The sequence below is a fragment of the Miniopterus schreibersii genome, assembly GCF_964146895.1.
Source record: "Miniopterus schreibersii genome assembly, contig: HAP1_SCAFFOLD_101, whole genome shotgun sequence".
Taxonomy (NCBI): domain Eukaryota; kingdom Metazoa; phylum Chordata; class Mammalia; order Chiroptera; family Miniopteridae; genus Miniopterus; species Miniopterus schreibersii.
Genome location: NW_027669799.1, coordinates 122,359 through 183,306, shown reverse-complemented (window position 1 = coordinate 183,306; position 60,948 = coordinate 122,359). Strand labels below are relative to the sequence as shown.

At 40.2% G+C, this 60,948-nt stretch overlaps 1 long non-coding RNA gene across 1 annotated transcript; it reads left to right on the top strand.

Annotated features, from left to right (window-relative positions):
* Positions 1–489: 489 nt before the first annotated feature.
* On the top strand, positions 490–6,764 carry LOC308552046. The gene is made up of 4 exons (XR_013998097.1): positions 490–558; positions 1,285–1,382; positions 4,646–4,716; positions 6,716–6,764. It is a non-coding gene; the product is annotated as an uncharacterized lncRNA (long non-coding RNA).
* The last annotated feature ends 54,184 nt before the right edge of the window (positions 6,765–60,948 follow it).

Here is a 60,948-nt window from a genome sequence, read left to right as displayed (position 1 = left end):
ATATTGTACTGTCCCCAGAAGAAAACGAAGGTGTAGGGACAAATGTTTATAATTACCTGAATAATTGAAATAGTGCCCTCTAAGTTCCTAAAGAGTCCTCTCACTTTCATAGGACTGCCCTGCATGTAGCCTGTGCCTGTGGCCATCCCAAAGTGGTGACTCTCCTACTAGACAGAAATTGCCTGTTGGACCTCCCTGACGCTAAAAACAGGACGGCTCTGATTCAAGTAGGTACTAGCCAACTATGTTAACATGCGATGGATTTGATGTAATCACTTAGAATAAAAATGAATTTCTCTCATTTAACTATAAGTCATTGGCGAAACTTGTGTTTACGTTGAATTCCTAGAATTTATAATCTATTTCTTGGCATAATACTGACAGGCTTTAGAATATCAGAACGAAGAGTGTGCAGCTATTCTGCTAGAACGTGGTGCTAATCCAAATATAATGGACATCAATGGCAACACCGCTCTCCACTATGCTGTCCTTGGTTACAGTCAAGCTATAGTGGAAAAGCTGCTTTTCCACAAAGCAGACATTGAAGCAAAAAATGAGGTATAGATCAAATAACTTTATTTACAAAATATTTGAAATACACATTTTTACTTTAGTTGCAAGCATTTTCTTTCTCACACACATACACTGAACACAGTATTATCAGGCCCTGTCACCATGGCAACAACTCCAAAGCCCAGTCAGGGAGGGCTGGAGAAATGTAGTGCCCACAGAAGGGGCAAAGCTCTGTCTCCCAGCTACCCTTCTACCCCAGGAGGACAACTTCCTCTTAGGGCCTGGCAGTGGGTGGGAGGCCCAGAGCCCAGAGGACTGAAGGCCTGGGGGAGTGAAGTGATGGTGGGGACTCGCTGCTATGCTGGCAGAGGCTTAGGAAATGGGTGCTGCTGGGCACGAGTGGGAGGGGGAGACCTAGTGCCCAGCAGGGGGAGCTGGGTGAGTGGAAGTGGGAGGAGGAAGCCGCAGTCCCCAGGCAGTAAAGGAAGGACAGCATATCATGATAGGTACTGTGATAGGAACAAAGAGTCTTGGAATCAGGACTATAAATATCTGAAGTGGGATCTGGAGAATGATGTTGAAGTTAACCTGTTGAAAAGGGAGTGGAGGGCATTTTAACAGTCAGTGACTGCACAGGGGTGAGAGGAAAGCAGCTCCTTTTTCTTTACTTTCTATATTACATGTTGAAGTTCAGAGGATCTTTTATACGTTTTAATATTGTTTGGATAGATGTCATTTTATAAATCATAAATTGTTTTCACTGCTCTACAGGATGGCCACACACCACTTTCCCTTGCTAAACGTGAAAATAGACATCAGATGGCAGAGTTGTTAGTAAGCAGAGGTGCAAAAGTCGACAACATAAAAAGGTACAATAGCTTGTTCTTCCTTTTTAGTTTGTACTTGGAGAGCACACTTATTAAAGCTGGGGACAGTGAAACAAGAAAGGGCTTAGGATAGAAGAAGCAATAGGAGAGAGCCTTGGTGGGGTTGCTTTGGCTCACTGTAAACTCAGAGAAAAGGGGCCTTGGAGACAGGTTCAGAGGGTTAGCCCAGGGTGAGCTTCCACTGCCCACTGCTCCCCTGGTTGCAAGTCTGATGAGGTCTCATAGAGTTTAGGATATGGAAGCCTGAGAGGGTGAAGAGGGGCAAGGGAAAGCCTCAGGAGTGCTCCCAAGAGGGAGAGTGTGCTGCTGTTTTTGTTTTTAAACCTTAGTATTGATCTAGAGTGGTAACAATCACTCAAATGAGAAAGATTAAATTAACAAGAAGATTAACTTATAATTATATAGTAAAAAATATGAACATATAATCAGTTAGGTAGAAAAACAATTACTCTGACTGGGCAACTGGAATAGCAGTATACTGGAGGATTATATTTATTTCTAATGTTGATTGATGTCATTTGCAATGTGACCTTTTTCATCATTTATTTTATATTAGCTAAAGGGGTTTCATATTAGTTTTATTAATTATGTATTTTATGGACTCTAGCTGATAGTTTACTTGATACAATAGTGGACTTAGTCTCTCTTACAGTTTTTTTAACCTTTACTATGTATATAGTTTTCCTTAAAAGGTGCATGTTAAATATAAATAGTTGATTTTGCGTTTTGGATAATCCTTTGCTTTAAATTGCTTTGTTTGATGAACACTGATATAATTAGGTTATCCCTAAGTGACTGTGAAAACTGCTACCAGATATAGTCTGGGCTCATCAGTTATTATTCTCTTTCATTTCTAGTATATTTTGATGTTTTTAGTTTTTATTGGTATGGGTAGAAGGAGAAAGATAACTTTAATTGAATAAACGCTTCCTTTAATGGAGGCAAGTTATATGTGAGTGATAAAGAAAAGAGACAAGGGCCTTCAATTCACACAAAATGGGGTTTAATGCCCAGCTTTCCTGCTTGCCAGGTGTATGACCTTGGGAATGTTTCCTAGCATTTCCAAACATGTTTCTGGATATTGCAAGGAGGATAGTAATATATCCTTCAAGGGGGATTGTGTGTAAGACTATCTAGTGGTTTTATCTTGTAAATATTTACTTTAAAATGCTAGTTAACAGGAAACTGAGGTTTAAAATAATTTCACTGTTAACTTTTTGTGGAGCAGGTAAGATTTAAGGCAGTTTGGGAATGGGAGTGAATTAGTCTATGTCATCAGTCAGACTCCAAGCAAAAGGCTAGACTAGTTTGAAGTAGCAATGGGCCAGATTCTTTATTTCAGGATTTTTAAGATCTTTATTGATAAGGATCCTAACATTATCCATTTCATTCCAAGTGGAACCTCTATGCATGGGGTTACAAATAAAGTCACATCTTTGGTTTTTCTAAGTAGTTACTTGGGGTCTTGAAGTGTTCATGTTAGCAGAAAAATGTGTATTTGCTGGGGGCTATCTCCTATACTCTCCCCCTTGAATTTTGTAGGAACCTAAAGGATTCCCTAAGTCCAAGGGAGACAGTCTCCTTTCACAAGTCAGATGGAGATGTAAAAAGGACATTCTGATCTCTCTGTTGTTTCCATTGGTTCTATTGCTGCAGAGTTGCCATTGAAACAGGTCCTAAGTCATAATTGACCTTTGCTCCCAGGCTGTCCTTGCTGATCCAGATTCCTGAGAGTTCATGTTGATTCACCCTTGGACTTGAAAGTCACAGCATTTTATAGTTTACATACATATGCTTATATGCTCAGCCATTATTCTAATTACCAGCACTGTGTTCTGGCAGCTTGGCTTCCTAGCTTTAGCTACCCACAGCCTTCCCCTGACACTGAAACAGCTATGTGTAGCTCACATATTAGCCCAGACCTTCACAGATGAGTTACCTTTTGAGCTTCTTGTTTGTTTTTTCCTGCCAGCAGGTATTAGATGGAACGACCATTCTAAGCTGTCAGAGAGGTTCAAATAATGCTGCAGGAAAAGACCAGACTTTCCTTTCTCCTTTGTTACCAGATCTGTACCCCATGGTCGCTTTATATCCTGTAGAGCATCTTTGTTTAGGTAGTGGAAGGTCCCATATCGCCTTTCCCAGAATAGTAGGTACCAACTTGCCTGAGATTCCATAATTTCAGTTGTCCCCTCAAGTGATATCTTTGCCATAATAATGACACTTTCCCAAGTGACTTGAATTTACCTCCAGTTTCAAAATATTTTAAATTATGCCTCACCTGGAAGTCAGTCAATAGAAAGCTCTGAATCAAAAGTAGGTTATTGGGCATGAGACTTGCTAAGGGCCCATGCGTGCCTCATCAGTATCCATGAGTGACAAGTAGGATTCTAACTCGCAAGCTAAATGGGGGTGGACAAGGAGATTACGCATCAGTCTCATAAAGATCTGCTTCATCACAGTTTGAGTAGGTAGAGAAGGGAGAGTGGGAGTCCAGGCCAGGTTGTGACTTCTCCTAGTTTTCTGCCGTTGGGATGATTAACTACAAAAATAGGGGAGTATTTTGATATCTGACTTCATGAAGAAATGTAATTGTAAATAAATTTTGTTGCAAGTTATATACTAGTTGAGATACCCTGAATTACAAGCCATGAAGAAAGAACAGTTAATAACCAAAATTAATATTTTCTAAAAACTGCAATATTTGAATGTTAGAAACTATGAAAAACCCACATTGGTGTTTATTTGGGATTCCAAAATAGTTTCAACAAATAAAGATCATGAACTGGTTTATTCTTTGCCTTACTCTTTCTCTGAACATGTCTTTTTGCTGTACTATCTCATATAATCATCCTAATAGCCTTCTACAATAAGGCAGTAAGATTCATATTTTGTAGAGGAGGACTCTGACCCAAAGAAAAGTGACTTGTTTGAGAACAAACAGCTGATGGTTATAGAACTATGATGTCTGACATGAAGACACTTGCCATTATGTCAAGCTGACACTAATTAATTCACTGAAAGATATGGCCCTCAAATCATGACTATTTCATGTAACTTTCTTTTAAGTTATGTGCCTAATAAAAAGTTTGTAGAACTTACAAATTTGAAGTGTATGGTATAATTAAAGTTTGAATATTAGCTCTGATATTACCTGAAATATTCTAAGATTTACTACATTTGGAAAATATTTTGCTTTAATATTAATACAGTAATATTATTTATCACCATTTCTTTACACATAGTTATCAACAACAAAGTACTGAATATGAAGGAGAAAGGCCATCTGTAAAATGTTCTGAAAAAAACGATCATGGTAAGACTTCTGATAGTGAATTACCCTAAGTGTCCCCACCATAGATAAAGAGTAAGGAAGTTCTGATAAAGAAAGAACAGTTAAAAACCCACAATGTGTAAGATAGGTGTATAGTATTCCTTAATTTCTTCCTTAATAAAGTAGTATCTAGTATTATTTAAACACTTAATTGTAGGTGATTTAAAATCTGGAACAATATTGTTTAAAAGAAGTCATTTATTCATGAATTCTAATATCCTATATGATATCGTTACATAAAAAAGTAAAAAGATTTAAGTTAGGATGTAGTATATTTCCTCAATAATCACAGCATAACAAATTGGACTTGTTAAATATAGATGTTTTGTTTAGTGTTTACAGCAAATAGATTACACTTAGTAAATGAATACTTGTTATTACATAGTGATTTGCCTCACTAAAAAGTCACTAAAACTACAAACTCAAAAACACTTTCCTGGCACCAAAAACAAAGAGCAAACGGTAAGAACTACAACATTTAGCCAGAGTGAAACAATCCCAATGATACTGGTTTTTAAACCAGTATCTTCCAATAGTACAGAAGTCAGAGAGGCAATGCCAGTTGAGAAGCATAGGTTATTTTACATATGATACCAATAAGGTTTCACTATGATCAACTTCATTCCTCAGAAGTCAAAACAGAATGAGGCATGTTGACTTCATTAGAACAAGATGATCCTTCTGTTTGTTGGATAATTGTCATGACAGTGTAATTTCCTTAGAACCAGACGCTCTGTTGCCATTGGTTAAAGATAATCATAATAAATATTCAAATAGCTCAACTTGGGACTCAACAAATTATAATAAAACTAGAAAAAAGTTTCACATTAACAAAAATGCCAGTGAGCTACCCAGCTCTGGCACTGAGTTCATTGTGCGATGTGAACTGTATGAGGAAGCCTTGGACATAGTAGACCTTCATCAAGAACTTGTGTAGGTTGGTTTTACAACCAATAGGAAACACAAAGATGCAATAGAGTTTTAACCTTGAAGGTGCTGATAGTATCAGACAGCTGCCCCTGGTTTTTATCTCTGTATTTTTGAACCAGAATTTTCAAATACAATTTCAAAATTCAGTTACTCATTGGTCCACTTCATGGTTTGCTATTTAATTCTCACATATCTTAAAATAGTGTTATTCTGATTTTACAGAATTCATTCCATTTACAATGTAGGTCTTTTTCTAGGCGTATGTCTTTCTCGTTTGTTTTACTTAAAAAAATCTTAATTTATGATGGAACAACGATAGTTGCTGTTATTTCCCCCCTGTGAAAGCCATTAAGAGCCCATGTTTGACTAGGGCAGTTGACAATAGCAAAATAAAGCAGAGAAAGAACAGAAGTCCAGTTCACACGCTTTCATGAGGATTAAGCGCAAACAGTTAGTAGAGGGAGAGAAATCTAAGACAGTTGATTAAAAGGTCTCCAGCGTGTGCACTGGCCTGTGAATTGGACATGGAGAATAGGACTTTATCAGATGAGCAGGGAAGGGCAACAGTTCAACAGGAAAGACCAGATTTTTCCCACACATTTTGAGTTTGTTGGAATATCCATGGGTAACTCAGCCTACATTTTGGATACAGTTACTTTGATTCTTTACCTTGTCCTGTCAACAACTACCTTGCATGGGAGAGCCATGTTTGTAGTGTCATAAGACATTAAGAAAAAGTTTAGAAACAAAGAAATAGAACTCTGTCATCATTAGAACACTATTGTACTATCTTTGAGAATTATCCTGTTACTCTCGCTACCCCAGTTACTTGATAGATTCATAACTATTGTACAAAGAAATGAAACCCACCTTAGTTGGAGAAAATTGCCAGTGTGATGTTTCATTATCCTATAGGAACTTTCATACTATAGAACGTGTTATCAGTGATTAGGATTCTGTTATATTTTCAATAAATAGAATTGTTGCTTATTTCACATTATTTTCTGACATCATCGTTTCATTTATCTCTTTCGTGCTTTTATTCAAATAGATCAAGAGGAATGTTTGGTAGAAGAAATAAGAATAACCAATTCCACGACTGGTATGTGTGAAATTACCTTCTGCTTCTAATCATGTAGAATGTAACATCACCCATCATAAATGCCACATAATGCCATTCTGTTAGGGGTCCCTAAATTAAGACTTTGAACAAGAACATGTGTAGGTTGGTTTTGCAAATTATAAGAAACGAAAAGATGAAATAGTGGTGACTTTGAAGGTGCTGATAATATCAGAAAGCTGTGCCTGGTTTATTCCTGTGTTTTTTTGAAACAGAATTTTCAAAGAAAATCTCAAAATTCAGTTATTGATTGATCTTAATGGTTTGCTATTTCACTCTCAGATGTCTTTTAGGTACTAGGTGTTATGCTGATGTTCCAGAATTCAAACATTTAAAAAACTGGGTCCCTCCCTTCGAAGACCTTCTTATTACCATTGTCATTTCTATTATTTCCTATACTTTATTCAGTGCCTACCAGGAGCCTGAGCAGACTAGGATCTTACTCTTGTCATTATTCTTTTGCATTGATGTGTAGTATGTGCCAGACACTTCAAATCTATGGTGAGAATTAGAGTTTTAAAACTGTAGGCGAGGGGTCGGAGGCGGCCTGGAGCCCGCGAGGGCGTCCACGGGGAGGCTCCGGGCACCGGCTCCCCGAGCCCGCAGCCCGCCCTCTGGAGCCCCGCAGGCGGGTAACGGGCTCGGTCGCGGGCAAGGTCGGCGGGTTCGCGCGAGCCCCCCAGGAGGGGTCCTCCAGGACTCAGGCCCTCACCCCCCACCCCCGCAGGCGGGCACAGCGGGCAGGTGCCGGGGAGGCCGACCCCGCCCGGGGCCCGGGCGCTCACCTGGCCCAGGCGACAGGGCAGCGCCCAGCGCAGCCCGGACGAGCGCCGAGGTGGCCGCGCCTCCCGCGCCGTCCGCGTTATGCCCCGCGCGCCCGGGAACGAGCCCGCGCCGCGCGAGTCGGGCCCTGCCGTGCGCCCCAGTCCCGCCGCCTCTGCCTCCGCCTCCGCCTGCAGCCGGCCCGCCCGGTCCCGCTCCGCCCGCCCCTGGCTTCCCCGGGGACATGGCAGGGGCCGCAGGCACACGGCGGGGCCAGAGAGGCGGTCGCGGGAGGGTCGTGTCCCTGGGCGCGCAGGAGCTTAGCGGGGCGGAGCGAGCGGCGCCCACCCCCCTTGCGCAGCGGAGGGATCCCGGGTCCCGCTGCTCCCGCGGCCCCCGCTGCCTTCCGCTGCCTCCCCTGCGCGTCCTGCGGCTCGGGCCCTGGGGAGCTGCCGCGAGCGTGCCCGCCCTCCGCTCCCCTCCCCCTCGGAATATTGATCACTTCCTCCCGCCAGGTCGGACAGGGCCCCCAGCCCGCGGCCCCTCGCTGCCTCCGCCGCAGCCCCTGCCCCCGCGCAGCCCGTCCGGAGGCGGGGAGGGGGCAGCAGCGCGCCCTGAGGGCGGAGGAAGCGCCCCCGCCGCGCCAGCCCACATTCCTGGGACCCAGAGCCCAGGACACCACGATGCTGGCCCCGCGCCGCAAGCCCGCACTGGCAGGGGCGCCCGGCCTCGGTTCGGCCCCACCCCCGGGTCCGGGTTGCCACAAGCTGACCGAAAGCCCTGCCGAGGGCACAGCCAGGCCTGCATTAGCCAGCAAACCGGGGGAGGCCTGGTCTACCTGGCCGGTGGGCGGACTTGGGGTGCTCGAATCCCTAAACTGCAGGAGACGGTGCTGTGTGCTGCGTTCTCCACGCCCCCACCCCAGCCAAGGGGCAGAGAGCCTGTGACCAGGCCCCAGCTCTGCCATATGGTGCACCTGGCTCTGCTGGCACCACCGCTGTGTGGCCTGGGAACAGGCATTTCGCCCCTCTGGGCCTCCTTTCCCCTCTGTGAGATAAAGATAAGACTAATACCTGGCCAGAGAGACTCTACTGATGATTACATGAGACAATGAGGGGAAAGTCCCAAACACTGGGCCTGACACAGAGTGGGCCTCAATAAACATAAGCTCTCCTGGCAGCTTTCATCACTTCCTCACAGAAGTTCAGGGCCCTAAGAGGTTCAAGATTACTACAGATGCTACCACTGTGCCCATGCACAGAGGAGGAAACTGAGGATCCCGAAGGCTAAGCCAGTGGCCGAGAAAACAAGGTGCAAAGCACCAGGTGACAAACACTGCCTCCAAGTACCCCTTGTACCTCAAGTTCCCCATCTGGAAGACGGGAAGACACCAGTGCTGAAAGGATCTACACAGCTCCTACCGACAGGCAGAGAAGACAGGTGGTTTGAAAGGCGCTTGTGTTCATCATGCCCAGAGGGAAGGAAAGCTGCCAGGTCTGCGGGCTGCCCCGGTACTCACAGACCCTACAGACCCTACAAACCATCCAGGCCTCCGCGGCTTCGTGGCAAACAGCTCCAGGAACTCCAGCGTGCACTTGGGTTTTCTCCTGGATGCCCGCACTGAAGTGTTGGTTGGAACCGGATTTCCCCACCACATGGTGATGAAAGAGAACACACAGCCTTTTCAGTAAAAGGAGTTAAGGCCTGAATAGTAAACTACCTGTTCAGTCATAAACAGATGCCACTGGATTAATGACCCAGATGAGAACAGCACTTAATCCTGAGGGGGGTGTGATATAAACTCCCTGAGGGCAGGGATTGGGCTTTTCTCACCCAGGTCTCCCTGCCACACCTCACTCTGCGCCTTGCCCCTAGCAGGAACTCAAAACTTGTGCCGCTGCATGCTTGTATGCATGCTTGTATAAATGATGTGAAACTTCATTTTTCTGCAAGGATAAATTAGAGAAGGGTCATTCACTTTGCAAAAAAAAAAAAAAAAAAAGAGACTTGATTCCAATTTACAGGCCTGTTACTTCCCCTGAAAATTCCTAGATGCGCGACAACCCAGAGTTGGATGCACACCCCCCTTCGTGGTCTCCTAGGTCCCTGTGTGAACCTTATCTAACCACAATGTTGTAATTGCCTGTTTATTTCACCATCTTCCTCACTGGACTCTAAGCAAATCCCTTGTATGCCCAGCACATAAGTCACCCAACAATATTAATTTAGTTGAATTGAATGCATTCCCTTAAATTGCAAACTATGCTATTAAATATATGCTTGTTCTCTCTCTCTCTCTCTCCCTCTCTCTCCTCTCTCTCTCTTTCTCTCTCTCTCACACACACACTCACACTCACATATCCCCCCAAATTCCATTTGCAAACAGCTTTTAGAAATAAATCTGCTGTGCAAAGTTCAGGGCTCATTCTCTTTGAGAATACAGTTTAATGATATTTGACCTTTTAATCATGTCCACCTTCAAGCAACAACTACAGCTTTGCTGAATACAGGGCCAGATGCATAGGGAACAAAAGAGCCGAACCAAGAAGTTGGAATAAAGGGTGCCTGGATGTGCTCCCAAAGTGCCTGATAGGAATTAGCCGGTGGCTTGTTAGAACATAGATTCCCATTGTTTTCTATAGACTGTGGAGGATGAGGCCTGGGAATATGTATTTTTAACCAGCTCCTTGGGTCATTCCTGCTGTCAAGCAGGATTGGAAAACAGTGTCCATCCTATCATCGGCCTGCATTGTATCCCCAACAGAAATAAAGACCAGTGATCAGGTACCTACGAGGTGCCAGGTACTAAAAATAAATAAATAAATAAATAAATAAATAAATAATAAATAAATAAATAAATAAATAAATAAATAAATAAATAAAAATGTAGGCGAGGCCTTGGCCAGGTAGGTCAGTTAGTTAAAGCATTGTCTCCAAATGCAAAAGTTGTGGATTTGATCCCTGGTGAGGGCACATACCAGAATCAACCAAGGAATGCACAAGGAAGTGGAACAAGAAATCACTGTTTCTCTCTCTCTCTGTTTCTCCCTTCCTGTCTCTCTCACAAACCGATTGAAAAGAAGATTTATAATTAAAACAAAAGTGTGGGTGGAGTATAAAGTAAGCATGCAGAATGTGAAGAAGTTTGCCAGGTAGAGGGGCAGAAGAGGGATGTTTAGCAGGAGGAACTTCTATCGATATGACCGGTTAGACAGCGGAAACAGCAGTGCAAGGGCTTAGATACTAAACTGCGCATTAATGTAAGAGAACTTTGTGGCATTAATGCGCAGTTTAGTTTTGAAGGTGCACAATGTGTCCTGTGGGAATGGTTGGGAATGAGGTGACTACCTAGCTAAGACAAGCTTTTGAAAGTCTCCTACACCAGAAAGGAAGAGATCTTACCCTGTAGGCCTTGGTCTGTCAGTCACTGCTCTTAATTCAGAGGATAGGTGGCCTAATTAACTGTGGCCAAAACAATAGGAACCAGGATTGTTTTGGTGTTTCTGTGATGTCATCAGGATTCCAGTTGTTCCTTTTCAGGTGCATGGTTGTCAGTGTTAATGTGTCCTTTCCTGGCCAGCTGCTTAGCGAGGGCTCGGAGGCATCATAGTCTCACATGACAGTGTATAAAGGCTGGAAGGACTGCTTTTTCTTATGCGTTTCTCCTTTCCTTTGAAATTTCTTTTTAAATTATAGTTGGCACACAATATATGACTTTTAGCCCGGCCAGGCGTGGCTCAGCGGTTGAGCATTGACCTAGGATCCAGGCGATCAGGGTTAGACTCCTGGTCAGGGCACATGCCCCAGTTCTGGGCTTGATCAATGACTCTCTCATCATTGATGTTTCTATCTCTCTCTCCCCCCCTCCTTTCGTCTCTCTAAAATCAATAAAGATATATTTAAAAAACAAATTTGACTTTCAGTTGTACAACATGGTGGTTTGACATTTACATACTTTAGGATGTTATCACCACGCTAAGTCTAGTCACCCTCTGTGTCCATGCAGGTTATTACGACACTGACATGTTCCCTGTGCTGTACACTACAACTGAGTGGCTCACATATGTTATAACTACAAGGTTCACTCCTTATTCACGTTTTTCTATATTATCCGTCTCCTCAACTCACTAGCGTCTGGCATCCATGAGTTTGTTCCCTGTAGCTATTGAGTGTGTTTCTGTTTTGTTTGTTTTGTTGTTTTAGATTCCACATGTGAGACATACTATATTTGTCTTTTTTTGTCTTATTTCCCTTGGCATAACAGCCTCTTAGTCCATCCATGTTGTTTTAAATGGCAAGATTTCTTTCTTTCCATGTCTTAGTGATATTTCATTATATACTATATACTTGCTACATCTTCTTTCTTTCTTTTTTTATCAAAAGACACCTACATTGCTTCCATATCTTGGTTATTGTAAGTAATGCTGCAGTGAACATAGGGGTGCAGATATCCTTTCAAATCTGTGTTTGTTGTAAATGCCCAGAAGTAGATAGCAGTTGTATTTCTAATTTTGTGAGGAATCTCCATGCTGTTTTCCATAGTGACTGTACCAATTTACAATCCCATGAGCAGGGCATGAGACTTTCTCTTTTTTCCCCCATCATGGCCAACCCTTGTTATTTATTTATTCATATCTTGAGGACAGCCATTCTGAGAGGAGTGAGGTTGTCCTCATTATGGCTTTCACTTGCATTTCCCTGATTACTGATGTTGAGCTATGTGTTTTTTTAAATAGCAAGAAAACTGAGAAGCTTGCAGTTTACTTTCTCTAACATTTAATAAGCTTGGGGTACATCACATGCTTACTCTTAAATCACTTAGTGGTAACCTACTACTGTGATTAGCTTAGTATAAACATTTCTATTTTTGAGCTAGGCAGATACCACCTTATTTGTGTATCAGGACAGTAAAAGTCCAAATACAGAAGGGGGGTCTCCAGCAGGAAGGAAGACTTAGGTAGGAAGACAGCAATATTTACTGCAGGAATTCATGGGAGAGTACTGAGCAGAAGTGTCACAAGATTAGATTTGATGGGGGCACTTTGGTTGTGGTATGAAGGAAGGATCAGCAAGGTTTTCTGTAAAGGTCTTGACTTTAGGCCATGTGATCTGCCATATCGCCTCAAGTTGACATTGTAGTGTGAGAGCAGTCACAGACAATATGTCAGTAAAAAGACATGACTGTATTCTAATGAGACTTTACGTACAAAACTGGATGGCACGTTGTTTTAGACCCATGGGCCATAGTTTGTAGAGGACAGACAGAAGGAAACCACATAAAGGGAGTGGGAGACAAAGGAAGCTTTGCCTTCTTGGACTAGCATCGGGCCATGATGAAGCTGAATTCAAGTCAGGAGGGTCAATGCATTCCATTTAAAATATTGGTGTTTTCTTAGGAGTATGTCTTTCCTGTTTGTTCTGCTTAAAAAATATTTTTAATTTATGAAGGAACAATAATAGTTGCTGATAGTTTTGACCCTGTGAAAGCCAAGCATTTGACAAGGGCAGTTGACATCATCAAAATAGTGCAGAGAAAGAAAAGAGGTCTAGTTCATATGATGTCATGACGATTAAGTGTAAAAAGGTAGTAGAGGGATAGAAACCTAAGATGGTTCATTAATAGGTCTCCAGCTTGTGCACTGGCGTGTGAATTGGACATGGAGAATAGGACTTTATCAGATGAGCAGGGAAGAGCAACAGTTCAACAGGAAAGACCAGTTTTTTCGCACACATGTTGAGTTTGTTGGAATATCCCTGGGTAACTCACCCTACATTTTGGATACAGTTTCTTTGATTCTTTACCTTGTCCTGTCAACAACTGCCTTTCATAGGAGAGCCATGTTTGTAGTGTCATAAGACATTAAGAAAAAGTTTAGAAACCAAGAAATACAACTGTGTAATCACTAGAACACTACTGTACTATCTTTGAGAAATATCGTTTTTCTCTCGCTACCCCAGTTACTTGATTCATAATTATTGTACAAAGGAAGTAAACTCTACTTAGTTGGAGAAAATGGTCACAGTGATGTTTCATTTTCTTTACGTAACCTTTCATACTATACAACGTGTTATAAGTTATTGAGATTCTGTTATAAGTTATTGAGATTTTATATTTTCAATAAATATAATTGTTGCCTTTTTCATATTATTTTCTGACAACATCGTTTCATTTACCTTCCCATGCCTTTATTCAAATAGATCTAGAGGAATCTTCAGACAAAGCATCAAGAAGAAGGAATTCCAGGAGAGGTATGATTGAAATCACCTTCTGCCTCTAATTATGTAGAACATACCATCCTGCATATAAAAAATGACACATAATTCCATTCTGTTAGGAGTTCCTGAACCCACACCTTGGTGGGCTTATTCGCCAGAGAAAATCATAGGACTCAACATATAGTTTTACTCCTACCTGTGATTTACTAGGGTGGAAGGATCATAGGACAATCAGGAAGGAGAAAATATGTGTGTGACAAAGTGTGGAGGACACCAGGCACAAGCTTGGAAGAGCTCTTTCCCTGTGGAGTTCCCAGGGTGTACTCAAGTATTCCACTGTGAAATTCCGACAAAACATGAGAAATGCCATTTACCAGTCCCAGAGCCCCTTTAGACTCAGTGCCAAGGGCTTTATGGAACCCTAATCACATAGGCATTTTCCCCATAGTGTGTTCCAAAATTTTCGATCCCCAGAAGGAAAGCAAGTGTTCAGCATGAATCCCATTGCTTGTACAAATTCCTGGCTCAGGCTGGCCGGGCTCCTAGAGTTTTTCTTAATTTCTTCCTTAATAGACTATTACTCAGTATTATTTAAACAGTTCATAGTAGGTGATTTAAAATCTGAAGCAATATTGTTGGAGAAGCTCATTTATTTAGACACGACTTCTAATATCCCATATGATATCTTAATGTAAAAAAGTAAAAGGATTTTAAATTAAGAGATAGTATGTTTCCTAATAACCACATTATGACACACTGAAATTGTTAAGAAAAGATCTTTTGTTTAGTTTTTACAGCAAATGGATTGGACTAAGTAAATAAATACTTGTTATTACATACTGATTTGTCTCACTAAAAAGTCAGTAAACTACGAACTGAACTGTAATTACCTGGAACCAGAAACCAATGGTTAATGATAAAAATGACAACACTTAGCCAGAGGGTAAGGATCCCAATGAGATTGGTTTTTAAAAATATCTACCAGAAGTACAGAAGTCAGAGAGTCAATGCCAGTTCAGAAGCAGAGGTTTACATATTATACCAACAAGGTCTCACTAGGTTCAACTTCATTGCTCAGAAGTAAAAACAGAATGAGGCATGTTGACTTCATTAGAACAAGATGATCCTTCTGGTTGTTGGATAATTGTCATGACACTGTAATTTCCCTAGAACCAGATGCTCTGTTGCCATTGGTGAAAAGATAATCATAATAAATATTCAAATAGCTCAACTCAGAGTTAACAAGTTACAATGAAAGTAGAGAAATGTTTCACTATAACAAAAATGCCAGTGTGCTACCCAGCTGTGGCACGGAGTTCATTGTGCCTGCTGCGTGAACTGTATGAGGACACCTCGGACTTAGTAGACCTTCAACAAGAACTTGTGTAGGCTGGTTTTGCAAATTATAAGAAACACAAAGATGAAATAATGGTTTGACCTTGAAGGTGCTGGTAATATCAGAGAGCTGTGTCTGGTTTATTTCTGTACATTTTTTGAAACAGAATTTTCAAAGAAAATCACAAAATTCAGTTATTCATTGGTTCCGTCTTAATGGTTTCCTATTTAACTCTCAGGTGTCCTTTAGGCACTTGATATTCTTCTATGTTGCAGGATCCAAACATTTAAAAAGCTGGTCTCGCCCGGGGTGGCGTGGCTCAGCGGCTGAGCGTCGACCTGGGATCCAGGTGATCGGGGTTCAATTCCCGGTCAGGGCACATGCCCGGGTTGTGGGCTCGATCAATGACTCTCTCATCATTGATGTTTCTATCTCTCTCTCTCCCTCTCCTTTCCTCTCTCTGAAATCAATAAAAATATATTTTTTAAAAAATAATAAATATAAATAAATAAATAAATAAATAAATAAATAAATAAATAAATAAAAAATAGCTGGTCTCTGCCCTCCAAGACCTTCTTATTATCTTTGTGATTTTTATTATTTTTAATACTTTACTCAGTGCTTACTAGGTGCCATTGCGCACTAGGCGCTTACCTTTTTCATTATTTATTATTTTGCATTGGTGTGTAGTACGTGCCAGACACTTTGAATCCATGATAAAAATTAGTGTTTTAAAAATGTGTGTGAGGCCTTAGCCAGGTAGGTGAGTTGGTGAAAGTTTTGTCCCCAAATTCCAAAGTTGTGGGTTTGATTCCTGGTAGGGTACATAACAGAATCAACCAAGGAATGCATAAATAAGACATCAAAACATGATTCTTTCTCTCTCTGTTTCTCTCTTCCTGTCTCTAACAAATCAATTTATAAATGAAAAGAAGATTTATAATTAAAACATAAAAAGTGTAGGTGGGATGTAAAGTAAGCATGCAGAACGTGTAGAAGTTTGCCAGGTAAAGGGGCAGAAGGGTGATGTTTAGCAGGAGGAACATCTATGGAGAGGACCCATTTGGCAGCGCGCACAGCAGGACAAGGGCCCAGATGTACAAGAGAACTTTGCGGCATGAATGCCCAGGTCACTTTTGGTGGTGCACAGTGTGTCCTGTGGGAATGGTTGGGAATGAAGTGACTGCCTAGCTAAGACAGGCTTTTGAAAGTCTCCTACACCAGAAAGGAAGAGATCTTACCCTGTAGGCCTTGGGCTGTCAGCCACATAGAATGCACTTAGCTTCAGAGGCTAGGTGGCCTAATTAACTGTGGCCAGAACAATAGTAAGCAGGATTGTCTTGGTTTTCCGTAATGTCATCGGGATCCTAGTTGTCCTCTTTCAGGTGCATGGTTGTCAGTGTTAATGTGTCCTTCCCTAGGCAGCTGCTTAGCGATGGCTCCATGCCATCATATTCTCAAAAGACAGTGTATCTTTATACACTGGAAAGATTGCTTTCCCTTATGCCTTTCTCCTTTCCTTTGAAATATCTTGTTAAAAGCATAGTTGGCACACAATATATGACTTTCAGGCATACAACATGGTGGTTAGACATTTACATACTTTAGGATGTGATGACCACGCTAAGTCTAGTCACCCTCTATGTCTGTGCAAAGTTATCATGATACTGACATATTTCCTATGCTGTACAGTACATCCGGGAGGCTGACATATGTTATAAGTGGAAGGTTCACGTTTTAATCACGTTCTATATCATGCATGTCCTCACCTCACTAATGTCTGGCAACCATGAGTTTGTTCCCTGTCGTTTTGGGGTGTGTTTCTGATTTGTTTTGTTGCTTTAGATTCCATATGTAAGTGAGACATACTATATTTGTCTTTGTCTTATTTCACTTAGCATAACAGCCTCTTGGTCCTTTCATATTGTTGTAAAAGGCAACATTTCATTTTTTTCGTGTCTGAGTGATGTTTCATTATATAGCATATACTTGCTACATCTTCTTTGTATACCTATCGAAGGACACCCATTGCTTCCATATCTTAGTTGTTGTAAATAATGTTGCAGTGAGCATAGGGGTGGAGATATCTGTTCAAATCTCTGTTCCTGCTTTTGTTGAAGAAATGCCCAGAAGTGGAATGGCAGTTTTATTTGTAATTTCCTGAGACATCTCCATGCTGTTTTTCATAGTGACAGTACCAATTTACAATCCCACGAATAGAGCTTGAGGCTTTCTCTTTTCTCCACATCTTGGCCAACACTTGTGATTTATTTATTTATATCTTGAGGATAGCCATTCTGAAAGCAGTGAGGTCGTCCTGCATTATGACTTTCATTTGCATTTCCCTGATTGGTGATGGTGAGCTATATGTTTCTTTTAAATACAAAGAAAACTGAGAGGCTTGCAGTTGACTTCCGCTAACATTTTATGGGCGTGGGCTACATCACATGCTCACTCCTAAACCACTTAGTGGTAACCTAGGTACTGTGATTAGCTTAGTATAATCATTTCTCTTTTTGGAGCTGGGCAGATACCACCTCATTTGTATATCACGACAGTAAATGTCCACATACAGCTGGGGGTCTCCAGGAAGAAGGAAGACTAAAGTAGGGAGTCAGCAATATTTACTGCAGGGATTCATAGGAAAGTATTGAGCAGAAATGCCATAAGATTACATTTGTTGGGGGCACTCTGGTTTTGATATAAAAGGGGGGTCAGGAAGTTTTTTCTGTAAAGGGCCTGATTTCAGGTCATGTCTCATATCTCCTCAAGACTGCCATTGCAATGTGAGAGCACTCATAGACAATATGTTAGTGAAAAGGCAGGACTGTGTTCCAGTGAGACTTTATGTACAAAACTAGATGACAGGTTGTATTAGACCCCATGGGCCCTAGTTTGCAGATCACTCATGTAGAGGACAGATTGAAGGAAACCATATAGTGGAGTGGCAGACAAAGGAAGCTTTTTCTCCTTGGACTAGCTTCAGGCCATGATGAAGCTCTCAACCCATCCATGCTGAAATCAAGTCAGGAGGGTCAATTTATTCCATTTAGGATGATTGTGTTTTTCCAAGCCTATGTCTTTCTCATTTGTTCTGCTTAAAAATTTTTAATCTATGAAGGAATAATAATGGTGTAATTTTTGCCCGTCTAAGAGCCAATCGTTTGACTTGGGCAGTTGACAGTAGCAAAATAAAGTAGAGAACGAAAAGAGGTCTAGTTCACATGATTTCATGATGATTAAGCTTTAAAAGTTAGCAGAGTGAGAGAAATCTAAGCTGGTTCATTCATAGGTCTCCAGCGTGTGCACTGGTGTGTGAACTGGATATTGAGAATAGGTCTTCATCAGATGAGCAGGGAAGAGCAACATGAACAGGAAGGACCAATTTTTCCCCACTCATGTTGACTTTGTTGGAATATCCATGGGTAACTCCGCTTACATTTTGGATACAGTTTCTTTGACTTTTAACCTTGTCCTGCCAACAACTTCCTTTCATAGGGGAGCCATGTTTTTAGTGTCCAGAGATATTAAAAAATATGTTGGAAACAAACCAATAGAAGTCTGTAATCAATAGAAGACTGTTGTACTATCTTTGATAATTATTGTTTTCCTCTCGCTACCCCAGTTACTTGATGGATTCATATCTATTGTACAGAGGAATGAAACCCTGCTTAGTTGGAGAAATTTGCCAGTGTGATGTTTCATTTCCTTTATAGGCACTTTCATACAGTAGAGCATATTGTCTATCATTAGGATTCTGCATTTTCTTTTTTGAGTAAGTTGCCTTGTTTTTTGTTTCACATTATTTTCTGACATCATCATTTCATTTATGTGTTCGTACCTTTATTCAAACAGATCTCCAGGAATCTTCAGAAGAAGCATCAAGAAAAAGCAATTCCAAAAGAGGTAAGCTTGAAATCACACTCTGCCTCTAGTCATGTAGAACATACAATTCCGCATCATAAAACTGCCACATAATGGCATTCTGTTAGTGGTTCCCGAACCCACAACTACGTGGGCTTATTCACTAGAAAAATTCAGAGGATTCAACGTATAATTTACTCCTACCTATGATTTAAGAGAGTGGAAGTATCATAGGACAATCAGCAAGGAGAAAAGGTGCGTGTGACAAAGTGTGGACGACACCAGGCACAAGCATGCAACAGTTGTCTCCCTGTGGAGTTACCAGAACGTGCTCAAGTATTCCACTGTCAAATTCTGACAACACATGTGAAATGCCATCTACCAGTCCCAGAGTCCCATTAGACTCAGTGCCAAGGGTGATATGGCACCCTAGTCACATAGGCATCTTCCCCATAGGGTGTGACAAAATTCTAGATTCCCAGAAGGAAAGCAAGTGTCCAGAATGAATCCCATCAGTTATTTAAAGTCCTGGATCAAGCTGGTTGGGTTCTTATAGTTTTTCTTCATTTCTTCCTCAATAGACACGTATTCAGTATTATTTAAACTGTTAATTGTAGGTGATTTAAAATCCGGAGCAATATTGTTGGAGAAGAAGTTGATTTGTTTAGTCATAACTTCTAATATCCCATATGATAGGTTTATATAAGATAGTAAAAGGATTTTTGAGTTAAGACGTAGGTCCTTTCTTTTATAATCAAAGTGTAACAAACTGAATGTGTTAACAACGGACGTGGTGTTTAGTTTTTCTAGCAAATAGATTACACTAAGTAAATGAATACTTGTTATTACATACTGCTTTGTCTCACTAAAAAGTCACTAAACTAGGAGCTGAACAATACTTCCCTGGAACTAAAAGCCAATGGTTAACAATAAAAAGTACAACACTTAGCCAGAGGGCAAGGATCCCAATGATTGGGTTTTAAACATATCTACCAGAGTACAGAAGTCAGAGAGGCAATGCCAGTGGAGAAGCAGAGACAATTTTACATATTATACCAACAAGGTCTCACTATGATCAACTTCATTCCTCAGAAGTCAAAACAGAATGAGGCACGTTGACTTCATTAGAACAAGGCGATCCTTCTCCTTGTTGAATAATTGTCATGACACTGTAATTTTCTGAGAACCGGAGGCTCTAATGGCATTGTTCAAAAGAAAATCGTAATATTCAAATAGCTCAACTGGGACTTAACAAATTCTAATGAAAGCAGAGAAATGTTTCACAAATAGAAGAATGCCAGTGTGCTACCCAGCTGTGGCACTGAGTTCATTGTGCCTGCCACGTGAAATGCATGAGGACACCTTGGACTTAGTAGAGCTTCAACCAGAGCTTGTGTAGGTTGCTTTTACAGATTATAGAAAACATAAAGAGGAAATAGAGGTGTGACCTTGAAGGTGCTAATATTATCAGAGAGCTGTGCTTGGTTTATTTCTGTGTGTTTTTTTGAAACAGAATTTTCAAAGAAAATCTCAAAAGTGAGTTATTCATTGGTCCTCTTGATGGTTTGCTATTTAACTGTGAGGTGTCTTTTAGGTACTAGGTGTTATGGTGATATTGGAGAATTCAAACATTTTAAAAACTTGGTCCCTGCCCTCCAAGAGCTTGTTATTATCATTGTCATTTTTATTATTTCCTATACTTTATTCGGTGCTTACCAGGTGCCAGAGCACACTAGGAGCTTACCCTTGTCATTATTTATTCTTTTCATTGGTGTGTAGTATGTGCTGGACACTTTAAATCCAAGACGAGAAGTAGAGTTTGAAAAATGTGGGTGAGGCCTTGGCCGGTACGTCAGCTGTCTAAAGCGCTTTCCGCAAATGCCAAAGTGGTGGGTTTTTTCCCTGGTCAAGGCACATACCAGAATCAACCAAGGAATGCATAAGGAAGTGGAACAAGAAATCACTGTTTCTCTCTCTCTCTGTTTCTCCCTTCCTGTCTCTGTCAAATCAATTCAAAAGAAGATTTGTTATTAAAACATAAAAAGTGTAGGTGGGATGTAAAGTAAACATGCAGAACATGAAGAAGTTTGCCAGGTAAAGGGGCAGAAGGGTGATGTTTAGCAGGAGGAACATCTATGGAGATGACCCATTTGGCAGCACGCACAGCAGGGCAAGGGCTCAGATGTACAAGAGAACTTTGCGGCATGAATGCGCAGTTCCGTTTTGGTGGTGCACAGTGTGTCCTGTGGGAATGGTTGGGAATGAGGTGACTACGTAGCGAAGGCAAGCTTTTGAAAGTCTCCTGCACCAGAAAGGAAGAGATCTTACCCTGTAGGCCTTGGGCTGTCAGTCACATAGAATGCTCTTACCTCAGACAACAGGTGGCCTAATTAACTGTGGCCAAAAGAACGGTATACCAGGATTGTTTTGGTTTTCCATGATGTCATCAGGATTCCATTTGTCCCTTTTCACCTGTGTGATTGTCAGTGCTAATATGTCCTTTCTTTTCCGGCTGCTTATCGAGAGCTCCGAGGCATCATAGTCTCACATGACAGTGTATAAAGGCTGGAAGGCCTGCTTTTCCCTATGCTTTTCTCCTTTCCTTTGAAATTTCTTGTTAAAAGTATAGTTGGCACACACTATATGACTTTCGGGTGTACAGCATGGTTCTCTGATATTTACATACCTCAGGATGTGATCGCCATGCTAAGTCTAGTCACCCTCTATGTCCCTGCAAAGTTTCTACGGTAGTGTCACATCCCCAGTGCTACACAGGACATCCAGGGGCTCCCATATGCTATAGCTGCAAGGTTCACTTCCTATTCAAGTTCTTCTATGCCAAGCGTCTCCTCAACTCAGTAGCGTCTGGCAAAGATGAGTTTTTCCCCTGTAGCTATGGGGTGTGTTTCTGTTTTGTTTGCTTTAGGTTCCACATGTAAGAGAGACATACTATATTTGTTTTTGTCTGTCTTATTTCACTTAGCTTAACAGCCTCTTGGTCCATCCACGTTCTCCTAAATGGCAAGACTTCCTTCTTTTCATGTCTGAGTAATATTTCATTATATACCATAGAATTTTCTTTCTTAATCTATCAAAGGACACCTACATGGCTTCCATATCTTGGCTATTGTAAGTAATGCTGCAGTGAACATAGGGGTGCAGATATCTTTTCAAATCTGTGTTGTTGCTTTTGTTGAAGAAATGCCCAAAAGTGGAATGGCAGTTTTATTTCTAATTTTCTGAGACATCTCCATGCTGTTTTCCATAGTGACTATACCAATTTATAATCCCAAGAGCAGGGCACGAGGCTTTCTCTTTTCTCCATATCATGGCCAACACTGTTTTTACTTTTTCATTTATTTATTTATTTATTCATTTATTTATTTATTCATTTATTTATTTATTCACACCGTGAGGAAAGTCATTCTGAGAGGAGTGAGGTCATCCTGCAGTATGGCTTTCATTTGCACTTCCCTGATTACTGATGCTGAGCTATATGTTTCTTTTAAGTAAAGGAAGACAACTGAGAGGCTTGCAGTTGACTTCCACTAACAATTTTTAGGCTTGGGCTACATCACATGCTAACTCCTAAAGCACTTAATGGTAAGCAAGGTACTGTGATTAGCTTAGTATAATCATTTCTCTTTTTGGAGCTGGGCAGATAGCACCTTATTTGTGTATCAGGACAGTAAATGTCCAAATACAGCTGGGGGTCTGCAGCAAAAAGGAAAACTAGGGCAGGGAGTCAGTGATATTTACTGCAGAGATTCATTGGAGAGTACTGAGCAGAAGTGTCACAAGATTATATTTGATGGTGGCACTCTGGTTGTGATATGAAGGAGGGATCAGCAAGCTTTTTTTATAAAGGGCCTGTTTTTAGGCAGTGTCACCTGTCGTACCTCCTCAAGTCTGCCATTGTAGTGTGAGAGCAGTCATAGACAATATGTCAGTGAAAAGACACGACGGTGTTTCAATGAGAGTTTATGTACAAAACCAGATGACAGGTTGTATTAGACCCCATGGGTCCTAGTTTGCAAAGCCCGCGTGAAGAGGACAGATTGAAGGAAACCACATAAAGGGAGTGGAAGACAAAGGAAGCTTTGCCTCCTTGGACTAGCATGAGGCCATGATGAAGCTTTGGCCCATCCATACTGAAATCAAGTAAGGATTGTGTTTTTCCAGGCGTATGTCTTTCTCGTTTGTTCTGCTTAAAAAATCTTAATTTATGATGGAATAATAATAGTTGCTGTTATTTTTGCCCCTGTGAATACCAGTCATTTGACTTGGGCAGTTGACAGCAGCAAAATAAAGCAGAGAAGGAAAAGACGTCTAGTTCACAGGGTTTCATGATGATTAAGTGTAAAAAGTTAGTAGGGGGAGAGAAATCTAAGCTGGCTCATTCATAGGTCTCCAGCTTGTGCACTGGCGTGTGAATTGGACATGGAGAATAGGACTTTATCAGATGAGCAGGGAAGAGCAACAGTTCAACAGCAAAGAGCAGTTTTCCCCATGCATGTTCACGTTGTTGGAATATCCATGGGTAACAGCCTACATTTTAGATACAGATTCTTTCACTTTTTACCTTGCCCTGTGAACAACTACCTTTCATAGGAGAGCCATGTTTGTAGTGTCATAAGGTATTAAGAAAGATGTTAGAGACAAACAAATAGAACTCCGTGATCACTCAAACCCTATCGTACTGTCTTTGAGAATTATTGTTTTTCTCTCGTTACCCCAGTTACTTGATTAATTCATATCTATTGTACAAAGGAATGAAACAGTGCTTAGTCCAAGAAAACAGCTAGTGTGATGTTTCATTTCCGTTTTCATCACTTTCATACAGTAGAGCATGTTGTCTATCATTAGGATTCTGCATTTTCTATTTTGAGTAATTTGCATTGTTGTTTGTTTCACATTGTTTTCTGTGGTCATCGTTTCATTTATCTTTTCGTTCCTTTATTCAAATAGGTCTACTGCAATCTAAAAAAGGAGCAATAAGAAGACCCAGTTCCAGGAGAGGTATGCTTGAAATCACCCTTTGCCTCTAATCATGTGGAACATACCATCTGGCATCATAAAAATGCCACATAATACCATTCTCCTAGGGGTCCTGACCCACACCTAGGTGGGCTTACTAGAAAAATTCATAGGACTCAACATGTAGTTTTACTTTTACCTGTAACTTACTAGAGTAGAAGGATCATAGGACAATCAGGAAGGAGAAAAGGTGCGTGTGACAGTGTGGAAGACACAAGGCACAAGCTTGCATGAGCCCTGTCACTGTGGAGTTAACAGGATGTGCTCAAGTATTCCATGGTCAAATTCTGACAACACATGTGAAATGCCATCTACCAGTCCCAGAGTCCCGTTAGACTCAGTACCAAGGGTTTTATGGCATCCTAGTCACATCGGCATCTTCCCCATAGTGTGTGCCAAAATTCTAGATGGCCTGATGGAAAGCAAGTGTTCAGAATGAACCCCATTGGTTATACAAACTCCTGGATCAACCTGGATGGGCTCCTATGGTTTTTCTTAATTTCTTCCTTAATAGGCTAGTATTCAGTGTTATTTGAACAGTTAATTGTAGGTTATTTAAAATCCAGAGGAATATTGTTGGACAAGAAGTTAATTTATTTAGTCACGACTTCTAACATCCCATACGATAACTTTATGTAAAAAATAAAAGCATTTTACGTTAAGAGGTAGTAGGTTTCCACTATAATCACAGTATAACACACTGAACTTATTAAGAATGGATCTTTTGTTTAGTTTTTACAGCATATGGATTAAACTAAGTAAATGAATACTTGTTATTACATACTGCTTTGTCTCACTGAAAAGTCACTAATCTAGGAACTGAACTGTACTTCCCTGGAACCAGAAACCAATTGTTAAGGATAAGACTGCCAACACTTAGCCAGTGGGCAAGGATCTCAATGAGATTGGTTTTTAAACATCTACCAGTAGTACAGAAGTCAGAGGCAATGCCAGTTGAGAAGCAGAGGTTATTTTACATATTATACCAAAAAGGTCTCACTATGATCAACTTCATTCCTCAGAAGTCAAAACAGAATGAGGCATGTTGACTTCATTAGAACAAGGCGATCCTTCTGCTTGTTGAATAATCGTCATGACACTGTAATTTTCTGAGAAGCAGAGAGACTAATGCCATTGGTGAAAAGATAATCATAATAAATATTCAAATCGCTCAACTCAGAGTTAACAAGTTATAATAAAAGTAGAGAAATGTTTCGCAATAACAAAAATGCCAGTGTGCTACCCAGCTGTGGCACTGAGTTCATTGTGCCTGCCACGTGAAATGCATGAGGACACCTTGGACTTAGTAGAGCTTCAACCAGAGCTTGTGTAAGTTGGTTTTTCAAATTATAGAAAACATAAAGATGAAACAGAAGTTTGACCTTGAAGGTGCTCATAATATCAGAGAGCTGTGCCTGATTTATATCTGTGTGTTTTTTTAGAAACTGAATTTTCAAGGAAAATTTAAAAATTCAGTTAATCATTGATCCTCTTAATGGCTTGCTATTTAACTCTCAGGTGTCATTTAGGTGCTAGGTGTTATGCTGATGTTGCAGAATTCAAACATTTTAAAAACTCTGTCCCTGCCCTCCAAGAGCTTGTTATTATCATTGTCATTTTTATTATTTCCAATACTTTACTCAATGCATACTGGGTGCCAGAGCACACTAGGAGCTTACCCTTGTCAATATTTATTCTTTTCATTGGTGTGTAGTATGTGCCAGACACTTTAAAGCCATGATAAGAACTAGAGTTTGAAAAATGTGGTTGAGGCCTTGGCCAGGTAGGTCAGTTGGTTAAAGCGTTTTCCCCAAATGCCAAAGTTGTGGGTTTGGTCTCTGGTCAGGGCACATACCAGAATCAACCAAGGAATGCATAAGGAAGTGGAACAAGAAGTCACTGTTTCTCTCTCTCTCTGTTTCTCCCTTCCTGTCTCTCTCACAAATCAATTCAGAGGAAGATTTATAATTAAAACATAAAAAGTGTAGGTGGGATGTAATGTAAGCATGCAAAAGGTGAAGAAATTTGCCAGGTAAAGGGGCAGAAGAGAGATGTTTAGCTGGAGGAACGTTCCCTTTGGCAGTGGGAACAGCAGCACAAGGGCTTAGATGTACAAGAGACCTTTGGGGCATGAATGCCCAGTTCAGTTTTGATGGTGCACAATGTGTCCTGTGGGAATGGTTGGGAATGAGGTTAATATCTAGCAAAGGCAAGCTTATGAAAGTCTCCTGCACCAGAAAGGAAGAGATCTTACCCTGTAGGCCTTGGGCTGTCAGTCACATAGAATGGTCTTAGCTTCAGAGGACAGGTGGCCTAATTAACTGTGGCCAAAACAATAGGAACCCAGATTGTTTTGGTTTTCGGTGATGTCATCAGGATCCCAGTTGTCCCTTTTCAGGTGCATGGTTGTCAGTGTTAATGTGTCCTTTCCTGGCCAGCTAGGTAGCGAGGGCTCCGAGGCATCATATTCTCACATGACAGTGTGTAGAGGCTTGAAGGCCTGCTTTTCCTTATGCTTTTCTCCTTTCCTTTGAAATTTCTTGTGAAAAGTATAGTTGGCACACAGTATATGACTTTCAGGTGTACAGCATGGTGGTTTGACCTTTACATACTTTAGGATGTGATGACCACGCTAAGTCTAGTCACCCTCTATGTCTGTGCAAAGTTACTACGATACTGACACATTCCCTGTGCTGGACACTGCATCCGGAGTGCTCGCATATGATATCACTGCAAGGTTCACTTCTTATTCATCTTCTTCTTTTTCATGTGTCTCCTCAACTCACTAGCCTTTGGCAACCATGAGTTTATTCCCTGTAGCTATGGGTTGTTTTTCTGTTTTGTTTGTTTTGTTTGTTTTAGCTTCCACATGTAAGTGAGACATACTATATTTGTCTTTGTCTTCTTTCACTTAGCATAACAGCTTCTTGGTCCTTTCATGTTGTCGTAAATGGCAAGATTTCCCTTTTTTCATGTCTGGCTGATATTTCATTATATACCATATATTGTTAAATCTTCTTTTTACCTATCGAAGGACACCTACATTGCTTTCATATCTTAGCTATTGGAAATAATGTTGCACTACATATAGGGGTGCAGATATCTTTTCAAATCTGTGTTCCTGCTTTTGTTGAAGAAATGCCCAGAAGTGGAATGGCCATTTTATTTCTAATTTTCTGAGGCATCTCCATGTTGTTTTTCATAGTGACTGTACCAATTTACAATCCCACAAGTGGAGTGAGAGGCTTTCCCTTTTCTCCACATCGTGGCCAACACTAGTTATTTATTTATATTTATATATTTATATATTTATATATTTATTTATTTATTTATTTATTTATTTATTTATTTATTTATTTATCTTGAGGACAGCTATTCTGAGAGGCATGAGGTGGTACTGCATTATGGCTTTCATTTGCATTTCCCTGGTTGGTGATGCTGAGCTATGTGTTTCTTTTAAATACGAGGACAACTGAGGGGCTTGCAATTGACTTCCGCTAACATTTTATAGGCTTGGGCTGCATCACATGCTCACTCCTAAACCACTTACTGGTAACCTAGGTACTGTGATTAGCTTAGTATAATCATTTCTCTTTTTGGAGCTGGGCAGATACCACCTCATTTGTGTATCAGGACAGTAAATGTCCACCTACAGCAAGAAAGAAGGCTAAGGTAGGGAGTCAGCCATACTTACTACAGGGATTCATTGGAGCAGACTGAGCAGATGTGTCATAAGATTACATTTGTTGGGGGCACTCTGGTTTTGATATGAAGGGGTGATCAGGATGCCTTTTCTGTGAAGGGGCTGATTTTAGGTCATGTCGCCTGTCATATCTCCTCAAGTCTGCCATTGTAGTGTGAGAGCAGTCAAGGAAAAGGGAGGATTGTGTTCCAGTGAGAGTTTATGTACAAAACCAGATGTCAAGTTGTATTATTCCCCGTAGTCCCTAGTTTGCAAAGCACTCATGTACAGGACAAATTGAAGGAAACCACATAAAGGGAGTCAAAGACAAAGGAAGCTTTGCCTCCTTGGACTAGCATCAGGCCATGATGAAGCTTTCACCCATCCATGCTGAAATCAAGTGAGGAGGGTCAATTTATTCAATTTAAGATGATTGTGTTTTTCTAAGCGTATGTCTTTCTCGTTTGTTCTGCTTAAAAAGTTTTAATTTATGAAGGAATAATAATGGTATAATTTTTGCCCCTGTGAAAACCAATCATTTGACTTGGGCAGTTGACAGTAGCAAAATAAAGCAGAGAAGGAAAAGATGTCTAGTTCCCAGGTTTTCATGACGATTAAGCTTAAAAAGTTAGTAGAGGGAGAGAAATGTAACCTGGTTCATTCAAATTTCTTCAGGTTGTGCACTGGGGTGTGAATTTGACATGGAGAATAGGACTTGATCACATGAACAGGGAAGAGCAACAGTTCAACAGGAAAGACCAGTTATTCCCCACACATGTTGAGTTTGTTGGAATATCCATGGGTAACTCATCCTACATTTTGGATACAGTTTCTTTGACTTTTTACCTTGTCCTATCAACAACCACCTTTCATAGGAGAGACATGTTTTTAGTGTCCTGAGATATTAAGAAAGATGTTAGAAACAAACCAATAGAAGTCTGTAATCAATAGAACCCTATTGTACCATCTTTGATAATTATTGGTTTTTTTCCTCACTAACTCAGTTACTTGATGGATTCATATCTATTGTACAGAGCAATGAAACCCTGCTTAGTTGGAGAAATTTGCCAGTGTGATGTTTCATTTCCTTTATAGGCACTTTCATATAGTAGAGCATATTATCTATCATTAGGATTCTGCCTTTTCTATTTTGAGTAATTTGCCTTGTTTTTTCTTTCACATTGTTTTCTGTCGTCATTTCATTCATACCTTTGTTCAAACAGATCTCCAGGAATCTTCAGAAGAAGCATCAAGAAGAAGCAATTCCAAGAGAGGTATGCTTGAAATCACCCTCTGCCTCTAATCATGTGGAACATAGCATTCCGCATCAAAAAAATGCCACAAAATGCCATTGTGTTAGGGGTTCCTGAACTCACACCTAGGTGGGCCTATTCACTAGAAAAATTCATAGGACTCAACATATAATTTTACTCCTTCCTGTGATTTACTAGGGTGAAAGTATCATAGGACAATCAGCAAGGAGAAAAGGTGCGTGTGACAAAGTGTGGACGACACCAGGCACAAGGTTACAACAGCCTTCTCCCTCTAGAGTTACAAGAACGTGCTCAAGTATTCCACTGTCAAATTCTGACAACACATGTGAAATGCCATCTACCAGTTCCAGAGTCCCATTAGACTCAGTGCCAAGGGTGATATGGCACCCTAGTCACATCGGCATCTTCCCCATAGTGTGTGCCAAAATTCTAGATGTCCAGAAGGAAAGCAAGTGTCCAGATTGAATCCCATTAGTTGTTTAAAGTCCTGGATCACGCTGTTCGGGTTCCTATGGTTTTTCTCAATTTCTTCCTCAATAGAGTAGTATTCAGTATTACTTAAACAGTTAATTGTAGGTGATTTAAAATCCGTAGCAATATTGTTGAAGAAGTTCATTTATTTAGTCACTACTTCTAATATTCCATATGATAGGTTTATTTAAAAAAGTAAAAGGATTTCGAGTTAAGACATAGGTCCTTTTCCGTATAATCAAATGTAACAAACTGAACGTGCCAAAAATGGACATTTTGTTTAGTTTTTATAGCAAATGGATTACACTAAGTAAATGAATACTTGTTATTACATACTGCTTTGTCTCACTGAAAAGTCACTAAACTAGGAAGTGAACAATACTTCCCTGGAACTCAAAGCCAATGGTTAAGGATAAAAAGGACAAGACTTAGCCAGTGTGCAAGGATCCCAATGAGGTTGGTTTTTAAACATATCTACCAGAGTACAGAAGTCAGAGGCAATGCCAGTTGAGAAGCAGAGGTTATTTTACATATTATACCAAAAAGATCTCACTATGATCAACTTCATTCCTCAGAAGTCAAAACAGAATGAGGCATGTTGACTTCATTAGAACAAGGCGATCCTTCTGCATGTTGAATAATTGTCATGACACTAATTTTCTGAGAACCAGAGGCTCTAATGCCATTTGTGAAAAGATAATCATAATAAATATTCAAATCGCTCAACTCAGAGTTAACAAGTTATAATAAAAGTAGAGAAATATTTCAGCATAACAAAAATGCCAGTGTGCTACCCAGCTGTGGCACTGAGTTCATTGTGCCTGCCGCGTGAACTGTATGAGGACACCTTGGACTTAGTAGACCTTCAGCAAGAACTTGTGTAGGTTGCTTTTGCAAACTGTAGGAAACATAAAGATGAAATAGAGGCTTGACCTTGAAGGTGCTCATAATATCAGAGAGCTAGCTGTGCCTGGTTTATTTCTGTGGTTTTTTCCGAAGCAGAATTTTCAAAGAAAACCTCAAAAGTCAGTTATTTATTCTCCTCTTAATGATTTGGTATTTAACTCTCAGGTATCTTTTAGGTACTAGGTGTTATGCTAATGTTGCAGAATTCAAACATTTGATAAGCCAGTCCCTGCCCTCCAAGAGCTTGTTATTATCATTGTCATTTTTATTTTATCCTATACTTTTTTTCAGTGCGTACTAGGTGCCAGAGCGCGCTAGGAGCTTACCCTTGTCATTATTTACTCTTTTCATTGGTGTGTAGTATGTGCCAGACACTTTAAATCCAAGATTAGAATTAGAGTTTAAAAAATATGGGGGAGGCCTTGGCCAGGTAGGTCAGTTGGTTAAAGGGTTGTCCCCAAATGCCAAAGTTGTGAGTTTTTGTCCCTGGTCAGGGCACATACCAGAATCAACCAAGGAATGCATAAGGAAGTGGAACAAGAAATCACTGTTTCTCTCTCTCTGTTTCTCCCTTCCTGTCGCTCTCACAAATCAATTCAAAGGAAGATTTATAATTAAAACATAAAACATGTAGGTAGGATGTAAAGTAAACATGTAGAGCCTGAAGAAGTCTGCCAAGTAAAGGGGCAAAAGGGTGATGTTTAGCAGGAGGAACATGGAGAGGACCCGTTTGGGCAGCACGCACAGCAGTGCAAGGGCTCAGATGTACAGGAGAACTTTGCCGCATGAATGCGCAGTTCAGTTTTGCTGGTGCACAGTGTGTCCTGTGGGAATGGCTGGGAAAGAGGTGACTACGTAGCGAAGGCAAGCTTTTGAAAGTCTCCTGCACCAGAAAGGAAGAGATCTTACCCTGTAGGCCTTGGGCTGTCAGTCACATAGAATGCACTTAGCTTCAGAGGATAGGTGGCCTAATTAACTGGCGCCAAAGCAATAGTAAGCAGGATTGTCTTGGTTTTCCGTAATGTCATCGGGATCCTAGTTGTCCTCTTTCAGGTGCATGGTTGTCAGTGTTAATGTGTCCTTCCCTAGGCAGCTGCTTAGCGATGGCTCCATGCCATCATATTCTCAAAAGACAGTGTATCTTTACACTCTGGAAAGATTGCTTTTCCTTATGCCTTTCTCCTTTCCTTTGAAATATCTTGTTAAAAGCATAGTTGGCACACAATATATGACTTTCAGGCGTACAACATGGTGGTTAGACATTTACATACTTTAGGATGTGATGACCACGCTAAGTCTAGTCACCCTCTATGTCTGTGCAAAGTTATCATGATACTGACATATTTCCTGTGCTGTACAGTACATCCGGGTGGCTCACATATGTTATAAGTGGAAGGTTCACGTGTTAATCACCTTCTATATCATGCGTGTCCTCACCTCACTAATGTCTGGCAACCATGAGTTTGTTCCCTGTCGTTTTGGGGTGTGTTTCTGATTTGTTTTGTTGCTTTAGATTCCATATGTAAGTGAGACATACTATATTTGTCTTTGTCTTATTTCACTTAGCATAACAGCCTCTTGGTCCTTTCATATTGTTGTAAAAGGCAACATTTCATTTTTTTCGTGTCTGAGTGATGTTTCATTATATAGCATATACTTGCTACATCTTCTTTGTATACCTATCGAAGGACACCCATTGCTTCCATATCTTAGTTGTTGTAAATAATGTTGCAGTGAGCATAGGGGTGGAGATATCTGTTCAAATCTCTGTTCCTGCTTTTGTTGAAGAAATGCCCAGAAGTGGAATGGCAGGTTTATTTGTAATTTCCTGAGACATCTCCATGCTGTTTTTCATAGTGACAGTACCAATTTACAATCCCACGAATAGAGCTTGAGGCTTTCTCTTTTCTCCACATCTTGGCCAACACTTGTGATTTATTTATTTATATCTTGAGGATAGCCATTCTGAAAGCAGTGAGGTCGTCCTGCATTATGACTTTCATTTGCATTTCCCTGATTGGTGATGGTGAGCTATATGTTTCTTTTAAATACAAAGAAAACTGAGAGGCTTGCAGTTGACTTCCGCTAACATTTTATGGGCGTGGGCTACATCACATGCTCACTCCTAAAACACTTAGTGGTAACCTAGGTACTGTGATTAGCTTAGTATAATCATTTCTCTTTTTGGAGCTGGGCAGATACCACCTCATTTGTATATCACGACAGTAAATGTCCACATACAGCTGGGGTGTCCAGCAAGAAGGAAGACTAAGGTAGGGAGTCAGCAATATTTACTGCAGGGATTCATAGGAGAGTATTGAGCAGAAATGCCATAAGATTACATTTGTTGGGGGCACTCTGGTTTTGATATGAAGGGGGGGTCAGGAAGCTTTTTCTGTAAAGGGCCTGATTTCAGGTCATGTGATCTGTCATATCTCCTCAAGTTTGCCATTGTAATGTGAGAGCACTCATAGACAATATGTTAGTGAAAAGGCAGGACTGTGTTCCAGTGAGACTTTATGTACAAAACCAGATGACAGGTTGCATTAGACCCCATGGGCCCTAGTTTGCAGAGCACTCATGTAGAGGACAGATTGATGGAAACCACATAGTGGAGTGGCAGACAAAGGAAGCTTTTTCTCCTTGGACTAGCTTCAGGCCATGATGAAGCTCTCACCCATCCATGCTGAAATCAAGTCAGGAGGGTCAATTTATTCCATTTAGGATGATTGTGTTTTTCCAAGCCTATGTCTTTCTCATTTGTTCTGCTTAAAAATTTTTAATCTATGAAGGAATAATAATGGTGTAATTTTTGCCCGTCTAAGAGCCAATCGTTTGACTTGGGCAGTCGACAGTAGCAAAATAAAGTAGAGAACGAAAAGAGGTCTAGTTCACATGATTTCATGATGATTAAGCTTTAAAAGTTAGCAGAGTGAGAGAAATCTAAGCTGGTTCATTCATAGGTCTCCAGCGTGTGCACTGGTGTGTGAACTGGATATTGAGAATAGGTCTTCATCAGATGAGCAGGGAAGAGCAACATGAACAGGAAAGACCAATTTTTCCCCACTCATGTTGACTTTGTTGGAATATCCATGGGTAACTCCGCTTACATTTTGGATACAGTTTCTTTGACTTTTAACCTTGTCCTGCCAACAACTTCCTTTCATAGGGGAGCCATGTTTTTAGTGTCCATAGATATTAAAAAATATGTTGGAAACAAACCAATAGAAGTCTGTAATCAATAGAAGACTGTTGTACTATCTTTGATAATTATTGTTTTCCTCTCGCTACCCCAGTTACTTGATGGATTCATATCTATTGTACAGAGGAATGAAACCCTGCTTAGTTGGAGAAATTTGCCAGTGTGATGTTTCATTTCCTTTATAGGCACTTTCATACAGTAGAGCATATTGTCTATCATTAGGATTCTGCATTTTCTTTTTTGAGTAAGTTGCCTTGTTTTTTTGTTTCACATTATTTTCTGACATCATCATTTCACTTATGTGTTCGTACCTTTATTCAAACAGATCTCCAGGAATCTTCAGAAGAAGCATCAAGAAAAAGCAATTCCAAGAGAGGTAAGCTTGAAATCACACTCTGCCTCTAGTCATGTAGAACATACAATTCCGCATCATAAAACTGCCACATAATGGCATTCTGTTAGTGGTTCCCGAACCCACAACTACGTGGGCTTATTCACTAGAAAAATTCAGAGGATTCAACGTATAATTTACTCCTACCTATGATTTAAGAGAGTGGAAGTATCGTAGGACAATCAGCAAGGAGAAAAGGTGCGTGTGACAAAGTGTGGACGACACCAGGCACAAGCATGCAACAGTTGTCTCCCTGTGGAGTTACCAGAACGTGCTCAAGTATTCCACTGTCAAATTCTGACAACACATGTGAAATGCCATCTACCAGTCCCAGAGTCCCATTAGACTCAGTGCCAAGGGTGATATGGCACCCTAGTCACATAGGCATCTTCCCCATAGTGTGTGACAAAATTCTAGATTCCCAGAAGGAAAGCAAGTGTCCAGAATGAATCCCATCAGTTATTTAAAGTCCTGGATCAAGCTGGTTGGGTTCTTATAGTTTTTCTTCATTTCTTCCTCAATAGACACGTATTCAGTATTATTTAAACTGTTAATTGTAGGTGATTTAAAATCCGGAGCAATATTGTTGGAGAAGAAGTTGATTTGTTTAGTCATAACTTCTAATATCCCATATGATAGGTTTATATAAGATAGTAAAAGGATTTTTGAGTTAAGACATAGGTCCTTTCTTTTATAATCAAAGTGTAACAAACTGAATGTGTTAACAACGGACGTGGTGTTTAGTTTTTCTAGCAAATAGATTACACTAAGTAAATGAATACTTGTTATTACATACTGCTTTGTCTCACTAAAAAGTCACTAAACTAGGAGCTGAACAATACTTCCCTGGAACTAAAAGCCAATGGTTAACAATAAAAAGTACAACACTTAGCCAGAGGGCAAGGATCCCAATGATTGGGTTTTAAACATATCTACCAGAGTACAGAAGTCAGAGAGGCAATGCCAGTGGAGAAGCAGAGACAATTTTACATATTATACCAACAAGGTCTCACTATGATCAACTTCATTCCTCAGAAGTCAAAACAGAATGAGGCACGTTGACTTCATTAGAACAAGGCGATCCTTCTCCTTGTTGAATAATTGTCATGACACTGTAATTTTCTGAGAACCGGAGGCTCTAATGGCATTGTTCAAAAGAAAATCGTAATATTCAAATAGCTCAACTGGGACTTAACAAATTCTAATGAAAGCAGAGAAATGTTTCACAAATAGAAGAATGCCAGTGTGCTACCCAGCTGTGGCACTGAGTTCATTGTGCCTGCCACGTGAAATGCATGAGGACACCTTGGACTTAGTAGAGCTTCAACCAGAGCTTGTGTAGGTTGCTTTTACAGATTATAGAAAACATAAAGAGGAAATAGAGGTGTGACCTTGAAGGTGCTAATATTATCAGAGAGCTGTGCTTGGTTTATTTCTGTGTGTTTTTTTGAAACAGAATTTTCAAAGAAAATCTCAAAAGTGAGTTATTCATTGGTCCTCTTGATGGTTTGCTATTTAACTGTGAGGTGTCTTTTAGGTACTAGGTGTTATGGTGATATTGGAGAATTCAAACATTTTAAAAACTTGGTCCCTGCCCTCCAAGAGCTTGTTATTATCATTGTCATTTTTATTATTTCCTATACTTTATTCGGTGCTTACCAGGTGCCAGAGCACACTAGGAGCTTACCCTTGTCATTATTTATTCTTTTCATTGGTGTGTAGTATGTGCTGGACACTTTAAATCCAAGACGAGAAGTAGAGTTTGAAAAATGTGGGTGAGGCCTTGGCCGGTACGTCAGCTGTCTAAAGCGCTTTCCGCAAATGCCAAAGTGGTGGGTTTTTTCCCTGGTCAAGGCACATACCAGAATCAACCAAGGAATGCATAAGGAAGTGGAACAAGAAATCACTGTTTCTCTCTCTCTCTGTTTCTCCCTTCCTGTCTCTGTCAAATCAATTCAAAAGAAGATTTGTTATTAAAACATAAAAAGTGTAGGTGGGATGTAAAGTAAACATGCAGAACATGAAGAAGTTTGCCAGGTAAAGGGGCAGAAGGGTGATGTTTAGCAGGAGGAACATCTATGGAGATGACCCATTTGGCAGCACGCACAGCAGGGCAAGGGCTCAGATGTACAAGAGAACTTTGCGGCATGAATGCGCAGTTCCGTTTTGGTGGTGCACAGTGTGTCCTGTGGGAATGGTTGGGAATGAGGTGACTACGTAGCGAAGGCAAGCTTTTGAAAGTCTCCTACAGCAGAAAGGAAGAGCTCTTACCCTGTAGGCCTTGGGCTGTCGGTCACATAGAATGCTCTTACCTCAGACAACAGGTGGCCTAATTTACTGTGGCCAAAAGAACGGTATACCAGGATTGTTTTGGTTTTCCATGATGTCATCAGGATTCCATTTGTCCCTTTTCACATGTGTGATTGTCAGTGCTAATGTGTCCTTTCCTGTCCGGCTGCTTATCGAGAGCTCCGAGGCATCATAGTCTCACATGACAGTGTATAAAGGCTGGAAGGCCTGCTTTTCCCTATGCTTTTCTCCTTTCCTTTGAAATTTCTTGTTAAAAGTATAGTTGGCACACACTATATGACTTTCGGGTGTACAGCATGGTTCTCTGATATTTACATACCTCAGGATGTGATCGCCATGCTAAGTCTAGTCACCCTCTATGTCCCTGCAAAGTTTCTACGGTAGTGTCACATCCCCGGTGCTGCACAGGACATCCAGGGGCTCCCATATGCTATAGCTGCAAGGTTCACTTCCTATTCAAGTTCTTCTATGCCAAGCGTCTCCTCAACTCAGTAGCGTCTGGCAAAGATGAGTTTTTCCCCTGTAGCTATGGGGTGTGTTTCTGTTTTGTTTGCTTTAGGTTCCACATGTAAGAGAGACATACTATATTTGTTTTTGTCTGTCTTATTTCACTTAGCTTAACAGCCTCTTGGTCCATCCACGTTCTCCTAAATGGCAAGACTTCCTTCTTTTCATGTCTGAGTAATATTTCATTATATACCATAGAATTTTCTTTCTTTATCGATCAAAGGACACCTACATGGCTTCCATATCTTGGCTATTGTAAGTAATGCTGCAGTGAACATAGGGGTGCAGATATCTTTTCAAATCTGTGTTCCTGCTTTTGTTGAAGAAGTGCCCAAAAGTGGAATGGCAGTTTTATTTCTAATTTTCTGAGACATCTCCATGCTGTTTTCCATAGTGACTATACCAATTTATAATCCCAAGAGCAGGGCACGAGGCTTTCTCTTTTCTCCATATCATGGCCAACACTGTTTTTACTTTTTCATTTATTTATTTATTTATTTATTTATTCATTTATTTATTTATTCACACCGTGAGGAAAGTCATTCTGAGAGGAGTGAGGTCATCCTGGAGTATGGCTTTCATTTGCACTTCCCTGATTACTGATGCTGAGCTATATGTTTCTTTTAAGTAAAGGAAGACAACTGAGAGGCTTGCAGTTGACTTCCACTAACAATTTTTAGGCTTGGGCTACATCACATGCTAACTCCTAAAGCACTTAGTGGTAAGCAAGGTACTGTGATTAGCTTAGTATAATCATTTCTCTTTTTGGAGCTGGGCAGATAGCACCTTATTTGTGTATCAGGACAGTAAATGTCCAAATACAGCTGGGGGTCTGCAGCAAAAAGGAAAACTAGGGCAGGGAGTCAGTGATATTTACTGCAGAGATTCATTGGAGAGTACTGAGCAGAAGTGTCACAAGATTATATTTGATGGTGGCACTCTGGTTGTGATATGAAGGAGGGATCAGCAAGCTTTTTCTATAAAGGGCCTGATTTTAGGCAGTGTCACCTGTCGTACCTCCTCAAGTCTGCCATTGTAGTGTGAGAGCAGTCATAGACAATATGTCAGTGAAAAGACACGACGGTGTTTCAATGAGAGTTTATGTACAAAACCAGATGACAGGTTGTATTAGACCCCATGGGTCCTAGTTTGCAAAGCCCGCGTGAAGAGGACAGATTGAAGGAAACCACATAAAGGGAGTGGAAGACAAAGGAAGCTTTGCCTCCTTGGACTAGCATGAGGCCATGATGAAGCTTTGGCCCATCCATACTGAAATCAAGTAAGGATTGTGTTTTTCCAGGCGTATGTCTTTCTCGTTTGTTCTGCTTAAAAAATCTTAATTTATGATGGAATAATAATAGTTGCTGTTATTTTTGCCCCTGTGAATACCAGTCATTTGACTTGGGCAGTTGACAGCAGCAAAATAAAGCAGAGAAGGAAAAGACGTCTAGTTCACAGGGTTTCATGATGATTAAGTGTAAAAAGTTAGTAGGGGGAGAGAAATCTAAGCTGGCTCATTCATAGGTCTCCAGCTTGTGCACTGGCGTGTGAATTGGACATGGAGAATAGGACTTTATCAGATGAGCAGGGAAGAGCAACAGTTCAACAGCAAAGAGCAGTTTTCCCCATGCATGTTCACGTTGTTGGAATATCCATGGGTAACAGCCTACATTTTAGATACAGATTCTTTCACTTTTTACCTTGCCCTGTGAACAACTACCTTTCATAGGAGAGCCATGTTTGTAGTGTCATAAGGTATTAAGAAAGATGTTAGAGACAAACAAATAGAACTCCGTGATCACTCAAACCCTATCGTACTGTCTTTGAGAATTATTGTTTTTCTCTCGTTACCCCAGTTACTTGATTAATTCATATCTATTGTACAAAGGAATGAAACAGTGCTTAGTCCAAGAAAACAGCTAGTGTGATGTTTCATTTCCGTTTTCATCACTTTCATACAGTAGAGCATGTTGTCTATCATTAGGATTCTGCATTTTCTATTTTGAGTAATTTGCATTGTTGTTTGTTTCACATTGTTTTCTGTGGTCATCGTTTCATTTATCTTTTCGTTCCTTTATTCAAATAGGTCTACTGCAATCTAAAAAAGGAGCAATAAGAAGACCCAGTTCCAGGAGAGGTATGCTTGAAATCACCCTTTGCCTCTAATCATGTGGAACATACCATCTGGCATCATAAAAATGCCACATAATACCATTCTCCTAGGGGTCCTGACCCACACCTAGGTGGGCTTACTAGAAAAATTCATAGGACTCAACATGTAGTTTTACTTTTACCTGTAACTTACTAGAGTAGAAGGATCATAGGACAATCAGGAAGGAGAAAAGGTGCGTGTGACAGTGTGGAAGACACAAGGCACAAGCTTGCATGAGCCCTGTCACTGTGGAGTTAACAGGATGTGCTCAAGTATTCCATGGTCAAATTCTGACAACACATGTGAAATGCCATCTACCAGTCCCAGAGTCCCGTTAGACTCAGTACCAAGGGTTTTATGGCATCCTAGTCACATCGGCATCTTCCCCATAGTGTGTGCCAAAATTCTAGATGGCCTGATGGAAAGCAAGTGTTCAGAATGAACCCCATTGGTTATACAAACTCCTGGATCAACCTGGATGGGCTCCTATGGTTTTTCTTAATTTCTTCCTTAATAGGCTAGTATTCAGTGTTATTTGAACAGTTAATTGTAGGTTATTTAAAATCCAGAGGAATATTGTTGGACAAGAAGTTAATTTATTTAGTCACGACTTCTAACATCCCATACGATAACTTTATGTAAAAAATAAAAGCATTTTACGTTAAGAGGTAGTAGGTTTCCACTATAATCACAGTATAACACACTGAACTTATTAAGAATGGATCTTTTGTTTAGTTTTTATAGCATATGGATTAAACTAAGTAAATGAATACTTGTTATTACATACTGCTTTGTCTCACTGAAAAGTCACTAATCTAGGAACTGAACTGTACTTCCCTGGAACCAGAAACCAATTGTTAAGGATAAGACTGCCAACACTTAGCCAGTGGGCAAGGATCTCAATGAGATTGGTTTTTAAACATCTACCAGTAGTACAGAAGTCAGAGGCAATGCCAGTTGAGAAGCAGAGGTTATTTTACATATTATACCAAAAAGGTCTCACTATGATCAACTTCATTCCTCAGAAGTCAAAACAGAATGAGGCATGTTGACTTCATTAGAACAAGGCGATCCTTCTGCTTGTTGAATAATCGTCATGACACTGTAATTTTCTGAGAAGCAGAGAGACTAATGCCATTGGTGAAAAGATAATCATAATAAATATTCAAATCGCTCAACTCAGAGTTAACAAGTTATAATAAAAGTAGAGAAATGTTTCGCAATAACAAAAATGCCAGTGTGCTACCCAGCTGTGGCACTGAGTTCATTGTGCCTGCCACGTGAAATGCATGAGGACACCTTGGACTTAGTAGAGCTTCAACCAGAGCTTGTGTAAGTTGGTTTTTCAAATTATAGAAAACATAAAGATGAAACAGAAGTTTGACCTTGAAGGTGCTCATAATATCAGAGAGCTGTGCCTGATTTATATCTGTGTGTTTTTTAGAAACTGAATTTTCAAGGAAAATTTAAAAATTCAGTTAATCATTGATCCTCTTAATGGCTTGCTATTTAACTCTCAGGTGTCATTTAGGTGCTAGGTGTTATGCTGATGTTGCAGAATTCAAACATTTTAAAAACTCTGTCCCTGCCCTCCAAGAGCTTGTTATTATCATTGTCATTTTTATTATTTCCAATACTTTACTCAATGCATACTGGGTGCCAGAGCACACTAGGAGCTTACCCTTGTCAATATTTATTCTTTTCATTGGTGTGTAGTATGTGCCAGACACTTTAAAGCCATGATAAGAACTAGAGTTTGAAAAATGTGGTTGAGGCCTTGGCCAGGTAGGTCAGTTGGTTAAAGCGTTTTCCCCAAATGCCAAAGTTGTGGGTTTGGTCTCTGGTCAGGGCACATACCAGAATCAACCAAGGAATGCATAAGGAAGTGGAACAAGAAGTCACTGTTTCTTTCTCTCTCTGTTTCTCCCTTCCTGTCTCTCTCACAAATCAATTCAGAGGAAGATTTATAATTAAAACATAAAAAGTGTAATGTAATGTAATGTAATGTAAGCATGCAAAAGGTGAAGAAATTTGCCAGGTAAAGGGGCAGAAGAGAGATGTTTAGCTGGAGGAACGTTCCCTTTGGCAGTGGGAACAGCAGCACAAGGGCTTAGATGTACAAGAGACCTTTGGGGCATGAATGCCCAGTTCAGTTTTGATGGTGCACAATGTGTCCTGTGGGAATGGTTGGGAATGAGGTTAATATCTAGCAAAGGCAAGCTTATGAAAGTCTCCTGCACCAGAAAGGAAGAGATCTTACCCTGTAGGCCTTGGGCTGTCAGTCACATAGAATGGTCTTAGCTTCAGAGGACAGGTGGCCTAATTAACTGTGGCCAAAACAATAGGAACCCAGATTGTTTTGGTTTTCGGTGATGTCATCAGGATCCCAGTTGTCCCTTTTCAGGTGCATGGTTGTCAGTGTTAATGTGTCCTTTCCTGGCCAGCTAGGTAGCGAGGGCTCCGAGGCATCATATTCTCACATGACAGTGTGTAGAGGCTTGAAGGCCTGCTTTTCCTTATGCTTTTCTCCTTTCCTTTGAAATTTCTTGTGAAAAGTATAGTTGGCACACAGTATATGACTTTCAGGTGTACAGCATGGTGGTTTGACCTTTACATACTTTAGGATGTGATGACCACGCTAAGTCTAGTCACCCTCTATGTCTGTGCAAAGTTACTACGATACTGACACATTCCCTGTGCTGGACACTGCATCCGGAGTGCTCGCATATGATATCACTGCAAGGTTCACTTCTTATTCATCTTCTTCTTTTTCATGTGTCTCCTCAACTCACTAGCCTTTGGCAACCATGAGTTTATTCCCTGTAGCTATGGGTTGTTTTTCTGTTTTGTTTGTTTTGTTTGTTTTAGCTTCCACATGTAAGTGAGACATACTATATTTGTCTTTGTCTTCTTTCACTTAGCATAACAGCTTCTTGGTCCTTTCATGTTGTCGTAAATGGCAAGATTTCCCTTTTTTCATGTCTGGCTGATATTTCATTATATACCATATATTGTTAAATCTTCTTTTTACCTATCGAAGGACACCTACATTGCTTTCATATCTTAGCTATTGGAAATAATGTTGCACTACATATAGGGGTGCAGATATCTTTTCAAATCTGTGTTCCTGCTTTTGTTGAAGAAATGCCCAGAAGTGGAATGGCCATTTTATTTCTAATTTTCTGAGGCATCTCCATGTTGTTTTTCATAGTGACTGTACCAATTTACAATCCCACAAGTGGAGTGAGAGGCTTTCCCTTTTCTCCACATCGTGGCCAACACTAGTTATTTATTTATATTTATATATTTATTTATTTATTTATTTATTTATTTATTTATCTTGAGGACAGCTATTCTGAGAGGCATGAGGTGGTACTGCATTATGGCTTTCATTTGCATTTCCCTGGTTGGTGATGCTGAGCTATGTGTTTCTTTTAAATACGAGGACAACTGAGGGGCTTGCAATTGACTTCCGCTAACATTTTATAGGCTTGGGCTGCATCACATGCTCACTCCTAAACCACTTACTGGTAACCTAGGTACTGTGATTAGCTTAGTATAATCATTTCTCTTTTTGGAGCTGGGCAGATACCACCTCATTTGTGTATCAGGACAGTAAATGTCCACCTACAGCAAGAAAGAAGGCTAAGGTAGGGAGTCAGCCATACTTACTACAGGGATTCATTGGAGCAGACTGAGCAGATGTGTCATAAGATTACATTTGTTGGGGGCACTCTGGTTTTGATATGAAGGGGTGATCAGGATGCCTTTTCTGTGAAGGGGCTGATTTTAGGTCATGTCGCCTGTCATATCTCCTCAAGTCTGCCATTGTAGTGTGAGAGCAGTCAAGGAAAAGGGAGGATTGTGTTCCAGTGAGAGTTTATGTACAAAACCAGATGTCAAGTTGTATTATTCCCCGTAGTCCCTAGTTTGCAAAGCACTCATGTACAGGACAAATTGAAGGAAACCACATAAAGGGAGTCAAAGACAAAGGAAGCTTTGCCTCCTTGGACTAGCATCAGGCCATGATGAAGCTTTCACCCATCCATGCTGAAATCAAGTGAGGAGGGTCAATTTATTCAATTTAAGATGATTGTGTTTTTCTAAGCGTATGTCTTTCTCGTTTGTTCTGCTTAAAAAGTTTTAATTTATGAAGGAATAATAATGGTATAATTTTTGCCCCTGTGAAAACCAATCATTTGACTTGGGCAGTTGACAGTAGCAAAATAAAGCAGAGAAGGAAAAGATGTCTAGTTCCCAGGTTTTCATGACGATTAAGCTTAAAAAGTTAGTAGAGGGAGAGAAATGTAACCTGGTTCATTCAAATTTCTTCAGGTTGTGCACTGGGGTGTGAATTTGACATGGAGAATAGGACTTGATCACATGAACAGGGAAGAGCAACAGTTCAACAGGAAAGACCAGTTATTCCCCACACATGTTGAGTTTGTTGGAATATCCATGGGTAACTCATCCTACATTTTGGATACAGTTTCTTTGACTTTTTACCTTGTCCTATCAACAACCACCTTTCATAGGAGAGACATGTTTTTAGTGTCCTGAGATATTAAGAAAGATGTTAGAAACAAACCAATAGAAGTCTGTAATCAATAGAACCCTATTGTACCATCTTTGATAATTATTGGTTTTTTTCCTCACTAACTCAGTTACTTGATGGATTCATATCTATTGTACAGAGCAATGAAACCCTGCTTAGTTGGAGAAATTTGCCAGTGTGATGTTTCATTTCCTTTATAGGCACTTTCATATAGTAGAGCATATTATCTATCATTAGGATTCTGCCTTTTCTATTTTGAGTAATTTGCCTTGTTTTTTCTTTCACATTGTTTTCTGTCGTCATTTCATTCATACCTTTGTTCAAACAGATCTCCAGGAATCTTCAGAAGAAGCATCAAGAAGAAGCAATTCCAAGAGAGGTATGCTTGAAATCACCCTCTGCCTCTAATCATGTGGAACATAGCATTCCGCATCAAAAAAATGCCACAAAATGCCATTGTGTTAGGGGTTCCTGAACTCACACCTAGGTGGGCCTATTCACTAGAAAAATTCATAGGACTCAACATATAATTTTACTCCTTCCTGTGATTTACTAGGGTGAAAGTATCATAGGACAATCAGCAAGGAGAAAAGGTGCGTGTGACAAAGTGTGGACGACACCAGGCACAAGGTTACAACAGCCTTCTCCCTCTAGAGTTACAAGAACGTGCTCAAGTATTCCACTGTCAAATTCTGACAACACATGTGAAATGCCATCTACCAGTTCCAGAGTCCCATTAGACTCAGTGCCAAGGGTGATATGGCACCCTAGTCACATCGGCATCTTCCCCATAGTGTGTGCCAAAATTCTAGATGTCCAGAAGGAAAGCAAGTGTCCAGATTGAATCCCATTAGTTGTTTAAAGTCCTGGATCACGCTGTTCGGGTTCCTATGGTTTTTCTCAATTTCTTCCTCAATAGAGTAGTATTCAGTATTACTTAAACAGTTAATTGTAGGTGATTTAAAATCCGTAGCAATATTGTTGAAGAAGTTCATTTATTTAGTCACTACTTCTAATATTCCATATGATAGGTTTATTTAAAAAAGTAAAAGGATTTCGAGTTAAGACATAGGTCCTTTTCCGTATAATCAAATGTAACAAACTGAACGTGCCAAAAATGGACATTTTGTTTAGTTTTTATAGCAAATGGATTACACTAAGTAAATGAATACTTGTTATTACATACTGCTTTGTCTCACTGAAAAGTCACTAAACTAGGAAGTGAACAATACTTCCCTGGAACTCAAAGCCAATGGTTAAGGATAAAAAGGACAAGACTTAGCCAGTGTGCAAGGATCCCAATGAGGTTGGTTTTTAAACATATCTACCAGAGTACAGAAGTCAGAGGCAATGCCAGTTGAGAAGCAGAGGTTATTTTACATATTATACCAAAAAGATCTCACTATGATCAACTTCATTCCTCAGAAGTCAAAACAGAATGAGGCATGGTGACTTCATTAGAACAAGGCGATCCTTCTGCTTGTTGAATAATCGTCATGACACTGTAATTTTCTGAGAAGCAGAGAGACTAATGCCATTGGTGAAAAGATAATCATAATAAATATTCAAATCGCTCAACTCAGAGTTAACAAGTTATAATAAAAGTAGAGAAATGTTTCGCAATAACAAAAATGCCAGTGTGCTACCCAGCTGTGGCACTGAGTTCATTGTGCCTGCCACGTGAAATGCATGAGGACACCTTGGACTTAGTAGAGCTTCAACCAGAGCTTGTGTAAGTTGGTTTTTCAAATTATAGAAAACATAAAGATGAAACAGAAGTTTGACCTTGAAGGTGCTCATAATATCAGAGAGCTGTGCCTGATTTATATCTGTGTGTTTTTTTAGAAACTGAATTTTCAAGGAAAATTTAAAAATTCAGTTAATCATTGATCCTCTTAATGGCTTGCTATTTAACTCTCAGGTGTCATTTAGGTGCTAGGTGTTATGCTGATGTTGCAGAATTCAAACATTTTAAAAACTCTGTCCCTGCCCTCCAAGAGCTTGTTATTATCATTGTCATTTTTATTATTTCCAATACTTTACTCAATGCATACTGGGTGCCAGAGCACACTAGGAGCTTACCCTTGTCAATATTTATTCTTTTCATTGGTGTGTAGTATGTGCCAGACACTTTAAAGCCATGATAAGAACTAGAGTTTGAAAAATGTGGTTGAGGCCTTGGCCAGGTAGGTCAGTTGGTTAAAGCGTTTTCCCCAAATGCCAAAGTTGTGGGTTTGGTCTCTGGTCAGGGCACATACCAGAATCAACCAAGGAATGCATAAGGAAGTGGAACAAGAAGTCACTGTTTCTCTCTCTCTCTCTTTCTCCCTTCCTGTCTCTCTCACAAATCAATTCAGAGGAAGATTTATAATTAAAACATAAAAAGTGTAGGTGGGATGTAATGTAAGCATGCAAAAGGTGAAGAAATTTGCCAGGTAAAGGGGCAGAAGAGAGATGTTTAGCTGGAGGAACGTTCCCTTTGGCAGTGGGAACAGCAGCACAAGGGCTTAGATGTACAAGAGACCTTTGGGGCATGAATGCCCAGTTCAGTTTTGATGGTGCACAATGTGTCCTGTGGGAATGGTTGGGAATGAGGTTAATATCTAGCAAAGGCAAGCTTATGAAAGTCTCCTGCACCAGAAAGGAAGAGATCTTACCCTGTAGGCCTTGGGCTGTCAGTCACATAGAATGGTCTTAGCTTCAGAGGACAGGTGGCCTAATTAACTGTGGCCAAAACAATAGGAACCCAGATTGTTTTGGTTTTCGGTGATGTCATCAGGATCCCAGTTGTCCCTTTTCAGGTGCATGGTTGTCAGTGTTAATGTGTCCTTTCCTGGCCAGCTAGGTAGCGAGGGCTCCGAGGCATCATATTCTCACATGACAGTGTGTAGAGGCTTGAAGGCCTGCTTTTCCTTATGCTTTTCTCCTTTCCTTTGAAATTTCTTGTGAAAAGTATAGTTGGCACACAGTATATGACTTTCAGGTGTACAGCATGGTGGTTTGACCTTTACATACTTTAGGATGTGATGACCACGCTAAGTCTAGTCACCCTCTATGTCTGTGCAAAGTTACTACGATACTGACACATTCCCTGTGCTGGACACTGCATCCGGAGTGCTCGCATATGATATCACTGCAAGGTTCACTTCTTATTCATCTTCTTCTTTTTCATGTGTCTCCTCAACTCACTAGCCTTTGGCAACCATGAGTTTATTCCCTGTAGCTATGGGTTGTTTTTCTGTTTTGTTTGTTTTGTTTGTTTTAGCTTCCACATGTAAGTGAGACATACTATATTTGTCTTTGTCTTCTTTCACTTAGCATAACAGCTTCTTGGTCCTTTCATGTTGTCGTAAATGGCAAGATTTCCCTTTTTTCATGTCTGGCTGATATTTCATTATATACCATATATTGTTAAATCTTCTTTTTACCTATCGAAGGACACCTACATTGCTTTCATATCTTAGCTATTGGAAATAATGTTGCACTACATATAGGGGTGCAGATATCTTTTCAAATCTGTGTTCCTGCTTTTGTTGAAGAAATGCCCAGAAGTGGAATGGCCATTTTATTTCTAATTTTCTGAGGCATCTCCATGTTGTTTTTCATAGTGACTGTACCAATTTACAATCCCACAAGTGGAGTGAGAGGCTTTCCCTTTTCTCCACATCGTGGCCAACACTAGTTATTTATTTATATTTATATATTTATATATTTATATATTTATTTATTTATTTATTTATTTATTTATTTATTTATCTTGAGGACAGCTATTCTGAGAGGCATGAGGTGGTACTGCATTATGGCTTTCATTTGCATTTCCCTGGTTGGTGATGCTGAGCTATGTGTTTCTTTTAAATACGAGGACAACTGAGGGGCTTGCAATTGACTTCCGCTAACATTTTATAGGCTTGGGCTGCATCACATGCTCACTCCTAAACCACTTACTGGTAACCTAGGTACTGTGATTAGCTTAGTATAATCATTTCTCTTTTTGGAGCTGGGCAGATACCACCTCATTTGTGTATCAGGACAGTAAATGTCCACCTACAGCAAGAAAGAAGGCTAAGGTAGGGAGTCAGCCATACTTACTACAGGGATTCATTGGAGCAGACTGAGCAGATGTGTCATAAGATTACATTTGTTGGGGGCACTCTGGTTTTGATATGAAGGGGTGATCAGGATGCCTTTTCTGTGAAGGGGCTGATTTTAGGTCATGTCGCCTGTCATATCTCCTCAAGTCTGCCATTGTAGTGTGAGAGCAGTCAAGGAAAAGGGAGGATTGTGTTCCAGTGAGAGTTTATGTACAAAACCAGATGTCAAGTTGTATTATTCCCCGTAGTCCCTAGTTTGCAAAGCACTCATGTACAGGACAAATTGAAGGAAACCACATAAAGGGAGTCAAAGACAAAGGAAGCTTTGCCTCCTTGGACTAGCATCAGGCCATGATGAAGCTTTCACCCATCCATGCTGAAATCAAGTGAGGAGGGTCAATTTATTCAATTTAAGATGATTGTGTTTTTCTAAGCGTATGTCTTTCTCGTTTGTTCTGCTTAAAAAGTTTTAATTTATGAAGGAATAATAATGGTATAATTTTTGCCCCTGTGAAAACCAATCATTTGACTTGGGCAGTTGACAGTAGCAAAATAAAGCAGAGAAGGAAAAGATGTCTAGTTCCCAGGTTTTCATGACGATTAAGCTTAAAAAGTTAGTAGAGGGAGAGAAATGTAACCTGGTTCATTCAAATTTCTTCAGGTTGTGCACTGGGGTGTGAATTTGACATGGAGAATAGGACTTGATCACATGAACAGGGAAGAGCAACAGTTCAACAGGAAAGACCAGTTATTCCCCACACATGTTGAGTTTGTTGGAATATCCATGGGTAACTCATCCTACATTTTGGATACAGTTTCTTTGACTTTTTACCTTGTCCTATCAACAACCACCTTTCATAGGAGAGACATGTTTTTAGTGTCCTGAGATATTAAGAAAGATGTTAGAAACAAACCAATAGAAGTCTGTAATCAATAGAACCCTATTGTACCATCTTTGATAATTATTGGTTTTTTTCCTCACTAACTCAGTTACTTGATGGATTCATATCTATTGTACAGAGCAATGAAACCCTGCTTAGTTGGAGAAATTTGCCAGTGTGATGTTTCATTTCCTTTATAGGCACTTTCATATAGTAGAGCATATTATCTATCATTAGGATTCTCCCTTTTCTATTTTGAGTAATTTGCCTTGTTTTTTCTTTCACATTGTTTTCTGTCGTCATTTCATTCATACCTTTGTTCAAACAGATCTCCAGGAATCTTCAGAAGAAGCATCAAGAAGAAGCAATTCCAAGAGAGGTATGCTTGAAATCACCCTCTGCCTCTAATCATGTGGAACATAGCATTCCGCATCAAAAAAATGCCACAAAATGCCATTGTGTTAGGGGTTCCTGAACTCACACCTAGGTGGGCCTATTCACTAGAAAAATTCATAGGACTCAACATATAATTTTACTCCTTCCTGTGATTTACTAGGGTGAAAGTATCATAGGACAATCAGCAAGGAGAAAAGGTGCGTGTGACAAAGTGTGGACGACACCAGGCACAAGGTTACAACAGCCTTCTCCCTCTAGAGTTACAAGAACGTGCTCAAGTATTCCACTGTCAAATTCTGACAACACATGTGAAATGCCATCTACCAGTTCCAGAGTCCCATTAGACTCAGTGCCAAGGGTGATATGGCACCCTAGTCACATCGGCATCTTCCCCATAGTGTGTGCCAAAATTCTAGATGTCCAGAAGGAAAGCAAGTGTCCAGATTGAATCCCATTAGTTGTTTAAAGTCCTGGATCACGCTGTTCGGGTTCCTATGGTTTTTCTCAATTTCTTCCTCAATAGAGTAGTATTCAGTATTACTTAAACAGTTAATTGTAGGTGATTTAAAATCCGTAGCAATATTGTTGAAGAAGTTCATTTATTTAGTCACTACTTCTAATATTCCATATGATAGGTTTATTTAAAAAAGTAAAAGGATTTCGAGTTAAGACATAGGTCCTTTTCCGTATAATCAAATGTAACAAACTGAACGTGCCAAAAATGGACATTTTGTTTAGTTTTTATAGCAAATGGATTACACTAAGTAAATGAATACTTGTTATTACATACTGCTTTGTCTCACTGAAAAGTCACTAAACTAGGAAGTGAACAATACTTCCCTGGAACTCAAAGCCAATGGTTAAGGATAAAAAGGACAAGACTTAGCCAGTGTGCAAGGATCCCAATGAGGTTGGTTTTTAAACATATCTACCAGAGTACAGAAGTCAGAGGCAATGCCAGTTGAGAAGCAGAGGTTATTTTACATATTATACCAAAAAGATCTCACTATGATCAACTTCATTCCTCAGAAGTCAAAACAGAATGAGGCATGTTGACTTCATTAGAACAAGGCGATCCTTCTGCATGTTGAATAATTGTCATGACACTAATTTTCTGAGAACCAGAGGCTCTAATGCCATTTGTGAAAAGATAATCATAATAAATATTCAAATCGCTCAACTCAGAGTTAACAAGTTATAATAAAAGTAGAGAAATATTTCAGCATAACAAAAATGCCAGTGTGCTACCCAGCTGTGGCACTGAGTTCATTGTGCCTGCCGCGTGAACTGTATGAGGACACCTTGGACTTAGTAGACCTTCAGCAAGAACTTGTGTAGGTTGCTTTTGCAAACTGTAGGAAACATAAAGATGAAATAGAGGCTTGACCTTGAAGGTGCTCATAATATCAGAGAGCTAGCTGTGCCTGGTTTATTTCTGTGGTTTTTTCCGAAGCAGAATTTTCAAAGAAAACCTCAAAAGTCAGTTATTTATTCTCCTCTTAATGATTTGGTATTTAACTCTCAGGTATCTTTTAGGTACTAGGTGTTATGCTAATGTTGCAGAATTCAAACATTTGATAAGCCAGTCCCTGCCCTCCAAGAGCTTGTTATTATCATTGTCATTTTTATTTTATCCTATACTTTTTTTCAGTGCGTACTAGGTGCCAGAGCGCGCTAGGAGCTTACCCTTGTCATTATTTACTCTTTTCATTGGTGTGTAGTATGTGCCAGACACTTTAAATCCAAGATTAGAATTAGAGTTTAAAAAATATGGGGGAGGCCTTGGCCAGGTAGGTCAGTTGGTTAAAGGGTTGTCCCCAAATGCCAAAGTTGTGAGTTTTTGTCCCTGGTCAGGGCACATACCAGAATCAACCAAGGAATGCATAAGGAAGTGGAACAAGAAATCACTGTTTCTCTCTCTCTGTTTCTCCCTTCCTGTCGCTCTCACAAATCAATTCAAAGGAAGATTTATAATTAAAACATAAAACATGTAGGTAGGATGTAAAGTAAACATGTAGAGCCTGAAGAAGTCTGCCAAGTAAAGGGGCAAAAGGGTGATGTTTAGCAGGAGGAACATGGAGAGGACCCGTTTGGGCAGCGCGCACAGCAGTGCAAGGGCTCAGATGTACAGGAGAACTTTGCCGCATGAATGCGCAGTTCAGTTTTGCTGGTGCACAGTGTGTCCTGTGGGAATGGCTGGGAAAGAGGTGACTACGTAGCGAAGGCAAGCTTTTGAAAGTCTCCTGCACCAGAAAGGAAGAGATCTTACCCTGTAGGCCTTGGGCTGTCAGTCACATAGAATGCACTTAGCTTCAGAGGATAGGTGGCCTAATTAACTGGCGCCAAAGCAATAGTAAGCAGGATTGTCTTGGTTTTCCGTAATGTCATCGGGATCCTAGTTGTCCTCTTTCAGGTGCATGGTTGTCAGTGTTAATGTGTCCTTCCCTAGGCAGCTGCTTAGCGATGGCTCCATGCCATCATATTCTCAAAAGACAGTGTATCTTTACACTCTGGAAAGATTGCTTTTCCTTATGCCTTTCTCCTTTCCTTTGAAATATCTTGTTAAAAGCATAGTTGGCACACAATATATGACTTTCAGGCGTACAACATGGTGGTTAGACATTTACATACTTTAGGATGTGATGACCACGCTAAGTCTAGTCACCCTCTATGTCTGTGCAAAGTTATCATGATACTGACATATTTCCTGTGCTGTACAGTACATCCGGGTGGCTCACATATGTTATAAGTGGAAGGTTCACGTGTTAATCACCTTCTATATCATGCGTGTCCTCACCTCACTAATGTCTGGCAACCATGAGTTTGTTCCCTGTCGTTTTGGGGTGTGTTTCTGATTTGTTTTGTTGCTTTAGATTCCATATGTAAGTGAGACATACTATATTTGTCTTTGTCTTATTTCACTTAGCATAACAGCCTCTTGGTCCTTTCATATTGTTGTAAAAGGCAACATTTCATTTTTTTCGTGTCTGAGTGATGTTTCATTATATAGCATATACTTGCTACATCTTCTTTGTATACCTATCGAAGGACACCCATTGCTTCCATATCTTAGTTGTTGTAAATAATGTTGCAGTGAGCATAGGGGTGGAGATATCTGTTCAAATCTCTGTTCCTGCTTTTGTTGAAGAAATGCCCAGAAGTGGAATGGCAGGTTTATTTGTAATTTCCTGAGACATCTCCATGCTGTTTTTCATAGTGACAGTACCAATTTACAATCCCACGAATAGAGCTTGAGGCTTTCTCTTTTCTCCACATCTTGGCCAACACTTGTGATTTATTTATTTATATCTTGAGGATAGCCATTCTGAAAGCAGTGAGGTCGTCCTGCATTATGACTTTCATTTGCATTTCCCTGATTGGTGATGGTGAGCTATATGTTTCTTTTAAATACAAAGAAAACTGAGAGGCTTGCAGTTGACTTCCGCTAACATTTTATGGGCGTGGGCTACATCACATGCTCACTCCTAAAACACTTAGTGGTAACCTAGGTACTGTGATTAGCTTAGTATAATCATTTCTCTTTTTGGAGCTGGGCAGATACCACCTCATTTGTATATCACGACAGTAAATGTCCACATACAGCTGGGGTGTCCAGCAAGAAGGAAGACTAAGGTAGGGAGTCAGCAATATTTACTGCAGGGATTCATAGGAGAGTATTGAGCAGAAATGCCATAAGATTACATTTGTTGGGGGCACTCTGGTTTTGATATGAAGGGGGGGTCAGGAAGCTTTTTCTGTAAAGGGCCTGATTTCAGGTCATGTGATCTGTCATATCTCCTCAAGTTTGCCATTGTAATGTGAGAGCACTCATAGACAATATGTTAGTGAAAAGGCAGGACTGTGTTCCAGTGAGACTTTATGTACAAAACCAGATGACAGGTTGCATTAGACCCCATGGGCCCTAGTTTGCAGAGCACTCATGTAGAGGACAGATTGATGGAAACCACATAGTGGAGTGGCAGACAAAGGAAGCTTTTTCTCCTTGGACTAGCTTCAGGCCATGATGAAGCTCTCACCCATCCATGCTGAAATCAAGTCAGGAGGGTCAATTTATTCCATTTAGGATGATTGTGTTTTTCCAAGCCTATGTCTTTCTCATTTGTTCTGCTTAAAAATTTTTAATCTATGAAGGAATAATAATGGTGTAATTTTTGCCCGTCTAAGAGCCAATCGTTTGACTTGGGCAGTCGACAGTAGCAAAATAAAGTAGAGAACGAAAAGAGGTCTAGTTCACATGATTTCATGATGATTAAGCTTTAAAAGTTAGCAGAGTGAGAGAAATCTAAGCTGGTTCATTCATAGGTCTCCAGCGTGTGCACTGGTGTGTGAACTGGATATTGAGAATAGGTCTTCATCAGATGAGCAGGGAAGAGCAACATGAACAGGAAAGACCAATTTTTCCCCACTCATGTTGACTTTGTTGGAATATCCATGGGTAACTCCGCTTACATTTTGGATACAGTTTCTTTGACTTTTAACCTTGTCCTGCCAACAACTTCCTTTCATAGGGGAGCCATGTTTTTAGTGTCCATAGATATTAAAAAATATGTTGGAAACAAACCAATAGAAGTCTGTAATCAATAGAAGACTGTTGTACTATCTTTGATAATTATTGTTTTCCTCTCGCTACCCCAGTTACTTGATGGATTCATATCTATTGTACAGAGGAATGAAACCCTGCTTAGTTGGAGAAATTTGCCAGTGTGATGTTTCATTTCCTTTATAGGCACTTTCATACAGTAGAGCATATTGTCTATCATTAGGATTCTGCATTTTCTTTTTTGAGTAAGTTGCCTTGTTTTTTTGTTTCACATTATTTTCTGACATCATCATTTCACTTATGTGTTCGTACCTTTATTCAAACAGATCTCCAGGAATCTTCAGAAGAAGCATCAAGAAAAAGCAATTCCAAGAGAGGTAAGCTTGAAATCACACTCTGCCTCTAGTCATGTAGAACATACAATTCCGCATCATAAAACTGCCACATAATGGCATTCTGTTAGTGGTTCCCGAACCCACAACTACGTGGGCTTATTCACTAGAAAAATTCAGAGGATTCAACGTATAATTTACTCCTACCTATGATTTAAGAGAGTGGAAGTATCGTAGGACAATCAGCAAGGAGAAAAGGTGCGTGTGACAAAGTGTGGACGACACCAGGCACAAGCATGCAACAGTTGTCTCCCTGTGGAGTTACCAGAACGTGCTCAAGTATTCCACTGTCAAATTCTGACAACACATGTGAAATGCCATCTACCAGTCCCAGAGTCCCATTAGACTCAGTGCCAAGGGTGATATGGCACCCTAGTCACATAGGCATCTTCCCCATAGTGTGTGACAAAATTCTAGATTCCCAGAAGGAAAGCAAGTGTCCAGAATGAATCCCATCAGTTATTTAAAGTCCTGGATCAAGCTGGTTGGGTTCTTATAGTTTTTCTTCATTTCTTCCTCAATAGACACGTATTCAGTATTATTTAAACTGTTAATTGTAGGTGATTTAAAATCCGGAGCAATATTGTTGGAGAAGAAGTTGATTTGTTTAGTCATAACTTCTAATATCCCATATGATAGGTTTATATAAGATAGTAAAAGGATTTTTGAGTTAAGACATAGGTCCTTTCTTTTATAATCAAAGTGTAACAAACTGAATGTGTTAACAACGGACGTGGTGTTTAGTTTTTCTAGCAAATAGATTACACTAAGTAAATGAATACTTGTTATTACATACTGCTTTGTCTCACTAAAAAGTCACTAAACTAGGAGCTGAACAATACTTCCCTGGAACTAAAAGCCAATGGTTAACAATAAAAAGTACAACACTTAGCCAGAGGGCAAGGATCCCAATGATTGGGTTTTAAACATATCTACCAGAGTACAGAAGTCAGAGAGGCAATGCCAGTGGAGAAGCAGAGACAATTTTACATATTATACCAACAAGGTCTCACTATGATCAACTTCATTCCTCAGAAGTCAAAACAGAATGAGGCACGTTGACTTCATTAGAACAAGGCGATCCTTCTCCTTGTTGAATAATTGTCATGACACTGTAATTTTCTGAGAACCGGAGGCTCTAATGGCATTGTTCAAAAGAAAATCGTAATATTCAAATAGCTCAACTGGGACTTAACAAATTCTAATGAAAGCAGAGAAATGTTTCACAAATAGAAGAATGCCAGTGTGCTACCCAGCTGTGGCACTGAGTTCATTGTGCCTGCCACGTGAAATGCATGAGGACACCTTGGACTTAGTAGAGCTTCAACCAGAGCTTGTGTAGGTTGCTTTTACAGATTATAGAAAACATAAAGAGGAAATAGAGGTGTGACCTTGAAGGTGCTAATATTATCAGAGAGCTGTGCTTGGTTTATTTCTGTGTGTTTTTTTGAAACAGAATTTTCAAAGAAAATCTCAAAAGTGAGTTATTCATTGGTCCTCTTGATGGTTTGCTATTTAACTGTGAGGTGTCTTTTAGGTACTAGGTGTTATGGTGATATTGGAGAATTCAAACATTTTAAAAACTTGGTCCCTGCCCTCCAAGAGCTTGTTATTATCATTGTCATTTTTATTATTTCCTATACTTTATTCGGTGCTTACCAGGTGCCAGAGCACACTAGGAGCTTACCCTTGTCATTATTTATTCTTTTCATTGGTGTGTAGTATGTGCTGGACACTTTAAATCCAAGACGAGAAGTAGAGTTTGAAAAATGTGGGTGAGGCCTTGGCCGGTACGTCAGCTGTCTAAAGCGCTTTCCGCAAATGCCAAAGTGGTGGGTTTTTTCCCTGGTCAAGGCACATACCAGAATCAACCAAGGAATGCATAAGGAAGTGGAACAAGAAATCACTGTTTCTCTCTCTCTCTGTTTCTCCCTTCCTGTCTCTGTCAAATCAATTCAAAAGAAGATTTGTTATTAAAACATAAAAAGTGTAGGTGGGATGTAAAGTAAACATGCAGAACATGAAGAAGTTTGCCAGGTAAAGGGGCAGAAGGGTGATGTTTAGCAGGAGGAACATCTATGGAGATGACCCATTTGGCAGCACGCACAGCAGGGCAAGGGCTCAGATGTACAAGAGAACTTTGCGGCATGAATGCGCAGTTCCGTTTTGGTGGTGCACAGTGTGTCCTGTGGGAATGGTTGGGAATGAGGTGACTACGTAGCGAAGGCAAGCTTTTGAAAGTCTCCTACAGCAGAAAGGAAGAGCTCTTACCCTGTAGGCCTTGGGCTGTCGGTCACATAGAATGCTCTTACCTCAGACAACAGGTGGCCTAATTTACTGTGGCCAAAAGAACGGTATACCAGGATTGTTTTGGTTTTCCATGATGTCATCAGGATTCCATTTGTCCCTTTTCACATGTGTGATTGTCAGTGCTAATGTGTCCTTTCCTGTCCGGCTGCTTATCGAGAGCTCCGAGGCATCATAGTCTCACATGACAGTGTATAAAGGCTGGAAGGCCTGCTTTTCCCTATGCTTTTCTCCTTTCCTTTGAAATTTCTTGTTAAAAGTATAGTTGGCACACACTATATGACTTTCGGGTGTACAGCATGGTTCTCTGATATTTACATACCTCAGGATGTGATCGCCATGCTAAGTCTAGTCACCCTCTATGTCCCTGCAAAGTTTCTACGGTAGTGTCACATCCCCGGTGCTGCACAGGACATCCAGGGGCTCCCATATGCTATAGCTGCAAGGTTCACTTCCTATTCAAGTTCTTCTATGCCAAGCGTCTCCTCAACTCAGTAGCGTCTGGCAAAGATGAGTTTTTCCCCTGTAGCTATGGGGTGTGTTTCTGTTTTGTTTGCTTTAGGTTCCACATGTAAGAGAGACATACTATATTTGTTTTTGTCTGTCTTATTTCACTTAGCTTAACAGCCTCTTGGTCCATCCACGTTCTCCTAAATGGCAAGACTTCCTTCTTTTCATGTCTGAGTAATATTTCATTATATACCATAGAATTTTCTTTCTTTATCGATCAAAGGACACCTACATGGCTTCCATATCTTGGCTATTGTAAGTAATGCTGCAGTGAACATAGGGGTGCAGATATCTTTTCAAATCTGTGTTCCTGCTTTTGTTGAAGAAGTGCCCAAAAGTGGAATGGCAGTTTTATTTCTAATTTTCTGAGACATCTCCATGCTGTTTTCCATAGTGACTATACCAATTTATAATCCCAAGAGCAGGGCACGAGGCTTTCTCTTTTCTCCATATCATGGCCAACACTGTTTTTACTTTTTCATTTATTTATTTATTTATTTATTTATTCATTTATTTATTTATTCACACCGTGAGGAAAGTCATTCTGAGAGGAGTGAGGTCATCCTGGAGTATGGCTTTCATTTGCACTTCCCTGATTACTGATGCTGAGCTATATGTTTCTTTTAAGTAAAGGAAGACAACTGAGAGGCTTGCAGTTGACTTCCACTAACAATTTTTAGGCTTGGGCTACATCACATGCTAACTCCTAAAGCACTTAGTGGTAAGCAAGGTACTGTGATTAGCTTAGTATAATCATTTCTCTTTTTGGAGCTGGGCAGATAGCACCTTATTTGTGTATCAGGACAGTAAATGTCCAAATACAGCTGGGGGTCTGCAGCAAAAAGGAAAACTAGGGCAGGGAGTCAGTGATATTTACTGCAGAGATTCATTGGAGAGTACTGAGCAGAAGTGTCACAAGATTATATTTGATGGTGGCACTCTGGTTGTGATATGAAGGAGGGATCAGGAAGCTTTTTTTATAAAGGGCCTGATTTTAGGCAGTGTCACCTGTCGTACCTCCTCAAGTCTGCCATTGTAGTGTGAGAGCAGTCATAGACAATATGTCAGTGAAAAGACACGACGGTGTTTCAATGAGAGTTTATGTACAAAACCAGATGACAGGTTGTATTAGACCCCATGGGTCCTAGTTTGCAAAGCCCGCGTGAAGAGGACAGATTGAAGGAAACCACATAAAGGGAGTGGAAGACAAAGGAAGCTTTGCCTCCTTGGACTAGCATGAGGCCATGATGAAGCTTTGGCCCATCCATACTGAAATCAAGTAAGGATTGTGTTTTTCCAGGCGTATGTCTTTCTCGTTTGTTCTGCTTAAAAAATCTTAATTTATGATGGAATAATAATAGTTGCTGTTATTTTTGCCCCTGTGAATACCAGTCATTTGACTTGGGCAGTTGACAGCAGCAAAATAAAGCAGAGAAGGAAAAGACGTCTAGTTCACAGGGTTTCATGATGATTAAGTGTAAAAAGTTAGTAGGGGGAGAGAAATCTAAGCTGGCTCATTCATAGGTCTCCAGCTTGTGCACTGGCGTGTGAATTGGACATGGAGAATAGGACTTTATCAGATGAGCAGGGAAGAGCAACAGTTCAACAGCAAAGAGCAGTTTTCCCCATGCATGTTCACGTTGTTGGAATATCCATGGGTAACAGCCTACATTTTAGATACAGATTCTTTCACTTTTTACCTTGCCCTGTGAACAACTACCTTTCATAGGAGAGCCATGTTTGTAGTGTCATAAGGTATTAAGAAAGATGTTAGAGACAAACAAATAGAACTCCGTGATCACTCAAACCCTATCGTACTGTCTTTGAGAATTATTGTTTTTCTCTCGTTACCCCAGTTACTTGATTAATTCATATCTATTGTACAAAGGAATGAAACAGTGCTTAGTCCAAGAAAACAGCTAGTGTGATGTTTCATTTCCGTTTTCATCACTTTCATACAGTAGAGCATGTTGTCTATCATTAGGATTCTGCATTTTCTATTTTGAGTAATTTGCATTGTTGTTTGTTTCACATTGTTTTCTGTGGTCATCGTTTCATTTATCTTTTCGTTCCTTTATTCAAATAGGTCTACTGCAATCTAAAAAAGGAGCAATAAGAAGACCCAGTTCCAGGAGAGGTATGCTTGAAATCACCCTTTGCCTCTAATCATGTGGAACATACCATCTGGCATCATAAAAATGCCACATAATACCATTCTCCTAGGGGTCCTGACCCACACCTAGGTGGGCTTACTAGAAAAATTCATAGGACTCAACATGTAGTTTTACTTTTACCTGTAACTTACTAGAGTAGAAGGATCATAGGACAATCAGGAAGGAGAAAAGGTGCGTGTGACAGTGTGGAAGACACAAGGCACAAGCTTGCATGAGCCCTGTCACTGTGGAGTTAACAGGATGTGCTCAAGTATTCCATGGTCAAATTCTGACAACACATGTGAAATGCCATCTACCAGTCCCAGAGTCCCGTTAGACTCAGTACCAAGGGTTTTATGGCATCCTAGTCACATCGGCATCTTCCCCATAGTGTGTGCCAAAATTCTAGATGGCCTGATGGAAAGCAAGTGTTCAGAATGAACCCCATTGGTTATACAAACTCCTGGATCAACCTGGATGGGCTCCTATGGTTTTTCTTAATTTCTTCCTTAATAGGCTAGTATTCAGTGTTATTTGAACAGTTAATTGTAGGTTATTTAAAATCCAGAGGAATATTGTTGGACAAGAAGTTAATTTATTTAGTCACGACTTCTAACATCCCATACGATAACTTTATGTAAAAAATAAAAGCATTTTACGTTAAGAGGTAGTAGGTTTCCACTATAATCACAGTATAACACACTGAACTTATTAAGAATGGATCTTTTGTTTAGTTTTTACAGCATATGGATTAAACTAAGTAAATGAATACTTGTTATTACATACTGCTTTGTCTCACTGAAAAGTCACTAATCTAGGAACTGAACTGTACTTCCCTGGAACCAGAAACCAATTGTTAAGGATAAGACTGCCAACACTTAGCCAGTGGGCAAGGATCTCAATGAGATTGGTTTTTAAACATCTACCAGTAGTACAGAAGTCAGAGGCAATGCCAGTTGAGAAGCAGAGGTTATTTTACATATTATACCAAAAAGGTCTCACTATGATCAACTTCATTCCTCAGAAGTCAAAACAGAATGAGGCATGTTGACTTCATTAGAACAAGGCGATCCTTCTGCTTGTTGAATAATCGTCATGACACTGTAATTTTCTGAGAAGCAGAGAGACTAATGCCATTGGTGAAAAGATAATCATAATAAATATTCAAATCGCTCAACTCAGAGTTAACAAGTTATAATAAAAGTAGAGAAATGTTTCGCAATAACAAAAATGCCAGTGTGCTACCCAGCTGTGGCACTGAGTTCATTGTGCCTGCCACGTGAAATGCATGAGGACACCTTGGACTTAGTAGAGCTTCAACCAGAGCTTGTGTAAGTTGGTTTTTCAAATTATAGAAAACATAAAGATGAAACAGAAGTTTGACCTTGAAGGTGCTCATAATATCAGAGAGCTGTGCCTGATTTATATCTGTGTGTTTTTTAGAAACTGAATTTTCAAGGAAAATTTAAAAATTCAGTTAATCATTGATCCTCTTAATGGCTTGCTATTTAACTCTCAGGTGTCATTTAGGTGCTAGGTGTTATGCTGATGTTGCAGAATTCAAACATTTTAAAAACTCTGTCCCTGCCCTCCAAGAGCTTGTTATTATCATTGTCATTTTTATTATTTCCAATACTTTACTCAATGCATACTGGGTGCCAGAGCACACTAGGAGCTTACCCTTGTCAATATTTATTCTTTTCATTGGTGTGTAGTATGTGCCAGACACTTTAAAGCCATGATAAGAACTAGAGTTTGAAAAATGTGGTTGAGGCCTTGGCCAGGTAGGTCAGTTGGTTAAAGCGTTTTCCCCAAATGCCAAAGTTGTGGGTTTGGTCTCTGGTCAGGGCACATACCAGAATCAACCAAGGAATGCATAAGGAAGTGGAACAAGAAGTCACTGTTTCTTTCTCTCTCTGTTTCTCCCTTCCTGTCTCTCTCACAAATCAATTCAGAGGAAGATTTATAATTAAAACATAAAAAGTGTAATGTAATGTAATGTAATGTAAGCATGCAAAAGGTGAAGAAATTTGCCAGGTAAAGGGGCAGAAGAGAGATGTTTAGCTGGAGGAACGTTCCCTTTGGCAGTGGGAACAGCAGCACAAGGGCTTAGATGTACAAGAGACCTTTGGGGCATGAATGCCCAGTTCAGTTTTGATGGTGCACAATGTGTCCTGTGGGAATGGTTGGGAATGAGGTTAATATCTA